Source organism: Apodemus sylvaticus, chromosome 12, assembly GCF_947179515.1.
Source record: "Apodemus sylvaticus chromosome 12, mApoSyl1.1, whole genome shotgun sequence".
In the NCBI taxonomy this organism is placed as follows: Eukaryota; Metazoa; Chordata; class Mammalia; order Rodentia; family Muridae; genus Apodemus; species Apodemus sylvaticus.
In genome coordinates, this window is record NC_067483.1 from 78,703,879 (window position 1) to 78,771,426 (window position 67,548).

The 67,548-nt window shown below is 48.9% G+C and overlaps 4 protein-coding genes and 1 long non-coding RNA gene across 30 annotated transcripts; all 5 read left to right on the forward strand.

Annotated features, from left to right (window-relative positions):
* Positions 1-1,272: 1,272 nt before the first annotated feature.
* Nectin4 (nectin cell adhesion molecule 4) lies at positions 1,273-19,835 on the forward strand. Of its 6 annotated transcripts, none has more exons than XM_052200693.1 (10): positions 1,273-1,391; positions 1,771-1,928; positions 11,181-11,540; positions 13,753-14,043; positions 15,047-15,167; positions 16,206-16,354; positions 16,609-16,765; positions 17,161-17,236; positions 17,696-17,770; positions 18,109-19,835. In XM_052200693.1, the coding sequence occupies exons 2-10, from the start codon at positions 1,853-1,855 to the stop codon at positions 18,331-18,333; spliced, it is 1,530 nt and encodes a 509-aa protein (XP_052056653.1). In that variant the 5' UTR covers positions 1,273-1,391; positions 1,771-1,852; the 3' UTR covers positions 18,334-19,835. The 6 variants fall into 6 exon arrangements, with proteins under 6 accessions (XP_052056653.1, XP_052056656.1, XP_052056654.1 ...); XM_052200696.1 differs by having other exon boundaries at positions 16,612-16,765; XM_052200694.1 differs by having other exon boundaries at positions 1,802-1,928.
* Positions 19,836-20,475: 640 nt separating this feature from the next.
* Positions 20,476-43,541, forward strand: Arhgap30 (Rho GTPase activating protein 30). Of its 4 annotated transcripts, XM_052200968.1 has the most exons (12): positions 20,476-20,907; positions 31,566-31,668; positions 35,156-35,300; positions 36,689-36,771; positions 36,924-37,031; positions 37,932-38,059; positions 38,516-38,690; positions 38,769-38,872; positions 38,952-39,029; positions 39,466-39,864; positions 40,521-40,798; positions 40,891-43,541. In XM_052200968.1, the coding sequence occupies exons 1-12, from the start codon at positions 20,790-20,792 to the stop codon at positions 42,487-42,489; spliced, it is 3,318 nt and encodes a 1,105-aa protein (XP_052056928.1). In that variant the 5' UTR covers positions 20,476-20,789; the 3' UTR covers positions 42,490-43,541. The 4 variants fall into 4 exon arrangements, with proteins under 4 accessions (XP_052056928.1, XP_052056925.1, XP_052056927.1 ...); XM_052200965.1 differs by lacking the exons at positions 20,476-20,907; positions 35,156-35,300 and having other exon boundaries at positions 31,570-31,668; XM_052200967.1 differs by lacking the exons at positions 20,476-20,907; positions 35,156-35,300 and having other exon boundaries at positions 31,570-31,668; positions 40,521-40,615.
* On the forward strand, positions 26,651-31,070 carry LOC127697679 (uncharacterized). Of its 15 annotated transcripts, XR_007980508.1 has the most exons (10): positions 26,651-26,899; positions 27,060-27,099; positions 27,190-27,289; positions 27,430-27,689; positions 27,790-28,079; positions 28,150-28,209; positions 28,260-28,319; positions 28,570-28,609; positions 28,660-28,739; positions 28,830-31,070. It is a non-coding gene; the product is annotated as an uncharacterized LOC127697679 (long non-coding RNA). The 15 variants fall into 15 exon arrangements; XR_007980503.1 differs by lacking the exons at positions 27,060-27,099; positions 28,150-28,209 and having other exon boundaries at positions 26,651-26,918; positions 27,169-27,289; positions 28,290-28,319; XR_007980498.1 differs by lacking the exons at positions 27,060-27,099; positions 28,150-28,209 and having other exon boundaries at positions 26,651-26,918; positions 27,169-27,289; positions 27,790-28,069; positions 28,290-28,319.
* A 666-nt stretch (positions 43,542-44,207) lies between the features above and the next one.
* Usf1 (upstream transcription factor 1) lies at positions 44,208-51,359 on the forward strand. 3 transcript variants are annotated; one of them, XM_052200969.1, is made up of 10 exons: positions 44,208-44,348; positions 47,164-47,256; positions 48,111-48,160; positions 48,290-48,405; positions 48,710-48,811; positions 49,466-49,661; positions 49,900-49,987; positions 50,129-50,187; positions 50,292-50,515; positions 50,694-51,359. In XM_052200969.1, the coding sequence occupies exons 2-10, from the start codon at positions 47,249-47,251 to the stop codon at positions 50,781-50,783; spliced, it is 933 nt and encodes a 310-aa protein (XP_052056929.1). In that variant the 5' UTR covers positions 44,208-44,348; positions 47,164-47,248; the 3' UTR covers positions 50,784-51,359. The 3 variants fall into 3 exon arrangements, with proteins under 3 accessions (XP_052056929.1, XP_052056930.1, XP_052056931.1); XM_052200970.1 differs by lacking the exon at positions 44,208-44,348 and adding an exon at positions 44,690-44,806; XM_052200971.1 differs by lacking the exons at positions 44,208-44,348; positions 47,164-47,256; positions 48,111-48,160 and having other exon boundaries at positions 48,288-48,374.
* Positions 51,360-51,460: 101 nt separating this feature from the next.
* Positions 51,461-53,077, forward strand: Tstd1 (thiosulfate sulfurtransferase like domain containing 1). Of its 2 annotated transcripts, XM_052200974.1 has the most exons (4): positions 51,461-51,731; positions 51,940-52,062; positions 52,546-52,708; positions 52,803-53,077. In XM_052200974.1, the coding sequence occupies exons 1-4, from the start codon at positions 51,668-51,670 to the stop codon at positions 52,852-52,854; spliced, it is 402 nt and encodes a 133-aa protein (XP_052056934.1). In that variant the 5' UTR covers positions 51,461-51,667; the 3' UTR covers positions 52,855-53,077. The 2 variants fall into 2 exon arrangements, with proteins under 2 accessions (XP_052056934.1, XP_052056932.1); XM_052200972.1 differs by having other exon boundaries at positions 52,546-53,077.
* Positions 53,078-67,548: the final 14,471 nt, after the last annotated feature.

Consider the following 67,548-nt stretch of genomic DNA (forward strand, 5'->3'; position numbering starts at 1 on the left):
GTCATAAGTTCAAATCCCAGAACCCACATGGTGGCTCACAACCATCTGTAAAGAGATCTGACACCCTTTTCTGGTGTCTGAAGACAGCTACAGTGTACTTACATATAATAAATAAATAAATCTAAAAAGAAAAAAAAGAAAAAAATTATTTGAGGTCCTGGAGAGATGGCTCAGTAAGGTTAAGAGCACTGACTGCTTTTCCAGAGGTCCTGAGTTCAAATCCCAGCAACCACATGGTGGCTCACAACCATCTGTAACTAGATCTGACACCTTCTTCTGGCGTGACTGAAGAAAGCTACAGTGTATTACATATAATAAATGAATAAATTTTTTAAAAATTTATTTTGTTCACAATGGGTAGTGGTGACATACGCCTTTGATCCTAGCACTTGGGAGGCAGAGGCAGGCAGATCTCTGAGTTCTGAGTTTGAGACCAGCCTGGTCTACAGAGCACGCTCTGGGAGAGCGAAGGAAATCCTGTCCAAAAAAAAAAAAAATTATTATTGTTCTTGTTGTTTGAGGTAGAGCCTCATATAGCTCAGGATAGCCCAAAACTCCATGTAGCCAAAGCTATCTGAGAGATCTTGATCGTTATTTCTTCCCCTCCTAAATGCTGGAACTACAGGTCTGCACCAGCATGCCTGGCTTTTACCTGTCTTTGAAATTCCAGTGTGCCACAGATCTTGCCTCTCTCTTACAGGAGGTAAAGAGTCTCCCCTTTTTTCTGGCTCCCCAGCTGTCGATTGGTCATTACTTTTATTCGGCCAAAGTGGAAATAAGTGATCAGATGCGTCTGAGTGTTACTGGAGCACAGGAATGAAGTGACACTTATACTATCCCTGCAAAGTCCACATGTTGTCCCCATGACCTTGGAGGGGCATGCCATGAAAAAGGAGAAAAAGCCCTCTTCCTTTTAAAACTCCGGGCCAGGTGTCAGGTTGTGGAGAGAAGGTTCTAAGAAGAAACCAAGAGCCCACAGAGCTAACCCCTTCATCAGTCCTTCCACCCCTCCCATGCCAGAGGAATGCAGTGGCGGTCCTTCTCAGGGGTCTCTGAAGGGGCTTCCTGCTTCCAGAAAACTGTCTTCTGCAAAGTCCACTCTCCGATTTTGGCCTTCTTAAAGGATGAGGGACCAGCAGACCAGGGATATCCTCAGTTCTCCCCTGCTTCTGAGGCACTAAAGCAGAGCCCTTCAGGAGTTTGAGGAACTTGTCAAGGACCCCAAGAAACAGCTGACCCGACTGGCTTATGAGACTGTTGGTTTCCTTTTCTGGGGCCTTGCCCCTGTTCATCTTGGCGCCTTTCATTTTAAGGCATTCAGCCTTCCTTCTTGCACTCCCCGCCCACCTCCCCAACTAGAGCCTTCCCCTCACAGTCGGATACTCTCACAGGTAAAGCCCCCACGGAGGATGAAATCCCACTGCCTGCACCCAGATCCTTTCCTTCTTCCCTCCCTCCCTGGCGCCCATTAGCTAGCCCAGGCCGTGGGGGCGGTGGCTGCCTGCGGAGTCTCCTCTCTGTGCCAGGCCCGGCCCCCGGAGACGCACCTGTTCTGACCTGCTTAGCAGGTTCCCAAGTTTCTGCCTTCGTTGTTGGCCACGGCGTGGGAAGCAGCTCTGGGGGAGCTCAGGGCTCCCGATCACGGCTTCTTGGGGGTAGCCACGGCTGGGTGGGTAGAACTGGGGCCTGGGTCCCCTAGTGGAGACCCAAGTGGGATAGGCAGGTACGGCCGTGCCTGGGGACTCCCTGACTTCCTGACTTCTGGGTCAGAACCTTACTCAGCTCCAGAACCGGCTCCCAGGGAGAACTCCGTGGAACTCCAGAATCACTGGGCAGGTCTGCCTTTCAGCCAATGCCCCTGTCCCTGGGAGCCGAGATGTGGGGTCCTGACGCCTGGCTACCGCTCTTGTTCCTGGCATCGATTACAGGTAGGACTTGCCTGAACCATCCGGACTCTTGCTTCTGAGCCCTACCTGGCAGAGACAGACACACAGACACCCAGACACACTCACACACAGACACGTAGACACACACATACACATACTTATACACACAAACTCACACATAAACACACCACATACACAAACATTCCCTTTCCTCGGACTCTGGGTGAAGGAGACCATCTCTTTGTACCACTTCACTGGACAGCAGCGCCCCAGAAAGAGCCAGTATAGCTCTTCCTTCTCAAGTCCCCTCTGCGCCCCAAAGCCAGGCCACTTAATGTCTGCAGTCCCTAACTATCTCTGCCAAAGCCTTGCTTGCCAAGGCTTCTGTGGAGATATACATACATGCATACTTACACACACACACATACACGCACACACACGCGTATACATATACACAATGTATATGTATGTATATCAGGAGCAGGTGGGCTGAAAGGTTGTAAGGTGGAAGTCAAGGGCCCTGCTCACCCCAGGGCTTCCTGGAGGCTGTGTGGCCTGCCCACTACTCACCCAGGGCAGGCAACCTGCCGTCTAGGGAGTGGGTGGACATTTCTGTGTCCTTCTCGAATGACAGTGGTTTGAGCACCAGGATTGGGGTGCTCCCTGAAGGACGACAGGAAAGCTGAGGGTCCTCGTACTCTTTCCCCGGCACACACACTAATAGGTGGAGAACGATGTGGGTTTCTTACATGACTCGGGGAGGTTAGAAGGTAAAAGGCCTTCTAAAGGAGCATCTCCACTTTTACTCCTTTATTGTCTCGCCGTTTCCTCTGGTGGATGCCTTGAATCATTCTGTCTGCCTGCCTCATAGACAGAATATATATAAATTGTATAATAAGTGTATAAAATGTGTTATATTCAAAGAGGGAGGGTATGTACAGAGGGGGAGTATAGCGGCTGGTGCCATTGGCTGTTTCTGGGGACTGGGTAGCGAGAACTCTCTCTCCTCAGAAAGACAGGGCTCTGCCTACAGAGGACGGCAGGATCCCCAGCCCAAGATGCTGCAGCACCAGGGGAAGCCAGTCGTCCAGCAGCGCTTGGCGATCCCCTCCCAACCCCCCACTCTCAGCTGAAGCCCAAGAAAGCCTGGCCTGGCTCTGTTCTCTCTTCTCACAGAAGGTTCACTCTCTAATCTCAGGACTCCAAGCTCCACCTGTGCCACCTGCCCTTCCCCCCAACCCCGCTCTTAATTCCCATCTTCCAGAGAGCCCTTTTCACTTGTTTCAGGTCCAGGGGAGGGTGGGGCCTCCCCCTGGGCCAGGGAGCCCAGCAGTCACTTCGCTGTAGAGTCTACCCACACTTGAAGAAAGGAGCCCTGTGTCTCCAGGACTTGGGTGGGATCAAAGAGATCAGCGCTCCAACTCCTTTGTTTTACAGATGGGAAAACCAAGAGAAGCAGATAGGTCGGTGAGATCTGCAAGATTACTCAGTGTAAACGTAGTCGTAGTCAGGAGCATACTGGAGCCAGCCAGGATACTGGCTGGATGCTGGCAATGGAGCAATAAGGGTCCTATCCCTGCCTTCCCTTTCCACGCTCCAAAACTGTCCTTTCTAATAGAAGCTCAGCGAAGAGGGAAGGACCTCCTGGCTAGAAAACTACCCTAGACTTCACCCAGACCTGAGAGAAGCTATTCGGGAGAGAAAGGCTGGCTCCAGCCAGTAACTAGGAAGCTAGTAACTAATCAGACATCACCATGCATCTGCTGAAATAACTTGACAGAGAAGAAGGCCACTTGGTAACTTGGAGAGCCCCATCATCTCCATCCCCTAGGTGTGGGCATGTCTTTAATGACCCTACGAACCTGGACTAATTTTATGTCTCTGAACATCTCTCAGATTTGGAAATCAGGAGCCTTGAGTTCTGATCCCATTTCTTCCATTAATTCGTTAGGTATTTCTAAACAGCTAAGAGACTCTTCTTCAAGAGAACAAGAAGGATCGGATGGTCTCTGCAGACCTTTTAACTCTGAAATGCTAGACTTCTGTGCTTGTCCAGCTCCTGGCTTGAAGTGGAGTGTTTGTGGTGTTTGAAGAACTGACCAGTCTCCCCATGGCTGAGAGGACCCTTCCCAAGGGCTCCGGCCTTCCTGGGTTTATTGCAAAGTGACGCTTGCCCCCCAACTCCAGGGCCATTAGAGCTCTGAGCCCTAGGGCCCTGCCCCACCCCTGTCAGGGAGAGGAGCCCAGGGTTGGGAGGCGCCTCCAACACCACAGCTCTTTGTCTCTCCTTAATGGGATGAGTTTCCGGGTGAGGTCCCATCCCTCCTCCCTCCTCCCTCCTCCATCTCTTGCCCTAGGGCTGAGGGGCCTGAATCTGCAACCTGCTTCCCAACAGGATCCTAGTCCCTAACGCTAGGTCCTGTCAGACCTGGGAGTGAGTTGTTCTATGAATTCTGAATTCTGTCTTCTGAGGGTTAGGATCAGAACTAACCTGTGGAGATTAATTTCCTAGAAAGGGAGGAGCCCCATCCCTGCTTTTCTACTCCTGATGACAGAGGTGGGCAGGCCCTTTCCTGTAGGACCTACCCAAGTCCAGAGAAGCCAGAAAGGGAGGTTTGCTTCCCCGCCCAGGTGTGGAGACCTAGGAGAATCCCAGGGAAGCCTTTGGCCCCAGTGACCCTGGTTCCATTCTAGTATTTTGTAGTAATGGAGCCGTGGTGAAAGACCCCAGCTACAGAGGTGTCAGTGAGGAGTTTAAGGTGCACACCTCCATCTTCTAGAGCCCGGGCTCAGGATGCAATACAGGGTGGGGGGGGTCCTCAGGGAAAGTGAATGGATGCTAATCACGGGGGGGGGGGCGGGGGGGGCAAGGGGGGAAGAAAGCCCTGTAAGAAGAGAGTGCCTGCACCATCCAGCCTCCAACACTTACACTGATGATAAAGATTAGGCAGAGAAGAGATGGGAATGAAAAGTGGGAAACTGAGTCAGGCGTGCAGAGGGTAGAGAAACTCTTGGGGTTTAGATCTGGGAACAGAATCTAAAGCAATTAATTTCTGGGTGAGGAGTCAGGCCCCTGTTTTCTGGAGGATACTGGGGGTACCATATTCTCCTTTCCCACTGGAACAGGAACAAGCATCGAGCCTGCCGCGTCAGGAGCCGTTCCCATGGCTTCCTGCCCCTCCCCCATGACTCTAAGACTTGGTGTGAGGCAGAGCTGGCCAAGGTGGAGGAGGGGGTGGTCTGAATTCGGAGGCTAGATCTCAGGAGTTTGAGAGAAGTTGAATTCTGGGTCTCCCACCCACAGTGGTGACTCAGCAGGGCTCAGACTCTGGCTCCGGGGGGTTTAGGGGACTTATCTGCGCTAGGGCTGCGTCTAAGGCAGAGCTGGCTGCCTCACTCATAGTTCTTCTTTCTTTTCCCTCCGTTACTTATGTGCTCCCCCCCACACACACACACATTTATCTGTGGGTGGGCACTTTGCCTGGCTTGGGAAGCTCTTGCTAAGCTTGGGGGCTTAGGAAAAGTAGGGGGTAAGGGAGGGAGGTGGGTAAAGGGGAAGGGAAAGTTTTCGGGTTTTCAAAGTTCCTCAATTCCAAGGCCAAGGTTATAGGCAGGGGAAGGGCCAAAGTGGCTTCTCTTTGTTTATGGTCTCTTAGGTGATTGGGGGTCTAGATGCTTCTTTCTCATGTCTTTTTTTTTAACCTCATACTAACACACCTATGCCAATCTTCTCTGGTGAACCTGGTGAAGGGAGGCAAGAGTTAACAAAAAAGAATGAGACCCTAGACAACTTGGACCCCTCCCCCTAGCCTCAGGCAGACAACCCCCTCACTCCTCCCTGCTTCCCACCAAACCTGCACCAGACAGCTCTTACCCCAGGCCTAGAGCCAAAGCTGGTTTTTCTGGTGGTGGCAAGCAGCAAATCCCTGACAGAGATTCCCAGAGAAGAAACTCTGCTTGGGGGGCCAGAAGTACTGCGGTGGGGGGGTGCTTGGGGTGTGGCCATAGGGGGTAAAAAGGGTGGGAGTCCCTTTGTAGAAACCCAAAGAGCAAGAGAGAGGGAGTCTTTGTTTTGTTGTCAGGGAGGCTCGGTGGCAATTTCCCATCACCTGGAGGGACAGTGACCTCATCTTTGGTTACCTCCACCTTGGGCCTGAGATGAATCTGCCCTGCAGTCTTGGGATGAGATGGGAAGCGATGCCAGGGGCAAGAAGAGAATGGGCAGAAGCCCAGAGCCACACACTGACCAAATGTGGCTGAGCCACACACGCGGAAGCCAAGATAAAAGACATCAAAATATTTACTATGTGCACAGGGTAGTGCAGGACAGGAATGTGTACCATGTGTTCAGAGGGTGAGCTGTACGAGTAATAGTGCGCGCACATATGTCACATGCCAACACAGAGCTCTTTCCTCTGGGTATAGAAAAGGTAGGATTTATAGTTCCCGGAAGAGAGATGTGAACACATACATATATGTATGAAACATCCCCAAGTTCTTGCAAAACTAAAAAACAAAAAAGAAAACAAAAAAAGGCCTCATGTGCATGTGAACTAGAAAAACTGGCTTAGCTCTCATCCAAAGATACTACAAACATTCAAACACAAAAGACTGTTATTCCTTTTGACACACAGATGAACCTCAAAGACCCCTGTGTGTGTATGTACACACACACACACACACACACACACACACACATATATATGTATGTATATATATCCTTTTATGAACCAGCTGATGCTGATGGGTAAAAGTCCCTCAAAAGAAAAGATCTTCTTCCCAAAGATGTTGTATGGCTGAATATCTGCAAGGGCCAGCCTCAGTTTCCCCTTTTGAGCTCAGAGGCCAAGCCTTACACAGAAAGGAAAGCCAGAGCCAAGAAACAGGGTAGGGTGTAGCCAGCTAGCCTAAGCCAGGAATGGAGGACCTGTCTGGGAGCGGGCGGGGTACACAAAGGGCAGGGCCCCAAAGAGGCCTGAGGGGGCCTGGCCAGGGGTGGGGGAGGCTGAGGGCAGGGATCCCGTCTGGCCAGTTGGGCCTGTTCTCTCCCTTGCGCAAGGTAGTGGTGGCTGTGGCTAGGCCTGCTGCTGTGTGGCAGCTTCTGAGTCACTAAGGCCCCTGACCAGCGTCCTGGTGCTCCTTGAGAGGACGGGTAGGGAGAGTCAGGAGGAGGAGGAGTACCCAAGAAGCCAGAGGCCACCAGCCTCAGCAAGCAACATGCAACAGAAGGGTCTGTGGGCTTGGCCTGGCCTGGCCTGGCTACTACATGCCCATAAGGTGACCTCACCAGGCAGGCGGTGTGTCTCCTTCAGTCTGGTGACATCATCATGCTGACGCCAGGCAGGCAAGCACTGGGTGGGGGAGAGGAGGAGGCAATTCTAGCTTGCTCTGGCTTGGAAGCCTGGGCTTCTGGTCCATTTAGCCCAGGACAAGGATACTTGGGCTCAAGTTGTCTTAGATTGTGTCTTTTGATTTGGAAGATGAACTAAAGGCCCTCAAGCATGCCTTAGCCTGAGATGCTTCAATTATTACCCAGTGGCTTTAGGACAGTGGGGGTCTTTTAGGAGCAATTTCAAAGGACCTTTCCTGTTGCACTGGGTTTCTTGGTCTTCAAAAACTGGGGCTTGTACTTTTAGGATGAGGATCTTGGGTTCACAGCTTAGGGACATTGAGGCTGAAGACTCAGGCATGTGATGGGAGGGTACCCAATTCTTGCTCTGCCCTAAAGAGGTGTGAGGGGCAGGATATGGGTGCTTTGTGGTAAGAGTGGGGGCCAGAGCCTGGGTAAGCATAGAAATAAACAGGCTGGAGAGATGGCTCAGCAGTTAAGAGCATTTGTTCTTGCAGAAGACCTACGTACAGTTTCCCCCATTCACATGTCAGTGTATCTGTAACTCTAGTTTCAGGACAGCTGATGCTCCCTTCTGACCTACAGGGGGACCAGGCACATGGTATACATGCATGCAGGCAAAACATCTGTACGCATAAAATAAATAATAAATAATAAATAAAAATTTTGGGTTTTTTTTTTTTTTTGGATTTTTGTTTTCTCTGAGACAGGGTTTCTCTGTGTAGCCCTGGCTGTCCTGGAACTCACTCAGTAGACCAGGCTAGCCTGGAACTCAGAAATCGCTTGCCTCTGCCTCCCAGAGTGCTGGGATTACAGGCCTGCGCCACCACAGCCCGGCTGATAAATAAAATTTTAAGGATGGAAATATTGGCTCTGTTATAGACACAGTCTTTGGAGGGATTTGAGTCTTCTAGTGGCACAGGGCTCAGAGTCCCTGTGCCCATTGCATCCACGTCATCGTGACTTAAATCCACAGGAGTGTTTTGCAGTAGAGTGAGCTGTACGGCCCCTATCCCACCCCACCCCCAGCCCTTACTTGACAACCTTCCTCCCTTTAATACCAGGAGGAGGTGCCTGGGAGGGGTGCAAGTGGTTAGCTGGACTCCCTCCCGGGCTGGGCTGGGTGGGACCAATGTCAGCTTAGGCAGGTCAGGGCCCAGGTATCTGGCCCTGCAGGTCTGTCCTGTCCAGTCTGGGGCCCTCCCAAATCCCAGCAGCATCCTCCTCCCCTCCATGGTCCTATCGGAGCCACAAGACACATTCACTTGTCTCACAGAAACCCTCTGCCCTCCTCCATGCTAAGTTCTTGATGTGTGTCTGTCCCCTGTTCCTCTGTTCTCTAGTCCAGAGATGCTCCCATTGGCAGTGAACCCAGGTAGCCCCTTGCCTCCATCCCAAAGTTGCCATGACAACACTGTCCCTGCATAGTCCAACTAAGCGACTGTGCCTTCCTCCAGATGCTACTTTCTTTCTGCTTCTTATCTCTCTCCTGTGTTTGCTCATTCATTTGTATATCCCTTTTGTTTTTGAGGAGGTGGGGATTGAGGCCTTGTCTCCCTGTGGCCAGGGTGGCCTTGAAACAGACCTTCTTGTGTGAGTCTCCCCAAGTATTAGGATTACAGGTATGGACTACCATGTCTGACTCCATCCATCCATCCATCCATCCATCCATCCATCCATGTATTCAGTCAATAAACATTCATCAAGGTCCACTTATGTGACAGGAGGGAGGCCACATACCACTGACTGAGGATGAACTTAAAAACAAAACAAAACATGTTTTTAACATGTGATAGATGACCCTGTTTTGGTTCATATGGAGTGCAGTGTCTTGTGGGAAAGGAGAACAAGAAACGAGAGAGAGAAAGAGAGAGAGCCTAATGTATAGGTTAAGGAGCCGGGCCTGGGGTTGAGGCAGGGCGCTGGGGAAGCTGCTGAGGTGGGGGGAGGGAGGGAGAGGTGATGCCTAAGCGGAGTCTTCAGGCATGAGTAGGAGTTCTCCAGACAGTGATGACTATGAGCGACCAGACACAGGGAGGAGAGCATTCCAGGCAGGGGTACATTGTGAGTAAAGGTGACAGGGCAGGGCGTGTGGGATTAGAGGCAGATGAACAGTTGGAAGTATAAAGGGACGGTGCTCTTGCCGGTCTCAGAGCATGGGCCCAGCCCCTGGCCCTGGGTTTTGTTTGTTTTTTTCATAACCATAGGCATCCCAGGCCCAACCTCCTTTATCAGACACTCATCTTCCAACCTTCCCTGTTCCTCGCCTCTCTTCCTAGTCGGTGACCAAATGTCCCCCTTCATCCGCGCAGGACCGCCTGGCCAGGGGATGCAGCTACAGTTTCACTGTGTGTGCCGTGGCCGCCTTCCATGACCTGTTTTCTAGCCAGACTGCACTTTAGTCAGCTGCTTCATGGCACTTGCTGGCCAGGGAGGCTCTGGTGACTCTCCATTTCCTCTTGACCAAATCTGAATTCCTTTTCCTGGCAAGGGCGGTCTTGGATTGTTTGGGCCCACCCCACCCCAGCTATATTTTCCACAGCTGCTCAACATACACACACACACACACACACACACACACACACTGCCTTAGGTTGGGTCCTCTTCTCTTTGCTTCCTGATTCAGCAGCCAACCTCTCCACCTCCTCTGTTTGCTTACCTTGATGCTGTCCCCGCGGTGCCTTTCTAGGTCCCCTGGGCCTTCTGATCCCACCCAGAGCATGAATGAAGCCCTCCCTCACCACGCCCACATCCCTTAAAACAACCCAGGACAAACCACCAAACACTAAGTCAGATGCCACCATTGCAAGTCATGTGTGGTGGGTGGTACACCCTATAATCCAAGGTCTCTGGAGGCTGAGGCAGGAGAATAGCACATTTGAAGCCAGTCCAGGGGGTTGCGTAGTTAGGCTTGGTCTTAAAAAGAAAGAAGAGGAGGGGGAAAGAAATAATCAATGGTTGATTTCATGTATATTCATATCTATAAATAGATAGATTGTCTGTCTGTCTGTCTGTCCGTCATTTGTATTTTTCCTCCTAAAGAGACCTTGGATTCCATGAGGGCAGGAAATGGATCTTTATTTGCCAATAAGGTTATATAACAAACACATCTCATTTCAAAATCTTCAAATGCTCCATCAGTCACCAACACACCAGTCCTTCCTTCCTGATCCTGGTCCTCTGATTCTGGCTCAACATAATGACACAATTGCTGTCCCTGCCCTGAACTCATCTCTCCAGGCCCCCGACCTAGGGGCTCTTTCTGTCTTTAGTGACTTGCTGGTTCCTGTCCCCAGACTTCAGTTCAGGCCATTCCTCCCACACAGAATACCTCCTTCTCTCTGGGAATCCAGGTCTCTCATCTTCAAGCCGTGTGAAAAATGTTCCCAAGGATGGACCTTACCCTCCCAGCATGCCTCATTCCAGGCACCAATGTTCTGAACCTTTTCCGTGACTCCTTGTCATGCTTTCTAGAAGCATTCACTTTTAGCCTCTTGGTAGATTGAGCCTCCTGTGAAATTTGTCCTTGGTTCCCTGGTTCTATGCATGGAGATTCCATTTCCGTCAAGTCTGTGAGCTCCTTCAGGGCAGGCGCTAGGTCCCTGGTCCTGTTAAAGTTTCTCACTTTGCTCAAACAGCATCCTAGGCTGCAAAAGAGTGAGTCTTCCGTAAATCATCTGTATAACCTTAGGCAAGCAACTTCCCCTCTCTGGATCTCAGTTTCCTCCTCTTTTAAATGGCGATATTAACGCCTACCTCTTGGGAATGCTGTGTGGATCTAATGAGGTAATGGACTGAATGCGCTTGGTAAGCACAAACCGCTTCAGGAATTTCGGCTGCCTTTGCTCTCATTATCCTTCTCTATGGGTTCCGTTGGTTCTATTGTCCCCCCCCCCCCCCACACACACACACCAGCCTGACAGCTTCTGTCTGCCCCCCTGCAGGCCGATACTCCGCGGGTGTGCTGGAGACCTCGGACCTAGTGACAGTGGTGCTGGGCCAGGACGCCAAGCTGCCCTGCTTCTACCGAGGGGATCCGGATGAGCAGGTGGGGCAGGTGGCATGGGCTCGAGTGGGCCCGAACGAGGGGACCCGGGAGCTGGCCCTACTGCACTCCAAATACGGGCTTCATGTGAACCCTGCTTATGAGAACCGCGTGGAGCAACCACCGCCCCCACGAGACCCTCTAGACGGCTCGGTCCTCCTGCGCAATGCTGTGCAAGCAGACGAGGGCGAGTACGAATGCAGAGTCAGCACCTTCCCAGCCGGCAGCTTTCAGGCACGGATGCGGCTTCGTGTTCTGGGTGAGTGGGGCCGGCTGGGCATGATCCGTATCGCTGTGTGGGCGGAAGAGGGAGACAGAACGGGACTGCAGAGATGGTTGAGACAGAGGCAGTACAGGCAGTCATAAAAGATAAGGTCCTAAAGGGGTGAGGGAGGACTACCTAGCTCCTCCCACCCAATCCAGAAATTCTCTCCAAAAGCTGCCAAAGCTGGGGAATAATCCCTGTATTAGGAAGTTCTGATGGCCCGCGGTTCCCTCTGTGTACTCTTGTTCATCTGGAGCAGCATGGCACGGGCTTATTTTGTCTTCTGCCAGCTTTTCAAAGAGCTGAGGACCTCTGCCACTCTGCACTTATATCTCCTCTTTTCCAAGCGGCACTTACTGGTTCCTGCTACAGTTCTACAAAAGACACCAACTCAAAAGTCCTCACTGTCCTAGGCTCTGGTTTTAAATGTGTGTAGGTAATTTTTTTTTTTCTTTTCTTTTTCAAGACAGGGTTTCTCGGTGTATGTAGCCCTGGCTGTTCTGGAATCCCTCTGTAAGCCAGGCTGGCCTCAAACATAGGTCATTTTAAAAAACCTATGAAATTGAGAGTCCCAGAGGTGGACTTGAGGTCTAGCTATGATGTAATATGTAAGTTGGGGAGGGGTAATACAGTCCTCGATTGGGCCTTCAGTGAGTGTGCTCGAAGACCACAGTCACTTTTCAAACTACTGCCTTGCACCATGGGCACGGGTGCTGGTCAACTTGGACGTGTGATCAAGTCGCCTCTTCAATTCTGTGCTTGGGCTACTTTGAAGCTAGAAATAAAAAGCCTTCAGGGTTTTGCTTTGAGTAGAAGTTAGCAACATAAGTTTTGGAGAGAAAAATAAAACAAAACAAAGCTTGATTTAAAAGAAGAGAAGAAGGAGGAGGAAGAGAAAAAGAGGAAGAGGAAGAAGAAGAGGAGGAAGAAGAAGAGGAGGAAGAAGAAGAGGGAGAGGAGGAGAGGAGGAGGAAGAGGAAAAGAAGAAGAAGGAGGAGGAGGAGAAGGAGAAGAAGAAGGAGAAGAAGAAGAAGAAGAAGAAGAAGGAGAAGAAGAAGGAGAAGAAGAAGGAGAAGAAGAAGGAGAAGAAGAAGCAGCTGAGCATAGTAGTACATATCTATACTTATACTGTCCCAGAAGCTGAGTCAGGAGGACTGAGAATTTGAGGCACACACATACTCCAAAACAAAATCTGTGACTCTGGGCTTTGCCACGTAAGAAGTGATAACCTGCAACAAACCACTGAGCCTCCCTGAGCTTCGGTTTCCTCACCTGAAGAACAGGCATAATAATACCCACCTCACTAGTTTGTTAGCAAAATTAAATGAGATAATGCATGCAAAGTTTTAACATAATAGTTGGCACATAGTTAGTAGTGGTTATTATTGTTATTATCACATAGATAGTTATCTAATTAGTTTTAAAATTAGTTTTTATTTTTAAAAAAAATGACCTATGTTTGAGGCCAGCCTGGTTTACAGAGGGATTTCAAAATAGCTAGGGCTGCATACACAGAGAAACCCTGTCTTGAAAAAGAAAAGAAAAAAAAATTACCTACACACACTGTATTTGGGTGTTTTGTTTTGTTTTGTTTTGTTTTGGATTTGGTTTTTTCGAGACAGGGTTTCTCTGTGTAGCCCTGGCTGTCCTGGAGCTCACTCTGTAGACCATGCTGGCCTCGACCTCAGAAATCTGCCTGCCTCTGCCTCCCAGAGTGCTGGGATTATAGGCGTGCGCCACCACCGCCCGGCTCACACACTGTAAAAACAAAACAACAACAACAAAAAAAACAAAACCGAAAAACTAATAGTGAAGAAAGATGTAAAGTCACTTGAGATGATACCACTGATGTGGCGCATTTATTGCTGAGATGAGAAAATGGGGACTAGGAACTGGAGCAATGTCTCAGAGGTTAAGAGCACTGACTGCTCTTCCAAAGGTCCTGAGTTCAATTCCCAGCAACCACATGGTGGCTCACAACCATCTGTAATGGGATCTGATGCCCTCTTCTGGTGTCTCTGAAGAGTGATACTGTACTCATATACATAAAAATAAATACATACAGAAAATAAATAAATAAATAAATCTTTTTTAAAAAGGAGAGAAAGGCAGGGGACTGAAGTTTGCAGCTGGGTAAGACTGCCGGGATGGGATCTGACTGCCACTGTACAGATCTTTCACGCTCCCCTTCTCCATCTCTCCACAGTGCCTCCCCTGCCTTCACTGAATCCTGGTCCACCACTAGAAGAGGGCCAGGGCCTGACGTTGGCAGCCTCTTGCACTGCTGAGGGCAGCCCAGCTCCCAGCGTGACATGGGACACAGAGGTCAAAGGCACACAGTCCAGCCGCTCTTTCACACACTCCCGTTCAGCCGCTGTTACTTCAGAGTTTCATCTGGTGCCCAGCAGAAGCATGAATGGGCAGCCCCTGACCTGTGTGGTGTCTCACCCTGGCCTGCTCCAGGACCAAAGAATCACCCACACCCTCCAAGTGGCCTGTGAGTACTGAGATGTATGGGTAAGATATCCCTATGTTCTGAAAATGATGCTAAAACACTCTGGCCCTGGATCATGGAGGGGGAGATCAGCCTGAGTCCAGAGCCTAAATCTAATCCAGAGGTAGAAGACCTGGGTGGGAGTCAAGATAGATGTCCTGGGAAAATCTCTGTGGTCTTTGTGAAGTTTTTTTTGTTTTGTTTTGTTTTGTTTTGTTTTTGAAAGAGGGATTCTTCATATAACCCTGGCCTTCTTAAAACTCACTCTGTAGACCAGGCTGGCCTAAAACTCAGAGATCCACCTGCCTCTGCCTCCTGAGTGCTGAGATTGAAGGTGTGCACTACCACCACCCAGCATCTCTGTGAGCTTTATAGGAGAGACTGCCATGTTTTTATAGTGTGGATGGGAGAATAAAATATAAATATGGAATTGAAAGTGTTTGCAAAACATACAGTTTAGGGTTTAGAGGCAGACTTGGGACAAGCTCCCATTCTGTTATTTACCAGCAGTCATTTAATCTGGTTAGACTTCATTTCCTTCACCAGCAAATAAGTGTCATTATACCAACTGTATGGGACTCTGATGAGAATTAGCATCCATGAACGCAAAGCAGCTCTCAGATCTTAAATCCTACAAGGTTTCAGTAAATGATAGTGCGTTCCCAGCAATAGACTTCACACCCAAACTGCACTATCATTTGGCACAAAGTAGGAAGTCTGCAAATGCTTGCTGAGAGGACGAACAGACTGGTGGGTTATTAGGCAGCCGCTGAACACCTGCTTTGGGAGCAGCTCTGTGCTAGATGCCAAAGGAGGTCCAGAGAAGTGCCATTCCATCACTCCGCACCGGTCAACCAAAATAGACTCTGAGCTTGGGGTGGGATCAGTGTGGCCAGGAGGTGTGGATGAGGACAGAGGGAGGCTCTTCCAGCAGGGGAAGAGGGATTTAAGGGAATCATGGATTAAGGAATCTTCCTGTTCTTCCTCTTCCCATCTCCCATTCCAGTCCTTGCCGAGGCCTCTGTGAGGGGCCTCGAGGACCAAAACTTGTGGCATGTTGGCCGAGAAGGAGCCACACTCAAATGCCTGAGTGAAGGACAACCCCCTCCTAAATACAACTGGACACGGTAAGGGCCTGTGCCTGGAGAGGGGCCTAGCATTCCGGCCTTTCCAGAGCCAGGATGAGTAAGACCACATATTCCAAACCCTAGATAAGTCAGGGCAACTATTCAGACCAATATAAAAATATGCATAATCAACAAATGTTACTGGCTGGTTCCAAGACATGTGTTATGACCCATAGGGAATATGAAGGTATGTTCTTGGCTTTTTGCCCTAACTTTATTTCTTTTCTTAAAGATTTATTTATTTACTTATTTTATGTATATGAGTACACTGTAGCTGTACAGATGGCTGAGAACCATCATGTGGTTGCTGGGAATTGAACTCAGGACCTCTGCTCGCCCCAGCCCTTGCCCTCACTTTAAATGATGAAATATAACTATATTAAATATTAATCTTTTATGTATTTGTGAGGGCTAAAAGTGCCTGCGGCATAAAGAAAGCTGACTATCACTGCTGTTACACCCACAGTCCTTATAACTATAACTTTGCCAGCACCTCAGAAACGCCGACCCACTTTCTTCAAGAGTCCTTGTCTTTTCTTCAGAAAGGGATAGGATAACCATGTGTATGAGCCTATAATAGGCATGTTCTTACATGTGGACACATGGATGATACCTATGACCTTGTGCCTGGGGCTAGGTTTGTTTACTTCACCATGCAATGTCAGAGGTGTTGGAGCACACAGTCACAGGCTCCCAGTAGCTCTCAGTCCAGCCAGGAGTGGAGTGACCTGTTGTGTGGACTTTACAGCATGTATACCTGTCACCTGGTGCTGGGTGACGGGGGAGCCTGTGGGAGCATGTGAGATGGCATGCGTGCGGATCTTCCCCAAGTGTGTGTGGGGGTGCCCAGGTCAGGCTGGGCGGCAGGGAGAAAGGGCCTCTGCCTAGACCTGTCTAGGGTAGGGAGGGGCACCGTGGGAACAGCCTGAGGCTCCGGGTGACGTCATGGGGGAGGGGATGAAGAGCTGCCTGAGCACGTTGGGTGGTGGCAGCCTTAGCCTGCCCCAGCCAGCACCCATCAGCTTCCCTGTCCTTCAGGCTGGATGGACCTCTGCCCAGTGGGGTGCGAGTGAAAGGGGACACTCTGGGCTTTCCCCCACTGACTGCTGAGCACAGTGGCGTCTACGTCTGTCACGTCAGCAATGACCTTTCCTCGAGGGATTCTCAGGTCACCGTGGAAGTTCTTGGTAAGCGAAATGGTTGGAGAACAAAGACAAGGATTCTGGGTCCAGAGCTGGGCGTGGGCAACGGGAAGCAAGGCAGAGAAAGAAATGGGAAAGGTCGCCTTTGGGGATGATGGATGTTACATTTTGGAAAGGGTTAAGCTGAGTGGGTAACTGTGGGTGTGTCCTGTGAAGATGATGATAAGTGGGCAGCAGTGGGGTCTGGGTGCATCAGGGAAGGATTTGGGCATGCATCTCAGACACTGACCTCTCTCCAGCAGACCCCGAGGATCCAGGAAAGCAGGTGGACCTGGTGTCTGCCTCAGTGGTCGTAGTGGGCGTGATCGCGGCTCTCCTGTTCTGCCTCCTGGTGGTGGTGGTGGTTCTCATGTCCCGATATCATCGACGCAAAGCCCAGCAGATGACCCAGAAATAGTGAGTCCCAGCTGCTCTGAGTGGGTGGCACTGAGCTGGGGACAAAGAGGGATGAAGCAGGAGGGGAGCCAGAGCAGAGCAGGAAGGAGACCGTGTGGCCTAGTGACCGACCGCTGGTCAGCTTGAACATCAGAGGCGGGCAGTGAGAAAGGCCTGGGGTCTGGAGCACTTGTGCGGGAGAGAAGCACAGATTCACACTCCCCGGGTATCACCTGCTACGCACACTTTAGCACTGCTGTCCTCTGCAGCGACAGACGCTCACCTTCGAGGAGGGCAGGGCGGCGTAGTTTGGCGATCATACCCTTCAGAGGTCTCCCACAGGCTCAGCCAGGCTAGACTCAACTTTAGGAGGCTGTCACTGCTGTCCGGTCCTGACAAGGTGTTGTCTTTCCCAGTGAGGAGGAGCTGACATTGACCAGGGAGAACTCCATCCGGAGGCTGCATTCTCACCACTCGGACCCTAGGAGCCAGGTGTGTGCTAAGGTTGGGTGCATGTCGGCGGGGGGGTGGGGGGGATGGGGGGTGATGGGGTGGGGGATGGGCACACAGGTTTGCTTGAGTCTGGGCTCCTCTGTAGATACACCAGGTCTGACTGCTTACTCATAGCTGGAGCTAAGCTGAAGCTGGGATATTAGCTGGGGGTGGGGGTGGAGGTAGGTCGATGCTCTGGGGCAGCTAGCACTCCCGCTTGCAAGGCCCTCTTAGGACTGGGTTGGGGGCTGCTCTAGGAATCCACCTCCCTTGCTGGTGCCAGGATGGGTTTGGGGATTGAGGGATGAAGGATGCTAGCGTCAGACACGGAGCTATGGGCGGGGAGGGGGGAAGAAGGGCGATCAGGGAGGAGATTGCTAGAGAATGAGAGAGGTGACCAGGCTGAGGGGAGAAGACTGAGCTCTTTTCTAACCCCTCCCCATGTCTGGGCCCCTGCAGCCGGAAGAGAGTGTAGGGCTGAGAGCGGAGGGCCACCCTGATAGTCTCAAGGACAACAGTAGCTGCTCTGTGATGGTGAGGCCCCCCCGGCCCCACCGGTGTCCCAATACTCTCCTCGGACCCCTCTCCTGGCCCCAGATGTGGTGTGACAGCAGCCCCCACCCCATCGCATCCCTGGCTCACATGCGAACCCCGGCCCCCCCCATCTCTTCTATTCCTTTGCTCTCTGTGTCCCCATCCCTATACATAACACTTGTTCTTGCCCTCCCCGGCCCCCAAGTTTCCAAGCCCCCATGCCTCTGGAACAACCATTACCCTTGCTTTACCTGACCTCTGACCCCATCACAACCCAACCCTACCTTGCCGCCTGTTTGGTCTTGATTCCTGACTTATCTCCTGCCCTTGGTCTCCAGAGTGAAGAACCAGAAGGCCGCAGCTATTCCACATTGACCACAGTGAGAGAGATTGAAACCCAGACCGAACTGCTATCTCCGGGCTCTGGGCGGACAGAGGAGGAGGAGGATCAGGATGAAGGCATCAAACAGGCCATGAACCATTTTGTTCAGGAAAATGGGACCCTGAGGGCCAAACCTACAGGCAATGGTATCTACATCAACGGGCGAGGGCACCTGGTCTGACCCAGGCCTGCCTCCCTCCCGAGGCCTGGCTTCTTCTGCTTTCCTGGGGGAACTTCAGCTCTTCTTAGGGGGAACCCCCCCTTAAATGCCTGCATTTCCTTAGGAAGATACTTCCCACCCTACTGACTGCTCCACTTTTACCTCCAATCCTTCTGTTCATCAGGAGAGCTCCGTTGGTTGAGTGCCTCCCACCATTGCGAGTAGGTCATTCTGTGTGTGTGTGTGTGTGTGTGTGTGTGTGTGTGTGTGTGTGTGTGAGCATTCACGGATTGGATGTGCATGAAGGGGTGACCACGGTCCATGCTGTGTGTCATGCTGTCATGTTAAGAGTCCAAGTGAATGATATGTGTGCCACAGGATTTGTGGCTGTGCGCTGAGCATTGCCAGGGTGTGGTTAGTGAGTAGCATGCCTTATGTGTGACCTCTGCCTGCAGAGGCAGGGATTTTTCCTCAGACCCCAGAGCAGTATTAGCGATGCAGAGGTTAGAAGTGAGAGGCGGAGACTGTGGCCAGATCCAGGTGTGCGGGCACAGCTGGAGCTAGAATCTGACCTCCAAAGTGGGGGGGGGCTGTGTTCCCACCCCTTGGGAGAAAGTGTGAAGCAGACATCCAGGGGTCTGCCAGAGGCCCAGAACTGTTACAGAAGCCCTCTGCCCTCTGGTGGCCTGTGGGCCTGCTGCATGTTCGTACCTTCTGTAAATTAAACTCCAAGGGAGCTTCCTGAGTTCTGCTCAGACTCCCTTACTAAGAGAAAAAGAAATTAAAAAACAAAAACAAAAACAAATAAGCAAACAAAAAACTTTATTGATTTATGTGCGTGTGTTTTACTGGGCTTGTTTAAGCAAGACCAGCCCACATGAGCATTGACCCAACTGTTTAGCAGACACCACAGCAGGGAGTAATTAATGCCTGTGGTTCTGGATAGTTCTCTTCCTAGGATGCCTTCACCCAAAGAGGTTCTGGGGAGGGAGCTGACAGCTGGAGGAGTCTGGAACCTGGGGTGTGAGGTACAAACATTGGCTAGGAGGCGAGGGATGGGGTGCTTGGTTCCTAGCTGTGTCTGCAGTAGTTTGTGCCTTCGCGGAGTTGGGACTTGTCAAGGGCTCCTGGTTCAGTTGTGTGAGGGCAGAGGGTAGTGGGAAGGTGGAGGCTCAGGTGAGGAGAAAGGGGTGTTGTGGGTGAGGGTGAGAACAGGTCCTTCCCCAGGGGTTTCTGAGTCATTAATCTGAGCTCTCTGGCACTTTGTACCTGTGGGGCCTGGGGTTAGATGTTTGTTTTTCTTTAGCCTGCCCAAACTTATGCAGCCAGAATGCTGAGATTTATATCCAACCCTTGTGTGGCCTGAAATCTGCTGGTAAAGGAGAAGCTCTCATTTCATTCCCAAGCAACCCAGGACTTACGGACCCCAAGGATCTGGGGTCTTAGTATGTATATTTCGTGTAAATAGATGTATATTTGTACATAAAACGATATTCTGTTTTTAAATAAACAGATAAAACCTTTTTTGTCTGATTCCTGTCTTGCCCCTTGAACTGGGTAAGTCACTGAGTCTCTCTATCATTCCCTCCTTTGCTCCCAGGCAGGGAAAGGACCCAGATACAGCTAAGAAAGGAGCATGTGGCTTTCAAAAGACATTTTAACCATTTCTGAGAGCCCTCAGGTGGGCCGTATGGACATAACCGCCTTTTGGGGAAGCCAGTGCCTTAGTTGGTGAAGTGTTTCTAATTTGACTGTACTGGAAACTTCCAGCAGCTGTGTGGGGTGGACAGCCGTGTACCCTTTCACAGACAAAGAAACTGAAACTCAAAAGTCACCTGGTCTGTGTCCTCATTTTCAAATGTACTTTGGCCTAGGCTCAGTGAAATAAAAGTGGTCTGACTAAGATGACAGGGTCATCAGAGACATCCCCCACCCTGGGTATGTTCTGCACGGTCCTTTCCTGCCGTGCTCACAGGCAAAGCCGCAGGTCTCCGTCCCACCCCAAGAATTTTGGTCTCTAGAAACGCCAGCCACCTGCTCACACCCCAGGCACCCTTACTCCACCCCGGGGTTCTGACATCACCTTCTTCTGTGACCAATGGACGAAGTCCCAGCAGTGATGAGGATGTGAATGTCTGCTGCCTCCCCCACCCGAGGCCTGTGGTTGCAAAGATGCTCTAACAGGAAGCGGGTTGAGGAGCTGCACAGCTTCCTGCTCCCCTCCAGCTGCACAGGACGAGAAGGGCTAGTGCTCAGCTTGGCCACGAGACACCGCTTCATGCCAGGGTTCTGGTAGCTTCCTCTTCCATATCTACTTCCGTGTAGCCCCAGGGGCCCCCAGAGGCAAGCGCTGCTGTCCCTGGTCCAGGCCACCCTCCACCTCCAGTTTGGAGCCCTGCCCCCCTGGGGCTGGGCCAAACCCAACTACTGCCTGGGATTCCATGGGGGACTGGTAGGTCAAAGGTCTTGGGGGACAGATGTCCCGGGGGGCTCTGGCCATGAAGTCTCGGCAGAAAGGAAAGAAGAAGGGCGGCTCCAAGGAACGGGTGTTTGGGTGCGACTTACGGGAGCATCTACTGCACTCGGGCCAGGAAGGTAAGGAGGTCAACTAGAATGGGGCATCTGGGTGGCTGGATTGCCACGCACGCACGCACGCACCAAGCTTGTCTTCTCCACTGGGCAGAATCAGCTTTTAGGGAAGGGACGGCGAGCCAGGATCAGCATCCGTGAGATGTAGGCAAAGGCGAGACAGGAAATGTGCCTCAGAGAAGAAGGTAGAGAGGCGCCCTTCTGTGATAGTTAGGGAACAGGTAGCTGAGAAGTTGTTGATGGGAACTCCACGGGAACGCGTCAGGGGTGGGACGGGGGATGAAATTAGGAAAGTCTGGAGAGGGTGGATGAATCAGATGAGAGGATGGAGAAGGGGGGCAGGGTGGGGGTTGTCTGTCGGAAGAGTGGCTGAAGGGACAGTTGATGGAAACACCGGTGGGCCCAGGGGGTGGGTCTGAGGCTATAACTTGGGGAGCCAAGAGGGAGGCATCCTAACTGGAGAATGGAACCAAGGGACAAGGACCTAGCCCTTCTGCACCTTCGCTGGGTCACAGGAGGGGGGGGGGAGCAGGGAGGAGTGACACTCTTCTTTAAATTGCTTGCAAAGAAGAAACCGGTTGGTGGTGGATTGCTCAGGGAAAAGTTCCGGGGAATGTAGTGACCCAGACAGCTTCAGCCCTGGTTTGAAATTGGGAGTGGAAACTGCAGTAAAGGGGGGTGTGGACCCTGTCTGGAGCTCTCCGCTTCTTCTCCAGCTCCACTCTGCCATGGGCCTGGAAGCCAGCAGGCCCAGGTACAGCTGCGGGCTCACCACCATACTGGGCATGCAGTAAGGGGTTCAGAACCAGGCCTTAGTTTGATCTGAAACCGATCAGTGCTGTCCAGACCACACTGACCAGCTTGTTTTCAGCACGCTGAGCAACTTACAAAAAGGGGCACGATTCTGCCCCCCTCCACCCCACCCCACCCCACCCCAATCTGTCATTTCCTCTTTGTTCCCTTCTCTGGTTGCCTGCAGTGAAGACAGGGTGGTGGTTCCCAGCTCATTTCCTGCTCTTAGCCCCGCCCTTGGGTCCCCAGACACCTCCTTCCCCTTTTCTCCTCCATCAGAGGGCCCCAACCCTACCAGCCTCCATTAAGGGAAAGCCCAGGCCCTAAGAAATGGCCAAACAGATGAGGTGGACATTTCTGTGCCGCCGCCTTTTCACAGAGCTGGCTCCTCTATAATCATTTCACTCTAGACAATTAATCTTTCTTTCTCAAAGTTATTGCTCTACATCTTTAGGTATTTTGTGTATATATTGGGGGAGGGGCACATACGTTTCAGTGCAGGTGTGAGGTCAGAGGACGTCTTGAGAGGAATCAGTTTTCTCTTCCTAGCATGTGGCTCCCAGGGATCAAACGTGGGTCATCAGGTTTGCTAGCAAGCACCTTTACCCACTGAACCATCTCATAGGTGACATTTATTTTTTGTCATGTGTGAGCGTGTGGCTATATGTGTGAAGCTTGGAGGATACCTTTTGGAAGTTAGCTCTCTCTTTCCATCATGTGGGTCCCAGGGATTGAACTGAGGTCTTTAGGCTTGATGGCAGGCATCTTTTACCCTCTGAAATAGATGATTATTTACTTTTATTGTAAATATAAAAAAATTATAAATAATATATATATTATATTTGACTGTTTTGCCTGCAGAAATGTCTGTGATACACATGTGTGATGTGTCCATGGAGGATAGGAGAGGGTATCAGATTCTCTTTGGAACTGGAGTTACAGACACTTGTTAGCTGTCGTGTGGGTGTTGGGAACTGAACCCAGGTCCTCTGGAACAATAGTCAGTTCTCTTAACCATTGAGCCATCTAGCCAGCACCAGATAAATGACTTTGACAGAGAACCGAATGACTTAATTGGAGATGGTATTCTTGTAGCTCTGGGTTCTCAGTTCAGCCTCCTTATGCTGGTTCTCCCCTTTCCTGTGACTCCCAGCACCAACTCTGTCTTGACATGTAAGACCCCCATAGACAGCCAGACTCTACCTCTGTGATTCTCGGGTCTACCATTCCCAACAGGTGTAGAGAATTCTCTCTAGAGATCCGGGGAGAATGAGAGGTGGCTGGGCCCCTGATTGCAAGTGAACCCCAGAGCATGAGAGGGGCACCTTCTGTCCCTCACCAAAACCTCACCCAACTCCAGGGCTCCAGAGACGAATGTCGGCCGCCAGAGCATCATAGAAGTCCTCCCCTTACCAACCTCCCTGGGACAGAGAGGTGGAGAGTGTGTGGATGGATGGAGCTGGTTGATAACAGCTTCTCTCAGTAGCCAAAGGCCCAGCAAATGAATGAAGGCTCAGACCAGGGAGATCTCATCTGTGTCTGGTGAATTGATATTCCCAGATATATCATCTTGGTTTTCTCTATCCTTGTGCAACCTCAGACTTCTTTCCCAACTCTTTTCCCCTAAAAGGATCTTTTTTTAAAATTAATTAATTAATTAATTTATTTTTATTTACATTGCAAATGATTTCCCCTTTTCTGGGTCCCCACTCCCCACAAGTCCCATAAACCCTCTTCCGTCCCCCTATTCTTCCATCTACCCCTTCCCACTTCCCTGTTCTGGAATTCCCCTATACTCTTGCACTGAGTCTTTCCAGAACCAGGGCCCACTCCTCCATTCTTTTTGGACATCAGGATCTTTTTTTTTCTTTTGGTTTCTCAAGACACAGTTTCTCTGTGTTGTGTAGCACTGGCTGTCAGGCTGGCCTTGAACTTGTAAATCCACCTGCCTCTGCCTCCCAAGTGCTGGAATTAAAGGCTTGTGCCATCACTGCCCAGCTCCCCTAAAAATGAATCTTTCTTCCCTTAAACCCTTGCTTGGATATCTTGCTTAGGTTTCTGATTCGCTGTGGGTCCTTCTTCCTTGACTCCACCCATATCCTGCTAGTCATTTTGACTCCATCACCCCAGTCTTGTCTCTAGCCTGTATCTCTGACCTAATTCCTCCGATCGATATCTGCAGTCCCGCCACCTCTCTGACCCTGCTATCTCTTAGCACATTTATGGCTCAGGCTCCTTGAGATCGTCCATCTCTGTGCAGACCTACTCCAGGGATTCAAAAATCAACTGAAAAGGAGAAGAAAACCTAGTTCAGACGGAACTAGAAGTTTAGATGAGCTTGGATTATCGATGTTTAAATATTCATTTTGAGATGCAGTCTTGCTGTGTGGCTCTGAGTGCTGGGATTACTAGTGTGCACTAACCAGGCTGGGACAGCAGACTATTTTTGAATCAGCAGAGGAATGTGGTGGCTAAAAGAGTCGATGTAGCATTAGGCACTCAATGGCAGAACAGTAACTTTGACACGGGTTGGCCTCATCTCTGCATTCAGTGCAGAGAGGTAGGAACAGGGGGATCATGGGAAAATGAAAATGGGGTGTTAAGGCATGACCAGCAATCCACAAGCCTGAGACTGCAGTGAGGTGAGGAAGGGTGACAAGGGCCCCAGATTCCAGGAACCACTAAGTCTAGGGACATTGTGCAAATGTCTTAGGTCCCTCGTTCTGAGGATGGTGCCCATTAACATACAAACTGCCCTGAACACAAAGCCTTCCTTCGGTGTCCTTTACCTTCACGGTTCTTTTCTTGGCTTACCCGAGTTCTGGTTATGAGCAAAAAGAGAAAGGATCTGAAAACCAGGTCACAGGAAGAAAACTGAAAGCTGGTGCTTGGTCTACCCTGGTTTTCTGTCCTGCTTTGCTCCGTGAAAACCTTGGGATGGCTTCTGAGACTCTACACAAAGAGCAGCATAAAGGACTGAAGAGGCTACTGTGAAGGGAAAAGAAGAGGGCAGAAGCAGCCAGAAATGTGCTCCAGATCGTTCGTTCTGTGTGGCTGCTGGCGTGGGCCTTAGGCTGCCCGGGAGTTAAAGTCATATGAGACTCACAAGGCTTTTGGGGAGCAAAGCATAGGTAGCTCAGAAGAAACCCAGCTATCCCGGACAGTGACATTGGAGGAATGTCTCTGGTGAGTCCCAGTGAACAGGACCCAATGCCCTTTATCCAGTCTCATCGGTGATTCTGATGTAAAATCTGAATTCATTCACTACATAATCTAACAAAGATTTCGCCTCAGTGAGAGATAGGATTCTCTGATGGAATAATACCTTTTACCAGGAGGTATAGATACAACGCACTTATAATAAAGTATGGTAAGTACACTGGCCTAGAGAGGTGGCTCAACGGTTAAGACCACTGACGGCTCTTCCAGAGGTCCTGAGTTCAATTCCCAGCAACCACATGGTGGCCCACAACCATCTGTAATGGAATTTGATGCCCTCTTCTGGTGTGTCTGAAGACAGCTACAGTGTACTCACATACATAAAATAAATAAATAATTCTTAAAAACAAGTAAACAAGCAAACAGTTAATAGCATTTGCTGTTCTTGCAGAGGACCTGGGATTAGCTCCCAGCACTCCCATAGTGTAGCTCCCAACCACCTGTAACTCCAGTTCCATCTTAAACTGACACCCTCTCCTGGTGGTGTCATTAAAAATACCATGATATTGAGATGAGCAAAGGACTATGGGAACTGTACTATAGATGTTTGCAAAGGGTTCAGAATCCACAGTGGTGTTTTTACTTTTGTATCAGTCACATGTGTGTGTGGAGATTTGAGATTGGTGTTTTGGATCTTTCTCCATCACTCTCCACCATATTATTTTGGGGAGGGGTGTCTCAGTCAAACCCACAGTTTGCTGATGTTGCATCACCAGGCTGATTACTCTGGAGCACCCCACCCCCCACCCCACCCCCCACTCCCCACTCACACCTTCTGAGGCAGGACCTGCAACCTGTTTACATGGATTCTGGGGATGTGAATCCCAGTCCTCTTGATTTCTAGACAAGCTCTCTTAACTCCCTGGCTGTCTCATTATGTTGTAGGCTGTCCCTGAATTCCCCGGCTCATGTGATTCTCCTGCCTCAGCCTCCCAAGGAGCTCAGACTATCGACATGGGCCACTTTGCCCAGCTAGGAGATGATGCTTGAGATGTGTTTTTAGGAATAGTTTACCAGGCAATTGGAGGGGAAAATATTTCCAGACAGGAGAATAAAGCAAGTGCCTTAATTCTGTGCTACAGCAAACCCCCCAAAATGGAGAAATTATGAAGAGGTTGGTTTGGCTCATGGCTACAGTGGCTGAGGGACTCAGGGAGCATGTGTTGGCATCCTGGCCAGGGAACCCACACAATATGGTGAGATGGGGAGAAAACTGTCTACAAACAGAAGGGAACAGGAGTGTGGAGTGGGATTGCTTATGACAACCCACTCTCTGATCCAGTCACACAAAGTCCACCCCACCCCAAAGAAGCAGCACTGGGAGGCTTGGTGGAACATAGTTAGAATCCCAGAACTTGAAAAGTAGAGGAGCATCTTGAAAGGCCAGCCTAATCATCACCAACTAGTTAACTGTCTGCCCATCTCAAGGTCACCACACTTGGAACCAGGCTTCTAGCACAGGAATCTTTAAGAGAAAACAGCATGTCCAAATGGCATCAGTAAGGGATGGTACCTTCATTGTTTATGAACTAGCAAAGGGCTCAGTTGTGGAATTTGTCAGAACCTGGTCTGTGAAGGTCTGTGAGGGTCTGTAAGGGTCTGTGAAGGTCTTTGAAGGTCTGTGAGGGTCTTTGAAGGTCTGTGAGGGTCTGTGAGGGTCTGTGAAGGTCTGTGAAGGTCTGTGAAGTTCTGTGAGGGTCTGTGAAGGTCTGTGAGGGTCTGTAAAGGTCTGTGATGGTCTGTGAAGGTCTGTGAGGGTCTGTGAGGGTCTGTGATGGTCTGTGAGGGTCTGTGAAGGTCTGTGAGGGTCTGTGAGGGTCTGTGAAGGTCTGTGAGGGTCTGTGAAGGTCTGTGAGGGTCTGTGAGGGTCTGTGAGGGTCTGTGAGGGTCTGTGAAGGTCTGTGAGGGTCTGTGAAGGTCTTTGAAGGTCTGTGAGGGTCTTTGAAGGTCTGTGAGGGTCTGTGAGGGTCTGTGAAGGTCTGTGAAGGTCTGTGAAGGTCTGTGAAGTTCTGTGAGGGTCTGTGAAGGTCTGTGAGGGTCTGTAAAGGTCTGTGATGGTCTGTGAAGGTCTGTGAGGGTCTGTGAGGGTCTGTGATGGTCTGTGAGGGTCTGTGAAGGTCTGTGAGGGTCTGTGAGGGTCTGTGAAGGTCTGTGAGGGTCTGTGAGGGTCTGTGAGGGTCTGTGAAGGTCTTTGAAGGTCTGTGAGGGTCTTTGAAGGTCTGTGAGGGTCTGTGAGGGTCTGTGAAGGTCTGTGAGGGTCTGTGAAGGTCTTTGAAGGTCTGTGAGGGTCTGTGAGGGTCTGTGAGGGTCTGTGAGGGTCTGTGAGGGTCTGTGAAGGTCTGTGAGGGTCTGTGAAGGTCTGTGAAGTTCTGTGAGGGTCTGTAAAGGTCTGTGAGGGTCTGTAAAGGTCTGTGATGGTCTGTGAAGGTCTGTGAGGGTTTGTGAGGGTCTGTGATGGTCTGTGAGGGTCTGTGAAGGTCTGTGAGGGTCTGTGAAGGTCTGTGAGGGTCTGTGAAGGTCTGTGAGGGTCTGTGAGGGTCTGTGAAGGTCTGTGAAGGTCTTTGAAGGTCTGTGAGGGTCTGTGAGGGTCTGTGAGGGTCTGTGAGGGTCTGTGAAGGTCTGTGAGGGTCTGTGAGGGTCTGTGAAGGTCTGTGAGGGTCTGTGAGGGTCTGTGAAGGTCTGTGAAGGTCTTTGAAGGTCTGTGAGGGTCTGTGAGGGTCTGTGAGGGTCTGTGAGGGTCTGTGAGGGTCTGTGAAGGTCTGTGAAGGTCTGTGAGGGTCTGTGAGGGTCTGTGATGGTCTGTGAGGGTCTGTGATGGTCTGTGAGGGTCTGTGAAGGTCTGTGAGGGTCTGTGAAGGTCTGTGAAGGTCTTTGAAGGTCTGTGAGGGTCTGTGAGGGTCTGTGAGGGTCTGTGAAGGTCTGTGAGGGTCTGTGAAGGTCTTTGAAGGTCTGTGAGGGTCTGTGAGGGTCTGTGAAGTTCTGTGAGGGTCTGTGAAGGTCTGTGAGGGTCTGTGAGGGTCTGTGAAGGTCTGTGAGGGTCTGTGAGGGTCTGTGAAGGTCTGTGAGGGTCTGTGAAGGTCTGTGAGGGTCTGTGAGGGTCTGTGAGGGTCTGTGAGGGTCTGTGAAGGTCTGTGAGGGTCTGTGAAGGTCTGTGAAGGTCTGTGAAGGTTTTTGAAGGTCTGTGAGGGTCTGTGAGGGTCTGTGAAGTTCTGTGAGGGTCTGTAAGGGTCTGTGAAGGTCTGTGAGGGTCTGTGAGGGTCTGTGAGGGTCTGTGAGGGTCTGTGAAGGTCTGTGAGGGTCTGTGAGGGTCTGTGAGGGTCTGTGATGGTCTGTGAGGGTCTGTGAAGGTCTGTGAGGGTCTGTGAGGGTCTGTGAAGGTCTGTGAGGGTCTGTGAAGGTCTGTGAAGGTCTATGAGGGTCTGTGAAGGTCTGTGAGGGTCTGTGAGGGTCTGTGAAGGTCTGTGAGGGTCTGTGAGGGTCTGTGAAAGTCTGTAAAGGTCTGTAAGGGTCTGTGAAGGTCTGTGAGGGTCTGTGAAGGTCTGTGAGGGTCTGTGAGGGTCTGTGAAGGTCTGTGAGGGCCTGTGAAGTTCTGTGAGGGTCTGTGAAGGTCTGTGATGGTCTGTGAGGGTCTGTGAGGGTCTGTGAGGGTCTGTGAAGGTCTGTGAGGGTCTGTGAAGGTCTGTGAAGGTCTGTGAAGGTCTTTGAAGGTCTGTCAGGGTCTGTGAAGGTCTGTGAAGGTCTTTGAAGGTCTGTGAAGGTCTGTGAGGGTCTGTGAGGGTCTGTGAAGGTCTTTGAAGGTCTGTGAGGGTCTGTGAGGGTCTGTGAAGGTCTGTGAGGGTCTGTAAGGGTCTGTGAGGGTCTGTGAGGGTCTGTGAGGGTCTGTGAGGGTCTGTGAGGGTCTGTGAGGGTCTGTGAAGGTCTGTGAAGGTCTGTGAGGGTCTGTGAAGGTCTGTGAGGGTCTGTGAAGGTCTGTGAGGGTCTGTGAGGGTCTGTGAAGGTCTGTGAGGGTCTGTGAAGGTCTGTGAGGGTCTGTGAAGATCTTATATCCCAAGCTGAGGAGCTCATATTTTATTCCTTATTCTGTGTTCTCCTATTTTATGATAAGCAATGGGGCCTGGTGGTGGCAGTGGCACACTCCTTCAATTCTCGGACTCGGGAGGCAGGTGCAGGTGGATCTCTGAGTTCAAGATCTACAGAGTGATTTCCATGACAGCCAGGGCTACACAGAGAAATCCTATGCGGAAGCAAACAAACAAACAAAAAAACTCAAAAACTAACCAACCAACCAAGCAAACACAAAACAAATAAAAACAAAAACCAAACGAAAAGATAAGCTATGGGTACTTGGGTGGAGTTGGCTGGGTGCTTCTATAGCCAAGGATTTCAAAGGCGGAAAGAAGCTTGTTGGACAGTTTTGTGTTAGGTTGCTTTCATAGCTATCCTTAGCTTTCTAGGTGGGACTCAGAACGTGTTCTTGAGACCCTATCCCAGTTGATGCTACGTCAAGATAACGTATTAATTAATACCACGTATTATTCTTAAGGAGATTAATCTGGTAACACAGCGGTCACCCAGGGTCACAAGAAGTAATATAATTTCTTTTGAGCCTTTAAAATATATCTACTCATTTTATGCGTATATGTTGTCCCGGTTCGTATGTGGCCGCGGGCGGCAACAATATGTGTGGGCGCACCTGTGCCACCAGGGCATGTGGAGCTCAAAGGACAACTTGTGGAAGTCAGCTTTCTCTTCTGCTTGACCATGTGATCAGACACGGTACTTTCCAATGTCAAACAGAATAACTGCAAGCTTTCTTACCAGAGAAAGTACCTCAAACTAACCGCCTTCAGCCGGCCTCCATTTCAGTTGGATAAACATCGTTCATTTTTTCATGGACAGTACAGCATTACATAAAAGCAATTTAGGGACCAGACTTTTACTTTGACTTCCCTGCGGCACAAGATTGCTGCCCCCTTTAAAACTTCTGGGGTAACAGCTGGTGTGGATGAGAAGTTTCAGTTCCAAAGTCGCAGACCTGCGCGTCCCGTGACTCCTGTAAGGAAAACTGGATTTGAGGCTGGAAAGACGGCCCAGCGTTAAGAACACATGCTACTATTGCAGAGGACCAGGTTTTGGTTCCCAACACTCCTGTGAGGCAATGTTGTGTGCGCGAGTACATACACAGAACTAAAAATTTAAAAAGGTGAAAGTTGAATATAAGATACCTGTTATGCTTTTTTGTTTTTTAAAAGTTTTATTTATTTGGACAGTTTTTGAGAGTTGGTCCTTGTCTTCTGTCTTGTGAGGAGGGTCTCTCTTGTTTCTGCGACTACACAGTGTACCCCAGGCTAGCTGGACCACCAACTTCTAGGCGACTCCTCTGTCTCTGCCTCCCATCATGCCCTAGGAGGGCTGGGATTATGGGAGGGACCTGAAAAGACGCATCTCCCTGGCCTTGCTGTTCATTGTTGTCTCCCTGGTGTATTTGGGGAGTTTCTATGAAGGATAAAAGTCAAATAAGACTGGCTTGATGATGATGATGTTGATGATGATGATGATTGCTTTTATTTAGACAAAGTCTTTCTGTGTATCCCTGGCTGTCCTGGAACTCGCTTTGTAGACCAGGCTGGCCTCAAACTGAGAGATTCAGCTGTCTCTCTCTCTCAAGTCCTGGGATTAAAGGCATGGATCAACACACCTAGCTTAATCATTAATCTTTAAGCTGACTAATTTTTATGGTTTTGTCATCTGAATTTATATATAAGCTGTTAAATATATTAACTGTTAAAATAGAATACAAGGTTATTAGAGAAAATGGTTTATTGCTCTACAACTCTAGCCCATCATTTTATTTAAATCATAAATAACAAACAGGATATACTATTGAGTATATCATCTCAAAAGGAGGAACTCAGGTGGCTTGGCTTGGCAGAGTGCTAGCCTAGCACGCGCAGAGCCTAGGTTTGATTCCCAGAATCACATTAGCCAAACATGGGGCTTATGTTTATAAGCTCAGCCTTCAGGAAATGGAAGCAGTAAAATCAGGAATTCAAAGTCTCAAGATCAAGGACATCATGGGGTAAGTCAAAGTTTCAAAAACAAACAGAATGCTATGGTACACACCTATAATCCACTTCTCAGCAAGTGGAGGCAGGAGGATCAGAAATTCAAGGTCATCCCCATCAGCAGCATCGCGTTGAAGGCCAACCCCAGATCTGTGAGGCCCTGTCTCAAAAGAAAACAAATGAGTCAGGCAGTAGTGGCTATTCCTGGGAGGCAGAGGCAGGCAGATCTCTGTAAATTTGAGGCAAGCCTGGTTTACAGAGGGAGTTCCAGGATAGCCTGGGCTGTACAGAGAAACCCTGTCTCAGAATAAAAAAAAAAAAATAAGTTTTGAAAAGAGAACTGAGAGGGTTAATATTGAAGAGCAGTGAGTTCCTCCTCAGTACAGGGCTTTATGCCGATACTCCAGGACCAACGGATAGAACTATTGTACAAAGATAGGTTCACCTTTAAGAACCTTTCTAACTGTGAGGGTTGGGTGTTTTAAGCTCTGCTAGTGAGCCCTCTTTCATGATGCACCCATTTCTCAGACCTCTTGCCTGAGAAGCTAGAAACGTTTTCTTTCTTTTCTCTGCCTTCTGTGTCCCCAGTGCCCCAGGTGCTCCGAAGCTGTGCAGAGTTTGTGCAGGAGTACGGAGTGGTGGACGGGATCTACCGCCTCTCGGGTGTCTCCTCTAACATCCAGAAGCTCCGGTGAGTCAGATAGAGCAGGTGGACTCTGTGGGTGGGTAGGAGGCCAGGGAGCCATGGTAAGGGTGCTGGTGGGAGCTGGAGCTGGAGGAGGGGTGAGGGGAAACGGGAGAAGGAAGCACAGATGCTAGGTACTGTTCTGTAGAGGGGGTCTAAAATCTGCTCAGGTAAAGTGGGGACCCCAAGCTCACTCCCAACACACTCTCTCTCCATTCCCACATGTACACAGTCCGTTTTTAACACACACACACACACACACACACACACACACACACACACACACACACACACACACACACACGGACGGACGCAGGTGCACAGGATTTGCATACTATAGAGTTTGCCATTTAAACATCTCCAAGTCAGTCATTTCACTACATTCACAACACTGCAATCACCACTACGGCACATCCAGAACACGTCACCATCCTTCAAAGAAATTCTGCATTTCCCCTGCACCTATCCCCAAATTGACTTTCTGTCTGTATGGATCTGTCTGTCCTGGACATCTCTCAGAAACCAGTGAAATGATTCATGTCTTTCTAAATCTGTTCTTCCCTCTGCGTTCTTTCACAGTTCACGCATGCTGTGGCATGTACTAGTATTTTACTGCTTTCTATAGATGAACACAATTCCCTGGCATAGCTACATAACATTATTATTATTTTTTTTTTACTCATTTCATCAGTTGATGGCTATCCAGGCTTCTACCTTTTGGTTATTTCCCGTGACTCTTCACAAATATGTGCAAATGTTTGTGGATGTAGTTTCAGTTATTATGAGCAGAATTTCTGGGCCATATGGCAACTTTGTTTTGAACTTTTAAAGTAACTAGCAAACTGTTTCCCTTAACAGCTGTATCTTTTACATCCCCGCCAGTAATGGCTGAAGTTTCCAACTTCCCCACATTGCTGCCAGCTTTTGTTACTGTGTCTTTGTAGTTGTTGCCATCATGGTGGGTGTGTATGGTCCTGTCACTGTGACTTATGTATCCATCTCCCCAGCAGCAGATGAGGCTGAACAGCTTTCCTGTACTTCTCCCGAGATGTGCCTGTTCAAATCTTATGCTGGCACTTAAAATTTTGTTTGCGTTGTGACAAGATTGCTTATATGTTCTGAATACTGGATTTCAATCTGGTGTGTGCTGAGCAGTATTGCCTCCTCCCATCTGTGGGCTGTGGGTTGTCCTCCCCTCCCCCTCCCTGTCCTCTTCTTCCTCTTCCTCCTTCTCTTCTTCTTTGTGGTAGTGGGGGTTTTGAACCCAGGGCTCATTTTATTGATAGTGTCCTTTGACATGTAAATGTGTCTTTTCTTTCTTCCTTCAGGTGTGTTTTATGTACACATGTGTTGGTGTAGTTGTGTGCATGTCTGTGGATGTCAGAGGTCAATGTTGCTTCTCTTCCACAATCATTCTTCACTTCATTTTTTAAATTCATATATTTTTAATACTTATTTATTTATTTATTTTGCCTATGAGTGATCTGTCTTCACACATTCCAGAAGAGGGTATCTTTTTTTTTGTTGTTTGTTTGTTTGGTTTTTTGTTTTGCTTTTTTTGAGACAGGGTTTCTCTGGTGTAGCCCTGGCTGTCCTGGAACTCACTCTGTAGACCAGGCTGGCCTCGAACTCAGAAATTCGCCTGCCTCTGCCTCCCATAGTGCTGGGATTACAAGCGTGCTCCACCACCGCCCAGCTAGAAAAGGTTATCTATAGATGGTTGTGAGCCACCATGTGGTTGCTGGGAATTGAACTGAGGACCTCTGGAAGAGTAGCCAGTACTATTACCTGCTGAGCCATCTCTCCAGCCCCCTAACTTCATGTATTTTTTATTTTATGTGTATGGGTGTTCTGCCTGCTTGTATGTCTATGCATCATGTGTGTGCCTGGTGCCCACAGAGGTCAGATGAGGCCCAGAACTGCAGTTACAAATGGCTGTGAGGCACCATATGGATGCTAGGGGTAGAACCTGGGTCTTCTGGAGGAGCAGCCAATGCTCTTAACCGCTGAGCATCTCTCCAGTCCCTCTACATTATTGTTATTATTGTTGTTGTTTGAAGACAGGGTGCCATGCTTAACTTGAAGCCTGCAGATTTGACTAGACTGGCCAGCAAGCTCTGGGATCCCCCAGTCTGTTTCCCCAGTGCTGAGCTTACAGGCTTCTTCTGTTGCTGTGCCTGACTTTATATAGGTACTGGGAATCTGAACTCAGATTCATGTGCTTGTGTGGTAAGCACTTTATGAATGAGATAGCTCCCTAACCTCTTGTCTTGATCACTCTTTTTTCTTTTTCTTCATTCTTACTCTGCAACTCAAACTGGCCTAGAACTCATTATATAGCATAAGCTAATCTCAAATTAGAGGAAATTGTCCTTTCTCAGAAGAATCTGTGGTATTGTTTTGTCTGTTCTTCTTTCCTTTGGTTGTTGGTATGTTGGGCATCATATTGAGCAACTGTTGCAAATCTAATCAAGACCATGAAGACTTAACATGTTTGTTTTAAGCATTATACCCAAGTTAGGCATAGGGGTACACAGCATGAAAGCCAGCATTCAGGGGGCAGAGGCGGATGGATCTCTGTGAGTCAGAGCTTAGCTGTGTTTATAGATATTGAGTTCCAAGCTGTCAAGCAGAAGTGGCATCCCAGCAATGGTGGGGCAGAGGCAGGCAGATTTCTGAGTTCGAGGCCAGCCTGGTCTACAGAGTGAGTTCCAGGACAGCCAGGGCTACACAGAGAAACGGTCTCAAAACAAACAAACAAAAAACAAAAAATAGGGGCTGGAGAGATAGCTCAGCGGTTAAGAGCAGTGACTGCTCTTCCGAAGATCCTGAGTTCAAATCCCAGCAACCACATGGTGGCTCACAACCATCTGTAATGATGCCCTCTTCTGGTGCATCTGAAGACCAGTATCCTTAGATATAACAATAAATAAATCTTTAAAAAAAAATTAAAGGAAGGAAGAAAGGAAGGAAGGAAGGGAAAAGGGAAAGATACATTTATATCCACTCCCCATGTCTACTGATTCCTACAAACCCCTTTGTCATGCACAGATCCCATTCCCTTCTTTTTGTTTTGTTTTGTTTTGTTTATTTTGTTGTTATTGTTGTTGTTTTCCGAGACAGGGTTTCTCTGTGTAGTCCTGACTATCCTGGAACTCACTCTGTAGACCAGGCTGGCCTCGAACTCAGAAATCCGCCTGCCTCTGCCTCCCAGAGGGCTGGGATTACAGGCGTGCGCCACCACTGCCCGGCCCCACATATGCAATTTCTAATACTTGTTTGTATATATACATATATGTATGTATGTATGTATGTATGTGCCAGTTAATATATGTTGATATAAAATATATATACATATGTATATATGTACATTTCAACATTCTCCTTCCAAGTCTTCTCACACAAGTCTAACCTCTACAGCTCCTGCTTCTCCCTCCCTCCCCTCTGTCTGACCTTTACTACTCCTGAGCACCCTGTACCCCCCCCCCCCCAGGCAGGAGTTTGAGGCTGAGCGGAAGCCAGACCTGCGGCGAGACGTTTACCTCCAGGACATCCACTGCGTCTCCTCCCTGTGCAAGGCCTATTTCAGGGAACTGCCAGATCCCCTCCTCACTTACCGGCTCTATGACAAATTCGCTGTGAGTTGAGAGGCAGAAGGGTGGAAGACAGGGTTCAAGGGCAAACACTTCAATTTTGACATCCCAGGTGTGTCCCAGGTATGTCCCATGCCAGCCACAGTCCTCGTGGCATGGCTGTCTTGGAAATGCCTTATGGGTTGAAGCTGATGATACAAAAGCCCATTGGAATTCTGGACATGCGTCAATGGTGTGATGCACCAACACTAGTGATGACTGGGAAGATCCCTCGTCCTCAGATCTCCTAGGCCCTGTAACCTCCGCCAACCCCGTCCCTCTTTCTTTGTCTTCATTTTCTCCCTGTTGGTGTGTTTCCCCGACAGGCTGTAGACCACACACACACACAGCACAGTGGTAAGGCTTGGGGAATAAAGGGCAGGTTGTCAGAGCCAAGTGGCCTTGGAAAGCACCTAGACCAGAGTTTCCCTACACTCAGGAGAATAAGAGAGCTGCTGACATAGCAAAAATATTTCCAGGAATGTCCCTCCATCAGCCGTAAAGCTGTTAAATAGCGTTGGAGGAGAAGACATACGGCAAAAATGGTATCCTGATTCAAGTAACATTTTTTAAAATAAAGTTCTAGCTGCTTGGGGATTTGAGGCAGAAGGATTGCTGTAGCATAGAGTTTGAGACATAGCAGGATCTTTTTTTTTTTTTTTTTTTTTTTTTTTTGGTTTTTCCAGACAGGGTTTCTCTGTGTAGCCCTGGCTGTCCTGGAACTCACTCGAACTCAGAAATTAGCCTGCCTCTGCCTCACAAGTGCTGGAACTAAAGGCGTGCGCCACCACTGCCCGGCTAGCAGAATCTTTTATACTCGCTGAAAGGGCTTACATTTTATTGAGCACAACAAGGCAGAGACTCTGAATAGCAACTACATCCTGCTCAGTGGATCCAGCCTAGCCTGGAGGGGTTTCCTCCCTAGACACCTTTAAACAGCTCTGAAGTCTAGTTCCAGAGCTGTACCAAAGCAGACACTGAGGCAGGGGAATGATTGAGAGTAGCTCAAGGTCATGAGACACACTATTAAGTGTATATATAAGATCCAGCAGTCATTCATTCGGTGTCCTGAAGGTCCTAGGCTTTCTTCCTGTGGTCCTGGGGATCAAACCAATGGCCTTGGGCATGCAAGGCCAGCACTCTACCGCAGGGCTAAATCCTTGGCCTCGTTTTCTGGTTTCTGCATCTCCCTCTAGAGTGCAGGGGTCTTAGGCATGTGCTACCATACTAGCCGAAGGTGTTTTTACTTTACTACTTATAATGCCTTGAAGATTTAGGTGGGGCTATTGTGGGATATAACACAGATCTTTCCTGAGAGTTTAATTTGGAGCTCTGAGAAGCACAGGGGTCGAATCGGAGTCAATGTCTCCTCCTTATACCTTTGTTCCCAATAGGAGGCAGTGGCTGTGCAGCTAGAGCCAGAGCGCTTGGTCAAGATCCTAGAAGTGCTTCAAGAACTCCCTGTCCAAAACTACAGGTGTGCGAGGCTCCGCCCCCTGGACTCCAGAGACGCCCCTCCCCCTCCCCCTCGCAGCTTACTGCTTGTGTGTCCTTCCCTGCTTTCAAGCCTCAGCCCAAACCGCGCTGCTCAGAGTTTATTTTGGATGATACCTCTCCTCCTTCCTGCAGGACGCTGGAGTTCCTTATGCGCCACTTGGTCCACATGGCCTCATTCAGTGCCCAGACCAACATGCATGCCCGCAATTTGGCGATTGTGTGGGCCCCCAACCTGCTGAGGTGGGTGCCTGTATGAGCAGTGGGAAGCTTCTGGGTGGCTTACTTTGTTGTAGCAAGATGTACCCAGATGGGTGTGGTTAGGTGGGTGCACTGGAGAAGGGTTTGGGGGTCTCATAAACCCAGTGAGGCAGGAAAGTTCAGCAGTAGCCAAGTAGTATAAAGTCCACCAACTTGGGCTTTCTCTGAAGTTCTTAAGAGCAAGGCCTTACACTGTGCTGTGGAGTTCAGGGACAAGAATGTTGGTCTTTGCTTACCATTTGTTGAGCAAACATCCTTGCAATCTATTCAAGAACTGGCCTGTATATCAGTATGGCACGAAGCATTATTAATTATAACAATTCTCATAGCCTGCCTGTTGTGCTACAGTGCAAAGAGTTTGGCAGAAAAGTACACACTATTTGAGGGTGTCTAAGATGACTTTCCTGGGGGACGTGACATTTGAGCTGGAATCATACGTGTATGTGGCTTAAGAGGTAGAACTGGGGGGGTAGGGAGGTGCTGGAGAGATAGCTCAGTGGTTAAGAGCACTGACTACTCTTCCAGAAGTCCTGAGTTCAATTTCCAGCAACCATATGGTGACTCACAACCATCTATCTACAATGAGATCTGATGCCCTCTTTTGGTGTCTGAAGACAGCGATTGTGTACTCAAATAAGATAATTAAATCTTTAAAAAATAAAAAAAAAAGAGGTAGAACTGGAGGTAAGGACAAGAAGGGGAGAGTGTAGGGTATTGCAGAGGCAGGGCATTTTGTAACATGACTTTAACACTAACATTCAGGAGGGGCAGAGATATGTAGATCTTTGAGAGTTCAAGGCCAGCTTGGTGTATACAGAGCCCCTGGCCTCAGTAATATAAAGAGAGCCTGCCATGGGAGGGACCAACTCCACCTCTTTTCAGGTCTAAGGACATCGAGGCCTCGGGCTTCAACGGGACCGCAGCATTCATGGAGGTTCGTGTGCAGTCCATTGTTGTGGAGTTCATCCTCACCCATGTGGACCAGCTCTTTAGGGGTGATTCCCTCTCTGGTTCGTATCCTTTCTGCCCATTACATAGCACCACTCTCTGCCAGGGGTTTCATGTTATGGAGAGCTTAATTGTTCCACCGTCTTTTAACCAAGATCTAGTGTAGAGAGCCTCTAAGTCATTTAATTCAGTTTTCTTATATTGTGGGTAGGAAGACTGTGTCTCCTCATAGAGAGAAGTAGGTGGTGGTCATATACAGAGACCACTGGAGAGATATTAATACAGCTGGCACTTTCTACTGTCATTGTAGCATACAGATCGGCCTCTGCATCACCTCTTGGGCTCCCCTGGTCCCCTTTGTTATGAGAATGCCCTTCTGAAATTATACAGAGGGTCTATCTCCAAAAGCCTCCGAACATATGTTTAGCTTGGTAGTTGGTAAGGTAGGGATGGACTGAGGACTTGAGTTTCCTTTCTTGGCTCTGGTTTTGGCTGGCCAATTCCCTTTGTTTTCCTAGCTGGTGTAGATTTGGAGGGTGGATGGAAATCACTCCCAGGAGCCCGGGCATCGGGCAGCTCCGAGGACCTCATGCCCACGTCTCTTCCCTACCACTTGCCCAGCGTCTTGCAGGCTGGGGATGGACCGCCACAGATCCGACCCTACCACACTATCATTGAGATTGCAGAACACAAGTAAGGTCTCCTTCCTGGGACTCCTTCCCGTGACTGAACACCAGGCTGCACTCCTCATTCTATCTCCATTATCTGCAGGAGAAAGGGGTCATTGAAGGTCAGGAAGTGGCGCTCTATCTTCAATTTGGGTCGCTCTGGACACGAGACAAAACGTAAACTTCCACTGAGGGCTGAGGACAGGGGTAAGTCTGGGCTGGTGGGGGGCTAGGACTCTGCTGAACATGTGCAAGGATCTGGTGCTATGTATATCCATGTTTTCAGAAGACAAATCCAGTAAGGGGACACTGCGGCCTGCTAAAAGCATGGACTCACTGAGTGCTGCCGCTGGGGCCAGTGATGGTGAGTACAGACGTTAGTGGCTATGTGTGTATGTGTATGTGCAGTGACAACAGCAGCAAAGGCCTGTGGCTTTATAAGTGTAGCCAACTATGCCCAGTAATTAAAACAAAGACAAAAACCCGAATGAGTTCCTATTAATATACCAGTCTTGGAGATGGATGCCAGGTGATGAGCCTATTGTCTAATCTCTGAGTGTATTCATGAGTATTTGTATGTGAAGGAGACTCTGGGTATGTATAGGAGGGTATAACCACAGGCACTCGTGTGTGGCAGTGATAGCTGGTGACTGTATCTACAGAGAGGAAGGCGACCCATCAGGTAACTTATCCTGCCTCTAGAATCTAAGAAAACAGAGTGGATGAGGTCTCTCATGAGCTGTCAAGACGCCTTGAAGCCGACAGGCTAATGACTACCCGACCCTCTCTCTCTTCTGCAGAGCCGGAGGGGCTGGTGGGGTCCAGCAGTTCTCAGCCAAGTTCACTGCCGCCTGAGAGCATGGAGAGTAATAATTCTGCGGATGCAACAGAAGGTGAACAGGAATCCGAAGCAGAGGTGCCGGGCAGCGCCAATTCTGAGCCGGGAACGCCACGGGCCGGGCGGTCGGCTCTTCGGGCCTTAGGTAGCAGTCGAGCAGAGCGCTGCGCTGGAGTCCACATCTCAGACCCTTACAACGTCAACCTCCCTCTGCACATAACCTCTATCCTCAGTGTACCTCCAAACATCATCTCTAACGTCTCCTTGGTCAGGCTCACCCGAGGCCTCGAGTGCCCTGCCCTACAACCCCGGCCAAGCCCTGCCTCAGGGCCTGGCCCAGGCCCAGGCCCTGGCCCCCCAGGTGAGAACTTGGAGACTGCCTAGGGCTGGTAAGGGGTCTAGAAATTTAGGTTGACGATCTGGGCTGAGGATGTAGGCTTGGAAGGTCAGAGGCCTCTGCCCACAGGCTTTTCTGTTGTCTGATTTGCCTAGATTTGGAGTTTGGGAATCCATACTATTACCATGTTATATAAACTCCACGGAGACAGGAATCTCTGCCATGCTTCAAATCCACTGATTTACCCCAAGATTAAGGCTGTGTGTTGCTGGGCAGTGGTGGCGCACACCTTTAATCCCAGCACTTGGGAGGCAGAGGCAGGTGGATTTCTGAGTCCGAGGCCAGCCTAGTCTACAGAGTGAGTTCCAGGACAACCAGGGCTACACAGAGAAACCCTGTCTCAAAAAAACCAAAAAAAAAAAAAAAATGCTGTGTACCAGACATGTCAAAGGGTTTAGTAAATATGAGCTGGTGTTAAGAGTCACTGGAGAGCTGGGCAGGGGTAGCATAGGCCTCCAGTCTCAGCACTCGGAGGGCAGAGGTAGCCTGGGCTACAGAGTGAATTCCAGGACAGCCTGGGAGTGTTGGGCCCCTAGCATGTCAATGTGAGGAATACCGTACGGGAAAGGGTTGGGCTGACTTTGACTTTTTGATTCCTGGAACTCTCTTTCTCTCAACAGATGAGAAATCGGAGGCAAGATCAGTCCCAGGTCCCCTGGATGACTTGAGCCCCGCAGACATGACTCCTGCCCTGGAGGACTCCTTGTCCCAGGAGGTGCAGGATTCCTTCTCCTTCCTAGAGGATTTGAGCAGCTCAGAGCCTGAGTGGGTGGGGGTGGAGGATAGGGAGGTGGCCAAGGCAGAAGCCGCAGGAACAGCAGGAGCAGCAGCTTTCTCCCTTGGGGAGGACGACCCTGGGATGGGCTACCTGGAGGAGCTCCTAAGAGTTGGGCCTCAGGTAAGGAGGAGATTCACTGGGTATGTGAGTAGTGTGGAGCCCAGAGAGTGGACAGGGCTACCTGGTCCTTAGCCACACTGTTATGCCTCCAGGTGGAAGAGTTCTCTGTGGAGCCGCCCCTGGATGATCTGTCTCTGGATGATGTGCAGTACGTCCTGGCGCCTAACTGCTGTTCCCCTGATTCTGCTGTTCCCACCCCTGACGTAGAAGAGGACTATGGGGAAGAAGTCTTCTTGAGTGCCTATGATGATCTGAGTCCCCTTCTGGGGCCTGAACCCACCCCCTGGAAAGGTGTAGGGAGTCTGGAGGAAGACACAGCAAGGTGTGGGAAACAACCTCCAACACAGGATGAAGAACAGGCCTGCTTGGAAACCAGGCAGGACAAGGAGGCTGAGCCCCGAAGCACATCAGATAACAGGGAAGAAGTAGAGGCAACTCCAGAGACTGAGGCTGGAAAGGCTGACCAGGAAGGAGGGGAGGCTGAAAGAAGCCAAAAGGTGATGGATAGTTCTAAAGAAGGGAGTAGGGAAGAGCTAGAGGCCCAGGAAGAAAATTCTCAGCATCGAGAGGTTGAAAGTATAGAGGAGACCAAGGATATGGACAAAACAAGAGAACAGGTTAAAGATGAGGATGAGAAGGAGAGAGTGATCAGGAGAAAAGAAGGAGCTGACACCCCAGTAGAATCTGAGATGGATGCGGAGCATCTATTCCAGGAATACCTGGTTCTCGAGGAGAGCTGGGAAGTTGTCCACAAACACGAAGGTGAGAAAGTCAGAGAGGGAGAAATCAAAGGACTGAGGAGGAAGAGTGACCCTAAGTCCAGAGAGGTCCAAGGACACAGTGAAGACAGTACAATTCCAGAAGAAGGTGGTGATGGGAAGGAAGGGGGTGTCAGCGAGGCACAAAAAAGTATAGATGTAGAAACTGAAGGCATGAGAGGCATTGGTGACCACTTAGAAGAGGAGGCCTTCTCTGAAGGGCCAGGTGTCGAGTTACTGAGGGTTGACAGTACAGAAGAAATCAATGAACAGACCTCTGAGATGGAACATGCCCCCCTTCAGCCATCTGAAGCAGAGGGGAAGGAGACTGAGGGACAGCTTAATCCTGAGACATGTGACCTATATTCTTGTCCCTGTGGGTCAGCTGGTGGTGTGGGTATGCGTCTGGCTTCCACCCTCATTCAGGTCCGACAGGTCCGCTCTGTTCCTGTAGTGCCCCCCAAACCACAGTTTGCCAAGATGCCCAGTGCAAGGTGTAGCAAGATCCACATAGCACCTGCAAGCCCGTGTCCAAGGCCTGGTAGGCTTGACGGGACTCCTGGAGAAAAAATTTGGAGTTCTCGAGCGTCCTGGAGGAATGGGGGTAGTCTTTCTTTTGATGCTGCTGTGGCCCTGGCCCGGGAACGCCAGAGGACCGAGGCTCAGGGAGTTCGGCGGACCCAGACCTGTATTGGAGGTGGGGATTATAGCCTCGGCTCCAGAACATCTCCTTGTAGTATGACCCATGCCTATTCTTCCAGGCCCCTTAGCTGTCTGGAACTGCCACCTGAAGGCACAGAAGGACCTGAGCCCAGGAGTCGCCTTAGCCTGCCCCCTAGAGAGCTTCACCCTGCGGTCCCTCTTGTGGCCCCTCAGCGCCAGACATATGCATTTGAAACACAGACTAATCCTGGGAAAGATGAAGGGGTGTGATTAGGACTGGACAAAAGGGACCAACAAATCATCACCAACCTCTGGAGTACTTGCCTAGCTGTCTTTGCTGCCTTAGCAGCTGACATGTCTAATTCCATAGGGTTGGGTCTTCCAGCTACTTGTTTTGACCACGGGAGGCACTGCCTTGGTGGGTTTACTCGAGTCTGTGACACAAAGCACTTATGTCTTAGCAGAGTCATAAGAAATATGGAGTGATCTTGTTTCCATGGAGTTGTGATTATTAACCAAAACATAGGTTAGGTAGAAGATTTTTTTTTCCCTTAAATTTAAATACAGAGGGGGAATTCCAGCCAAATTCCAGCCCTCTTCTGAGGCTGTGAACTTCTCTTCACAGAAGCCTAGGATAGATGTGGGAGATATAGGATAGCTCACCCTCTGTATTGTTCCCAGATCTTTAGCTATCTCCTGACCCTCTTAGTTTCAGAGTAGGAGAAACATATCCAAGAAGCTCATAAAAGTCCCCAGTGTTAGCTGAAGGAAATAGATGCATCCTCTGCCTTCAATTATTTTTGCAGAAGAGGTCCTGTACAGATCTCTCTGATCTTTCTTTTTCCCACTCCTCCCATTCTAGGAAATGGAAATGTCATTACTCTGGTCCTAGCTCTGTCTCTACACAGGCTGGGGCTACAGGTCCCATCTACAGGTGGCTGTTTGATAATAAAAGCTGATTTTTTTTTTTTACATTTAAATAGTGTGTGTACTTACTCTTATTAAAATTTTGGGTAAAAGGTATCACATTTCGACATTGCCAAAATGTATATATATCGTTTTTTTCTTATTTATTCTTTCTCAGTTGTCATGGAAACCTGTAGCTAGAAAGTAGAACTGGGTTCATGGTGGTCAAGAAATAAGGAAGAGAAACCTATATTTACATAATGTTCATCTAATACCAGGAATTGGGCTGGATTTGTGTGCATAAAAACTTTGCTCTTGAATTTATTTAATCCACTTAATTTGGTGAAGTTGGTATTGGTATTTCCATTTTACAGAGAAACTGAGCTGTACTTAAGTAAAAACTGCTTGTCAAAGAACTCAGAGTTAAGAAGTGGCAGTTTCTAGGTGTGGTGGCACCTCTTTAATCCTAGCACTTGGACAGTTCAGGACTACTTAGAAATACCCTATCCAAAAAAAAAAAAAATGTCAGTTCAGAGTCTGAATGGATTCAGAATCTGAATTCTAGCTATTATACTTCACTATTCCAGAATCATTCTGGGTATGAACCCAGAATGAGAAAAATGGCAATCAAAAGTGTTGTCGCACATATTTATGAGCCTGAGGAAAACTGGAAGCTATGAGGTCTTTGAAGCATTGCTGACGCTAATACAATGGAATATACCCAGATCCACGTACACCCAGAAATGTCCCAAAGTCCACTTGGAAACCCTTCAAGATGATGCCCTGATCCAAGATGGCGTTCCAGGTTGCCCTTGTGAAAGATGGCGCCTAAGAATGCCGTTTCTCTACTTCCTTTTACTGGAAGTAAAAAGGCTCCGCCTACCACAAAGATGGAAGTACAATTTAGTCGTCTTTTCTTTCCCCCTGGTCCTTACTTAAAACAAGTAGCACTCTAGCGAGGTCCCCAAGGATACCGTTTCTTTTCGGAGCCTGTAACAACTCACATACCCACATCGGCTCTAGCCGACCTCAAGTTTGAAGCGAACGGAAGTGCGGCAGCTCTGGGGCCGCCAGTAGGCTGGGCGGGTCGAGGACACACTTCCGCCCCTCACCAATATGGCCGCAGGCTGGCACTGCGCATGAGCAGCTGTCTATGGAGAGACCTAGATCCAAAGACGGAGAACGCTGCCGGGGGAAATTGGCGACTGAAGCGGCCTGGGCCGGTGAGTGCGTTGGAGCCGGCCGGAGTCCGGAGACCTGGTGGATCGGCAAGGCGGGGCGCCTCTGGTTTGGCTGGAGTTTCTTAGGCAAGGCCACGCCTGGGCACGGAGCCTTTGTTTTGGGGGAGGGGGCCGTGCCTGGCTCTTTATCTCCTGCTTTGTGGCCCGAGCTCGCTCCCCGCCCAGGAGTGCACACGTCCCACCCGCCTGCGGTGTCCAGCTGCGAGCCGCGGGCCTGGGAAGGTCCCCGGCGTCCTTTCGCGTCTCTCCTCCGCGGAGCAGCTGGGACGCGGGCGAGCGGGGCTGGGCCGGCGGGGTCACCGCGCGGGCTGCGGGGCTCGCGCCTGGCGGGTGCTCAGGTCCCCAAGTGCCTACTACTAGTTGGAGGGCCTGCAGGGAGACGCCTGGTTCTCAGGCAAGGTCCCTGCACCTGAATTCTTTGGGAACTTGATCTGGTTTGTGTATGTGTTTGTTTGAATTTCTGTCTTTGCGTCTGTGCTTGGTGAGGGCGTTTGCTGGGCTCTTCTTTTGCGCATGCAAACCACAACATCCTATGCTGATTTCCGTGACACATATTATTAATGCTCAGGATGCTTCCGGATGTACAACCAAGATTTGAATAAGTAGCCTAGCGCCGTTTCTGGGTAGCCTCAGAAGTTGTGCTGACAGCTGTGGGCTTTACAGTTGCCTCCTGTGCCTTGCCCTCTCTTTCATTGCCTCCTCCTGCAGGCGGTGCCCCAGGCTTCGGAGGAGCTCTTCCTCCTCGCGTCTGAGGATGGAGACCCTAGGTGGTCCGTAAACCCGGACGCTGCCTCCCTGGGCAACATTACTTTGTACGGACAGTTTCACTTTCAGTTCCCTTTTGTTGTTGTTGTTGTTGATACCGTTTTCTTTTGCACACGGTCTTTCCTGGGCGTATTATCCGTTAAACTAAGATTTTCTTTGCTTAGAAAGGTTTGGAGGATCTTAGGGTAGAGAGATCATTTAAAAAAAATCTTGTCCTTTCTTGTTGAGATTATTTTATTGCTTTGTATTATGCAGCTGTTTCTTTCTGGTGGCATCTGTCTGTACAGTTCTTTGTTTTCCCCCTTCTCTGGCGGGTTGTCAAAAGTCCTAAGGCAGGAACATTGTAGATGGATTCCTCCCCCATTGTTTTTTCTCCTTCAGAACCCTGAGCCTGGAGGTTTTCTTCGCCCCCCCCCCCTCCTGAGGCTTAGTTGATTTGGAGTTGTCATGGCAACATTTTAGCAACTGTGTTGCTCTACAGGAAGCCTTGCTGAATAAAATAAAGAAGCCTGGAGTAGGATGCACTTGGGCACTGGTGTTTGTAACAGATGCTGTAAATCTGGACTCTCCCAAAACAAGGGCCCTGACAGCAGAATGGTGCCCGAGAGCCAAATCGGGGTTTTATGTTTAGTGATGGCTTCCCAGTGGCAAAAAAACTTTCAGTTCTTCCCTTCTTAGATTTGAGGACTGGAATTTGTTTTTGTTGTTGTTATTATTTGATTTTTTGAAACAGGATCTCTTTATACATAGCCTTTGCTGTGCTGGAACTAACTAGACCAGGCTAGCACTGAACTAATAGAGATCCATCTGCCTCTGCCCCCTGAGTGCTAGGACTTCGTGCACCAAAACCCCTGGTGAGAACTAGAATATCTGTCTTCTTCTTTTTGGGGGGTGGGGGGAGAGGGTTTCTTTGTGTAGCCCTGGCTGTCCTGGAAGTTACTCTGTAGATTAGGCTGGCCTTGAACTCAGATCCGCCTGCCTCTGCCTTCGGAGTGTTGGGATTAAAGGCTGGTGCCACCACCTCCCAGCTTCTATTTTTTTATTTTGTTTTTTGTACAGTTTGTGTTTGAGAAGTTGGAAGAAGAGGCTGGAGTGTGGTGGGTTTTAGTTACTAGTTTTGATAGTGGTGGTCTGAACTTTGCCCTAGTTATTCCTATGAAGCTGCTGCCGTAGAGTGGCCAGCCCGGTCTACAGAGTGAGTTCCAGGATGTCCAGGGCTACAAGAAAAACCATGGAGAGAGAGAGAGAGAGAGAGAGATTGAGATTGAGATTGGGGAGGGTTGAGATGGGGGTTCTCGGTGTTGCCCTGGCCGTCCTAGAATCCTGTAGCCCAGGCTGGCCTTGAACTCCAGAGACCCACTTGCCTCTGTCTCCCAAGTGCTGGAATTAGGCATTGCTGCCACGCCCTACTTGCTGAACCATCTTAACGGACTCTCTTTTGGTCAGAGGGAGGGGTGGTGGTGGTCAGTTGTCTTTCCACATTGTTGGGGACAGGGACTCCTCGTGGCTACAGTTGGCACCCTACTTCTGGAGACTCATCGCCAGCTTACTGTCAGGTGCCCTGTGATCACACACGTGCACACTACTTCATCCCGTTCTGTGTAGGTTTTAGGACTCGGGTGTTAGACTTGCTTCTTGAGCCATCTCCCTATTTTATTTTAGAGACAAGTTCTTGTAGCCCAGCCTAGTGTGAGACTAGCTTTGCCTTGGACTCCTAATTCTGTTGCCTCTACCTCGTAAGTATTGGCATGACAGTACAGGCGAGCACACCAGGTTCTTTCGCCTTAAACGTCCACCATTCCTGTCTCTTTCTCCTGAGTGTTGGACTTACAGGACTAAGCCACCATGTCCCTCGAAGAGTTGCTTTTTCGGTCACTGTAGACTAGCACTTGCCATCAGATTGGGGGAGTTGACTTTTCTTTGCAGGTGATTGGTTTATTTTCCTGGTTGTGTCTTTTTGGAGCCCAGGTTCTAGAACCTGGAAAGCTGGTCAGTTGCCTAGCCTCACTGCAAACTCTGTGGTTTCCACCAGGATTTAGCATTCAGGCCTTTGAGTCAGGAGATACGAAGTCCTCCGAAAGAAGACCAGAGACTCGGATGAGCCCCCTCACAGAGAGATGAAGGGGTAAGTTGGGGGGGTGTTTGCCGAGAGAGGGATGCCCAGGGGTGGGGTGGGGGGTGGGAGGTATGGGGAAGATATGCAGACTAACTAAGGGCATTGGATTGGGGTCAGGTTCCCAATTCCAGCACTTACCAGCTGTGTGATTTAGTTTCCCTGTCTATAACACTGTAGCACTATTTACTTCATTGTGTTATTAGTATCAAGATAGTAAGCTGGGCAGTGGTGGTGATGGTGCCTGCCTTTAATCTCAGCACTCAGTGGTGGCACACGCCTTTAATCCCGGCACTTGGGTAGAGGCAGAGGCAGGCGGATTTCTGAGTTCAAGGACAGCCAGGGCTACACAGAGAAACCCTGTCTCAAAAAACCAAAATAAAATAAAATAATCTCAGCACTCTGGAGGTAGAGGCAGTTTTATCTCTTGAGTTCAAGGTTAGCCTGGTCTACAGAACAAGTTCCAGGACAGCCAGAGCTACACAGAGAAAAACCAAACCAAAGCCAACCAACCAACAAAAAGGTGCTTGTAGCCTGGTGTCTGTGTTTGTGGTAAATACTTAGTTAATTAGTTAATTGCTTTTTTTGATTTTTTTTTTTTGAGACAAAATGATAGTCCTGGCTATGAGTCCCAGCTGCCCTGGAACTCACTATGTAGACCAGGCTGGCCTCAAACTCACAGAAATCCACCTACCTGTCAAGATGAAAGGAATGTACCACCTTGAGTCAGCAGTAATAAATACTGCCACAGTCTAACTTAGCCTAACATCTGTCTGGATGCCAGTGAGTTTGGGAACCATGTTACTAGGTCAGTGAACGTCTCACATCTTCCATTTGTTTCTTGTTTTTGTTTTTGCCACAAATAGGCAGCAGAAAACAGCTGAAACCGAAGAGGGGACAGTGCAGATTCAGGAAGGTGAATGTTTGGGCTGCCCACCCCCCCATGTGGTCCATCTCCTACGTACTTGTGTCTTTTAAATGCTATGCAAGTAGTACAGGGAGAAAGGCAGTGAACTTCTAGATCTTTCTTTGCCTCTTAATTTAGGTGCAGTGGCTACTGGAGAGGATCCGACTAGTGTAGCTATCGCCAGCATCCAGTCAGCCGCCACTTTCCCCGACCCCAACGTCAAGTACGTCTTCCGAACTGAGAATGGGGGCCAGGTAAGGGAGGGGGCCAGGTGGCAGCAGATGTTGCCTGGGGTTGGGGTTAAGGGAGGGGCATGGATGTGTTTTGGGGAGCTGTCTTTTGGAGAAGGAGATGAAGTTGTGTATTATTGGGGTGATAATCGGAAGCTTAAGGATGGGTGTGGGGCTGGGTACGCTAAAACCTCCGAGGGGGGGAACAAGAGACAGTTGCTGAGTCTGTCTGTGAAAGACTCCTGGGACTTCACATAAACTCCAAGAGGCCGTTCTGAGGGGCTGTGGTTCGGGACGCTTACCCTTCTCCCCTCTTCCCCGCTTCTAGGTGATGTACAGGGTGATCCAGGTGTCTGAGGGGCAGCTGGATGGCCAGACAGAGGGCTCTGGCGCCATCAGTGGCTACCCCGCCACTCAGTCTATGACTCAGGTACTGGGGGAGAGACTGTGAGAGGACTAGAGAGTTTTTAACAATAACTAGGGAGCCAACAGGAAGCAGGGGTGGAATTCGGGACAGTGGGGTGCATCTCAGGCCATGTTAGCCCAAAGCACCGGGTCCAGGCGTGCTCAACCTTTTGTCATTGGGACATAACCCTGTCATCTACAAAGATCATGCGTAACATGGAGCTGGAAAGGTGGCTCAGCACCCAAGAGCACTGCTTGCTCTTATAGAGGACCTGAGTTCAGTTCCTAATAACAACACAGTGGCTCACAACCATCAGGTTTCAGGGGATCAAATGGCCTTTGACCTCCATAGGTGACACACACACACGCACACACACATACACACACACAGAACATATATATACATTCAAGAAAATTACTCATACACATAAAAACAAATCTTAAATACACATGCTTGAATTTAAAAAAAAAATCTTAAATACACATGCTTGAATTTAAAAAAAAAAAAACACCTCATATTCTAACTTTAGTTATGCGTTGGGTTGCGTTCGTAGCTGCCATGTTGGCCAGGTGGCTTTCTGTGTTTCTCCTTCCTTCTGCTGAGGGCTAGAACCTTGAGGGTGAGAGCGTGGGACCGAGTCCCTGACTCTCTGGCCTCCGCTCTCGTGCCCCTCCTCAGGCAGTGATCCAGGGAGCCTTCACCAGTGACGATGCCGTTGACACGGAGGGGGCAGCTGCTGAGACACATTATACGTACTTCCCCGGCACCGCAGTGGGAGACGGGGCAGGGGGCACCACGTCTGGGAGTACCACAGCTGTTGTTACCACTCAGGGCTCAGAGGCACTGCTGGGGCAGGCAACCCCGCCCAGCACAGGTGAGCTGTTGCACAAGGTTGGTGGCCTGAGGGGCGGGCTAGGCTGTGGGAAGTGGCTGGGGGCACTGGGCTTTAGCCCGTGACTTTTAGTAATAAGATCAGTAATAAGATCAGAACAGTAGTGAGCCTGGGCGGTTGAAGGAACTGGTGGGAGCGTGTTCTCCAAAGGGTCCCAAGGTCCAGGCGAGCGAGGTTCCTAGGCCCGGGCCCTGATAAAACCTACCTTATATCTTCACAGGTCAATTCTTTGTGATGATGTCACCACAAGAAGTATTGCAGGGAGGGAGCCAGCGATCAATTGCCCCCAGGACCCACCCTTATTCCCCGTGAGTGACCTTATCTGTTGTTAGGAGTGGTTTCAGTGCCTGCCAAGGCTTACGTAATTCCTCACCCTAAACACCAGTCCTGGTTTTGTTTGCTTCTTTTTGCCTTTTCTGTGGTCCGCCCCCCCTGGACTCTGTTATCAGGAAGTCAGAGGCTCCCAGGACAACTCGAGATGAGAAACGGAGGGCTCAGCATAACGAAGGTGGGTGGCATCCAGACCTCTTCGGGACAGCCGAAAGTAGATTTGGGAACTGCAGCGGGAGGAGGCTGGCGAGGAGTCACTGTGTCCTTCTCCTTGCCCCACAGTGGAGCGCCGCCGCCGGGACAAGATCAACAACTGGATTGTACAGCTGTCCAAGATCATCCCAGACTGCTCCATGGAGAGCACCAAGTCTGGCCAGAGTAAAGGAGGCATCCTGTCCAAAGCCTGCGACTACATCCAGGAGCTGCGGCAGAGCAACCACCGCTTGTCGGAAGAGCTACAGGGCCTAGATCAACTGCAGCTGGACAACGATGTGCTGCGACAACAGGTCAGACTGACTCCGGGACCGGCCCCCTTGGCAGCCCTCTAGCCACTGACCCAGTTTGGGTTCCCTGGAAAACACTTCCCATTGTCCTCAGCCGTGCCTGTGGAGCTCAATTCATGGCTTAGCAGTGTCAATATTTTTTTTTCCTAATCATTTCCGTTACTGCCTCCTTTCTGTGCAGGTGGAAGATCTTAAAAACAAGAACCTGCTACTGCGAGCTCAGTTACGGCACCATGGATTAGAGGTCGTCATCAAGAATGACAGCAACTGACTCTGGGGACTCAGGGGCTTTGGGCCGAGAACTGCAGACAGCCCAGGAGCAACAGGCTGATGATAACCCCTGCCCCTCTCCTTCACTGCCTGCTTCTGGCATGGGACTCGGGGGAGTTTGGCAAGTGTGTTTTTGGACTGAGGCCCCGTGGCGGCCGTCTGCAGTGGGCGATGTGAAGCAGTGTGGAAGGCACCGACGCATTGCCCGCTCCCACCGCGTGGTCCCCGGGCCTGGTACTCCTTTGGCACATTGCATGTGCTGTCCCCTTGGTGGACACTGGACACTGGATCTGGGCTTGCCCTGCGCTTACTTGGAGTGCCTGGAGAGGGTCTGTGGGCCTAGTCCTTCACTGGCTCTTCCTTTCCCCAGAGCAGAAGAGGCAAACTTGAGTACTCTGGGGAGCAGAAGGGCCAGTGAGCAGCTGAGGCCTCTGCAGAAGCCTCTGGAGCCAGGGAGAACTAGAGGCAGGGCCGGGTTCACTGAGCCTTCCCTGTTCCGGGGATGGTTCTTTTTATGTCTTTACTGTTTTTTGTTTTTTGTTTTTTTTTTTTAAAGATAAAACTGTTTAGAGCCACAGTTGTCTGTCTTCCTCCTTTTGTGGGGCCGTGGGGGAAGGGAGAGTGCATATTACTCTTTGACCAGTAAGGGCTGGGTCAACCTTTGAGTGGGGTGCTACTGTTCCTGTACTCATTACCCAGAGTCCTGGTACCTGTGCCAAACCTGGGTGAAATTTCCGGCCTAACCTGGGCAGTCTATAAAGGTTTCCACTGTGAGCAAGTTAGCAGTATCACCAACTGGTGCTATGGGACTCTTGTTTGTACTCCAGGGGCCGTGCCTTTGCTTCCGGTTCCGGTCTCTGGTTGGGCTCTGGGAGGGAGAGGGAGATGCTTCGGGTTGCAGTTCTGCGTCACAGTCACAACAGTGCGGCTGCTGGAGCCATGGCTGGAGGTACCGGAGAACGCCCCCCCCCCCCATGTGAGGGTGAAGTGGATGCTGGTCCTCTGGGTAGGGCTGTTTGTGCAGAGAGGAACATGGGGTGTGGCTGTGGTTCTCAAACAGCTCCACTGGGTTGGGAAACTGCCAGGGAGTGGGGTGCAGAGGCCATAAGTGTCCCGCGGTCCCCCTGCCCTCAAGTCTCTCATGTCTTCTTCCCCAGTGCCTGCAGTCTCCTTCTCTGAACTCCGGTTACTCCTGGCTTCAGGCAGGGCCAGGCTCTTCGATGTTCGATCTCGGGAGGAGGCAGCAGCTGGTACCATTCCTGGGGCGCTCAATATCCCTGGTATAAGATTTCCCTTGTTGGCAGAGGAACAGTCCGTGATGGTCTTAACTAAAGCAGTCTCCTTTAGTACGCAGTAGGGGACAATGCTGGTAGACATAGGGCCTTATTGCTCAAGCCAGCCCTCAGGTTCCCTAGAGAAAGGATAAATGGAGACCGAGCCTGGCAGCCGAACTAGCTTATCCAGTTTGAGGGGACAGCGGGTGGCCAGAGGGGGCAGATTCCCATCTGAACGCTGACTGACTTCTCTGAAGCTGGAGGCTTTCATCCCCTTGATCATCCACTGCCTGCTTAAGACTCAGGAAGTGGCAGCATTTGCTGGCTTAACTCTGCACGCTGTTCCTTGTCTTTGAGGATGGGATGGGGCGTGGTTGGCCACCATGTTCAGACAGCCTCTGCAGATTGGCCACTGCCAGGATTCAGCTCTTCCAGTCCCACCTTGTGAGCCTCCCTATGCCACTGCCTTTCCGTTTTGTCCTCTCTCAGTGTCTGAGTTGGAAATGGCCTTGAACATGGACCCAGCTGCTTTTCAGGCTGTGTACTGTGCGGAGAAGCCAAAGCCAGAAGACAAGAACCTTATTTTCTTCTGTCAGATGGGCAAGCGGGGTCTCCAGGCCACACAGCTGGCACAAGGTCTCGGATACAGAGGGTACGACAAGCAAAAAAAGGCTTGGCTTGGCTGGGTGCTGACAGGGGACGTCTGCTGGACTGGTCCTTCCTTCAACATTGCTTTTTCTCCACAGGGCTCGAAACTATGCTGGGGCCTATAAGGAATGGCTGGAGAAAGAAGGCTAGATAGAAGGCTTACTGGTTTGTGGCTATTCTCGGGCCACCATGCTGGGCCAGGCAAATCCTTGTAGTGCTTTACACGTTTAAAACTCAAATAAAAAGTGCATTTAATGAAGTATTAGATGCATTTAGTTTGTCACGTGGACAAAGAAAATGGTTCTAGTACTAATCTAGTGCTGTGTATCTCAGGATCTTTGTCCATTCACCTGGTCCCTACCACCCCAATTAAAGCAGTCCACCGAACAACTGAGCCTGACTTCAAACAGCAGTTTCCAGCCCAGAATGCACATTAAATAATTACCTAATAGCCTTTAAAAAAAAAAAAAGGTTGAAATTAGATTGTGGGGCAGTGGGCCGGGCCACCAGACAGAAAATCTGGTGAGGTTGAATGGATTCAGGAACCAGGTTCCTGCACTGGAACAGGTGACCAGACACCCATGACCACAACACCCCACTGAGAGGACTGGGACAATCAGCCCAGTAGGAACAACACCTGACTTCCACATGCAGATGAGGCGTCCCTAACATCTCACACCAAGCCAATAGAAAGCATCTGCCTCTAGATCCCAGCCCACCCCAAATGTGTATAGGGTCCTAACCACCAGCAATACAGTGCACGAGTTACTTCACCAAAGGTAGTCTGAGAGGCCTGTCTTACTGAGCTGTAACACTTCTGGGAAGAGTTTTCTCTCCCGAAGCTTTTGTAGCTGGATCTTGACTTGGCCCAAGGAGCCTGGGGGGGGGGGGGGTGCTAGACTGACTGCAGCCCCTTCCTGCTCCGTGACCCCCAGCCGCCCACTGTGTCCGTCTTGCCGCCCTCCCCTTGGCGAGCGCTAACTCTTTGGCTTCTCTGAGCCAGAGCCCATCAGATCCCCTTGAGCAGAGGCAGTGGTACCAGCATTACTTTAGGTCCTAATCTAGCCTGGGTGACACTGTGACTTCTGGGCTAGCCTAGGTGCCGGGTAAGTTCTATGCACCCATGCAACAGCAAAACCCCTGTATCAAAAGGCAAAAAACAAAACAAACACTGCTTGGTGGCCCAGGCTTTTCACTACAGTACTGGGAGGCAGAGGCAGTTGAATCTGTGAGTTTGAGGCAGCTTGGTCTATGTGGTGAGTTCTAGGCCAGCAGGACTACATAGTTAGAAAGAAAAAAAACAAATCAGAAAATGAAGAAAAAAACCCACATATGGGCTGGTGAGATGGGCAAACAACTAAAGACAACGTGCTGGCAAGCGTAAGGACCCGAGTTCAATCCTTGGGACCTACAAGGTGGGAAGACAGACTAACTCAACGGGTGAATTGGAAACTTCGTTCTTTGGAAAGTTATGTCAAATGGTGTTTTACTGGGGCACACAGGTGAAAGGATGTCTTGCTAAAGCAGACATGTGGAAAACTTTTCCTGAAGCTGACACAGGTGAAAGGATGTTTGGCTATAAGCAAACACATGAAAGAGTGCTTGATGGAGGAGCATAAATACGACCCACGGACAGTGGGAGACAGCACCGAGCCTTGGTTTGCTCTGCTTCCCTATTTTTCGCTAAAGACACACATGTATTGGTTCGCCCATAGCATTGTTGAGCTCAACTTGTGATCTTTCTGACATTAAGAGAAAATTACTCCGGTGCAGCTTTTGGATTCTGCAGCCTTGTCCCAGGCCGGCTGGGGAGCCTGGCGGTACAGCTGTCCGGAGTCTGTCTGCTGAAAGGACTGGACTGTAGCTGCTGGTTCATGCCTGGGGTTTGCCTTCCTAGAGGGCTGGTCTGCGGCTGCTGCATCGTATTTGGTGTTTGCTCTGGGGACCAAACAGCTGCCCAAGAAGATTGAGCTCACCCCCAAAGAACTATTGCTGAGCAGGTCCACTTCCCCCACATCCTAATAACTTTTCTCTTCCACTACCTCTGCTGGGTGTTGAGCTAGAGGAGAGGTTGCAACCTTATTAAAAGTAGGTTGCAGCTGGGCGGTGGTGATGCATGCCTGTAATCCCAGCACTTGGGAGGCAGAGGCAGGTGAATTTCTGAGTTCGAGGCCAGCCTGGTCTACAGAGTGAGTTCCAGGACAGCCAGGGCTACACAGAGAAACCCTGTCTTGGAAAAGAAAAAAAATGCCTACATACAGGTTGTCTCCGACCTCACATATGTGGCATATGGCCATATACAACACACACAAAATAAATAGTACCCATTTTTGTTTGTTTTTGTTGTTGTTTTTTTGAGACAGGGTTTCTCTGTATAGCCCTGGTTGTCCTGGAACTCACTCTGTAGACCAGGCTGGCCTCGAACTCAGAAATCCGCCTGCCTCTGCCTCCCAGAGTGCTGAGATTACAGGTGTGCGCCACCACCGCCCGGCTCAATAGTACCCATTTTTATAAACCACATAAAGTATTCCTTGGGGCTGCAGAGATCGTTCAGCAATTAAGAGTACTGAGCATTGTCTGTTCCTCCAGAAGACCTGGGTTTGATTTCCAGCGCCGAAGGGAGCCTACGACCATCTGCCACTCCAGTTCCAGTTCTGTGGGACCCTTTGGTCTCCTCAGTCACACTTTCACTGGTGCACTCACAAGACACCGGCACACATAGAATGAGATTAAAAGTTTAAAATTGTATTCCTTTAGCTAGAAGAGCAGGTTGGCTCAGGTAGGAATCCAACTTTCTGATTTTTCAAGGGCTTGAAACAATGTTATCAGACAGGTCCTCCGGCTTCAGGCGGCAGTCCTCCTGCAGCTCTTCTGCCTCACCGGCTACATCCGGTAACTTCTCCCACCCACCTGAGTTCTCAGCCTTAGTCACTGACGCTGCCCACTTTCTCCTAGACTTCTGGAGTTTTCGCCAGACCCTGGTGCCTTGAGGTTTTGTTTGCTCCAGCTCTCCAGGTGTTCCCTTACCGAGGAGCCTCTCTCCCTCTCTCGCTCCCAGTGCCTGAGTCTGCAGATAAGAGTCTGCAGATAACCTCAGGGCCTGGTAAATGGCAGGTGTCAGTTTTTCTCCCCAAACCTTATCTCGGACTCCGAAATAGATTGGGAAATCTCTCCCACTGTGAGTCCACACACTCCTCCCATCATCTTTATGATGGATCACTGTACTCCTTTATGGTTTTATAATCACAAGAGAGCAAAAGACAGCTTAGTTCATTGAAGGATTTTTTTTTTTTTTGACAAACCAAACAGGGTCTTATACACTTTAAACTTTTTAACTTAATTTAGTTTTTGGAGACAGGGTCTCATGTAGTTGAGTTGAACCCCTGACACTTCTGTTTCCACTTTCTGAGCACCGAAACTACAAGTGTGTGTGTGCCATTTTATGTGGTGCCAGAGGTTGAACCCGGCCCTAAGACTGTTTTATAAAGCATTACAGGTAAGCTGGTTCAGCCAATAAAGGTCCTTGTTGCTAAGACAACCTGAATTCAATTTCCAAATCCCATAGGGTGGAAGAAGAGAATCAACTCTTCCAAGTGTCCTCTGACCTACGCAGACATAAATAAATATAATTTCCAAAAGCATTTACTAGGGGCTGAAGAGATAACCCTATGGTCATGAACATTTCTTGCAGCAGACCTGGCTCAGCTCCCAGCACCTACATGGCCTGTGCATCGGTTAGTAACTCCAGATCTGACGCCCTCTCCCTACCTCCCCAGACATCAGGCACAAACATGGCACTGAGATATAAACACTTATACACATAAAGGAATAATAAAAATTATTAAGTGCCTGGAGAGATGGCTCAGCGGGGGGGGGGGGGGGGGGGGGAACCAAAAAATCCAAAAAAAAAAAAAAAAAAAAGCACTGACTGCTCTTCCGAAGGTCCTGAGTTCCAATCCCAGCAACCTCAGGTGCGTCTAAAGACAGCTACAGTGTACTTTAATATAATAATAAATCTTTTTAAAAAAATTATTAGCTGGGCAGTGGTGGTGCATGACTTTAATTCCAGCACTTGGGAGGCAGAGGCAGGCAGATTTCTGAGTTCAAGGTCAGCTTGGTCTACAGAATGAGTTCCAGGACAACCAGGACTATACAGAGAAATCTTGTCTTGAAAAACAAAAACAAAACAAAACAAAATTATTAAAATGAATTCCCCTTTTAAAATAAAATTTTAGGGGGAGAAGTGGGGTCTTGCTATGTAATCCTGGCTAGCCTCCAGCTCACAGTAATCCTGTGTTCTGTTCCAAATGCTGGGATTCCAAGCGTGATGTCCTGTTTTTGTTTGTTTTTATGTGGCTGAGGCTCGAACCCAGGACTTCAAGCATGCTAGGTAAGCACTTTATTTTTTTAAATTTAATTATTATTATTATTATTATTTTGATTTGTTTTTTTTCCGAGACAGGGTTTTCTGTATAGCCCTGACTGTCCTGGAACTCACTTTGTAGACCAGGCTGGCCTTGAACTCAGAAATCCACCTGCCTCTGCCTCCCAGAGTGCTGGGATTAAAGGCGTGCGCCATCACCTTTCGCCCGGGCGATAAGCACTCTATTAACAATTATATTTTCAGCGGGAACCAGTGAGTCTCCTGCCTCAGACTGCTCAAAGTGCTGGAAATACAGACAGTTGACGGTCCACTTTGTGTTCATTCCTTCTGCCTTGAGTATGTTCCATTGTAGCCACTTCCCTAAAGGAAGACTAACAGGGAAACGTCAAAGCCTTTGATTTCCTGGTTTGTTCCTTTACACTCTATACTCTCTTTTTAGCCTCCAACTTGTAATCCTCCTGCATCAGTCAGGCTTTTATCACTCAGCTTTTATTTTTTTTCTTTCCTCTCCAAAGTCTCCCTGCATAGTTCATGCTGGTCTTAAATGCGTGCACCTTCTCCATTTGCCTGAGATTACAGGATGTGCAGGCATGCTTGGTTTCTAGGCAACACTGTTCTATCTTCAATCAGCATGACTTAATTTCTAGCTGCCCTCCTGGCCTGCCAACATCACTCCTTGGTTTCTTGTGGCTCTAAGGCTGAGGGTTAAAGAGAATTTTAGAAGTATAGCGACAAGAACCTCTACATGGCTGATCATTGAGAGAAAATTCCTTCTTCTTCCTTAAGTACGTGATTCATAACCCTGATAGCTGTTCCAATCCATTACCCCACCCTATAAGATATTCTTTTCCTCTCCTCATAGCTATTGTACCAGAACACCAGGGCTAACCAGCTGTACAGAGCTCCCTTGGAATTTTCTGCTTTCTCTTTCATGTGAAAGTGGAAGTCCCTACACACTTTCATCTGCTTTATAGTCAGGTTGTATTTACCTAGTGTTTGAATCATTGTATCCACCACACTATGTTTTGTTGTTGTTGTTGTTGCTGCTGCTGCTGCTGCTGCTCAAATCTCTCTCCTAAATGGGTGTCTTAAAGGCAGTAACCTTTCTTTACCTCCAACTAAGCTCTCAGTAGGCGTTGAGCCCTGCTAATCTTCTGACCTTCAGAATCTTCTAATTTCAGCCCTTCTGAAGTACGGCAGCCTAACCTTGAGGTAACACTTGTTATCAGTCAGCAAGTTGATAATTTACAGTAGGTTTCTATTGCCTAATGGCTGGGGCAGGTCTCATCCTGACTCTGAGAAATCTGCGGTTGAGACTTGGCTTCATCCAGCCTTACCCAAACCATCCTGCCAGGGCCTGCTCCCGCCAGTCTGCCGTCCTTAGTGACCCAAACATGCTGGATTTCTCTCTGACCTTGGTCTTCACTCATCTTCTCTCCTGCTTGGAAAGCATCCAGCCCTTCAAACCCTCTGCATTTCATAAGAATTAGGGGAATGCATTTGGCAGGAGTTCTGGTGCTCTCAAGAGTTTTGTTTTTGTTTTTTAACACGGGAAATATGAAAAATTAGCAAATGAATATGTATAACCGGATTCCACAAAGGATACAGATGCAAAGCGGTGTGGCTCCAGCATACACCTGTAGCCCTTGTCATACTGTATGGCGGTCACTTGCTTTTTTCCCACTCTTTTTAGGCTTAGCTCTTTAAAGGGAGGGGTTGTTATTTCATTGTTATAAACTAACCATGAAACATAAACATGACATCTGCTTACTAATTTCAAAGGGGGAAAGTCGGAACTAATATTAAGGAGCGGGTAGCACTTTATTACGGGAAGGGAATGTTGGGAATCTAGGTCTGGCTTACAGTAACTGAGTAGTTACCATGAGGCACTTTTAAGTAGTTCATCTCTTTCATGCTTTGTTAAATAGGACTTATAAGATTTACATTTAGGGCTGGAGAGATGGCTCAGCGGTTAAGAGCACTGACTGCTCTTCCAAAGGTCCTGAGTTCAAATCCCAGCAACCACAAGGTGGCTCACAACCATCCCTAATGAGATCTGACGCCCTCTTCTGGTGTGTCTGAAGACAGCAACAATGTACTTATATAGAACAATAAGTAAGTAAGTAAGTAAGTAAGTAAATAAATACCACTGGCTCAAAGTCTTAAAAAAATAAAAAGAGGTTGACATCCATGCTAGGGATGGTGGCTCCTGTCTATAATCCTAGCACTTGAGAGACTGAGAGGCAGGAAGATTGCCACGGGTTCAAGGCCAGCTTCAATTTAGCAGATTTTTCTCTGTGGATTTCTGTGACAGTTTAATACCCATGAAGCAGCCGGGCGTTGGTGGCGTACGCCTGTAATCCCAGCACTCTGGGAGGCAGAGGCCAGGCGGATTTCTGAGTTCGAGGCCAGCCTGGTCTATAGAGTGAGTTCCAGGACAGCCAGAGCTATACAGAGAAACCCTGTCTCGAAAAAAACCAAATCCAAAAAAAAAAAAAAAAAGAAAACAAACAAACAAAACAACCCATGAAGCACCTGCCACACAGAACATATGGAGTTCCATACATGTATACAAGTGTAAATTATAAATGTAAGGTAAATACAGAGATGGAGGTATCATTAGAAGAAGCAGCCAGCATACCAGGGGCTGAGAAAAGAGGACCAGGCATTTGAGGCTAGCCTAGGCTACATAGTAAAATGCTGTTTACCGCACCCCACTCTGGCAAGTGGATCCTTAGTTCGAGGACAACCTGGTCTACAGAGTGAGTTCCAGGACAATCAAGGCTACCCTGTCTGGAAAAACAACAACCACAAGAAACAAAACAAAACAACAACAAAAAAAAAACAAAGCCGGGAGGGGGTGGTCATGGCACACTCGTGGGCAGAGGCAGGCAGATCTCTGATTTCAAGGTCAGCCTGATTTACAGATCAAGTTTCAGGACAGCCAGAGAGCTACACAGAGAAACCTTATTGTGCAAAGAAAAACAAAACAAAAGACATCAAACACATGCAGATGATAAAATGTTACAAATGAGTGAATTCATTTGACCAGTACCCTGAGGTACACCAAAAGTACACTATATGGTTTAAGAAAACTTGTTGAGCCTTGCCTTGTGGCTAATTTTTGTTAATGGTCAATGGCCACTTAAAAGATAGTACGCTGTCAGGTATAGCAGCACATACCTATAATTGTAGCAGTGTGAAGGTCGAAGCATGAAGACAATGGGTTCAAGTTTAGCGTCAACACAGATAAAAATAATTCCTATTTTCCTATTTCAAGAGGGGTGGTGGTGGTGATAGTTAATGTAGTGAGAATTCTGGTTTATTTAAAATAAAAACAGAAATATTATAAGAATAAGCTTTTAATTCCAGGTATGGGCACACGGGCTTCTTTGTAGCAGCAGCTGACTATGATTTGCCTCGTGCTCTAGCAGAGGCATGTTTCTGCCAGCTGCAGATCTTTTCTGTGATTGTGTGACATTGGAATTCTGGCAACTTTTTAGAGCGTGTATAAGGTGGCTGGTGGTTGTTCTGGGAGGTTGGCTGCGGTTTGTTAGGTACTCAAAGAAGAAATAAGACATTAGATTCAGGGATCTCCCCCCCCCCCTTCCTTCTTTCTCTGTCTAGTGATAAGTGGTAGGTAGAACTGGGAGTGACAGAGAAAGGGTGAGAAACAGAAGAACCACAAAGTAGCAAAGACCAGCTAAGAGCAAAGAAGAAACAAGACATTAGATTCAAGGACCACTCCCTCCCTCCCCCTCCCCTTTACCCTTTTTTCTCTCCTATCTAGTGATGGGGGTAAAACCAAGGGGATATAGGGTGGAACAAACCCACAAAGTAGCAAAGACCAGCTACAAGTGGTATCTCAAGGTGGACCTTGAAAGTTAAGGATACAAATGGGAAATTTGATTTCAAATGCTGTAGAGAAAATGGCAGGAGACAAAGAAATAGATACCAGTAAAAAACAAAACAAACAAACAAACAAAAAACAAAAAACAAACAAAATTTCCCCTGCTACTGCTGTGGCACTTTTTATTTATAAAGGGCCACCACTTTATTCCCAGAGGGGATTTTTCTCCTCCTCTTTGTATATTGTTTCAGAAAACGGTTGGAAGAAAGGCTGTGCAGTAGGAAAATTAGGAGTAGAAATGAGGAAACAAAAAGTGGAAAACAAAAGGGGGTCCCTCTGCTTTCTCTTTTCTGAGAGGACGGCAGAGATGGCGATGAAACTGGAGAAGTTGTGAGTAGAGGTGGTAGCACTTGGGAAGTGAGAACAGAAAGGGTCAGTCCTGGTGACTGAGCAAGAGAGGTGTTTCCAGCAGGAAGAAAGAGGGAAAGACACTGTGCTTGGAGGGCAGCTGGGTCAGAGAAAAGCTGGGAGGGCAATCTGACGAGGCAGCCATTTTAAAAGAAAGGGCTAATCACGAACTGTGAAGCCAGAATTAGAGAGGAGGGCTAACCTGGGGTACCTAGATCACCTGCTTTCCTGGTGGTCATACAACGTAGGCCTGCTAATGGTGTGGAGGACCAAGGTTATGAGGAGACAGGATGACATCCTATAGGAATGATAAATCTAAGGTGTTTTAAACACTTTTTCTTTTAAAGGATTTATTTATTAATAAATAAAATATTAATGTACATTGTAGCTGTCTTCAGACACTCCAGAAGAGGGAGTCAGATCTTGCTACAGATGGCTGTGAACCACCATGTGGTTGCTGGGATTTGAACTCAGGACCTTCACAAGAACAGTGAGTGCTCTTAACTACTGAGCCTTCTCTCTAGCCATAAATCTAAAGCGTTTTAAAGAGGATATGGCTGCTGGGCAGTGGTGGTGCACGCCTGTAATCCCAGCACTCTGGGAGGCAGAGGCAGGCGGATTTCTGAGTTCAAGGCCAGCCTAGTCTACAGAGTGAGTTCCAGGACAGCCAGGGCTACACAGAGAAACCCTGTCTCAGAAAACAAACAAACAAACAAACAAACAAGGTTTCTTAGTCAGGGTTTCTATTCCTACATAAACATCATGACCAAGAAGCAAGTTTGGGGAGGAAAGGGTTTATTGATCTTGCACTTCCACGTTGCAGTTCATCACTAAAGGAAGTCAGGACTGGAATTCAAACAGGTCAGGAAGCAGGAGCTGATGCAGAAGCCATGAAGGGATGTTTTTTACTGGCTTGCTTCCCCTGGCTTGCTCAGCCTGCTCTCTTATAGAACCCAAGAATACCAGCCCAGGGATGGCACCACCCACAAGGGGCCCTCCCCCCTTGATCACTAATTGAGAAAATGCCCCACAGCTGGATCTCATGGAGGCACTTCCCCAACTGAAGCTCCTTTCTCTGTGATAACTCCAGCGTGTGTCAAGTTGACACACAAAACCAGCCAATACACAAGGGTATGATTTTCTGATTTCTTTCTTTTTTATTAATAATTCCATTCATTTGCATCTGAATGATATCCCACTTCCTGGTTACCCCTCCACAAGCTCTGTCCTACAACCTCCCTCTCCTTCCTCTCCTTTGCCTCTGAGTGTGCTCTCTCACCCACCCTCCCTCCCTCCATCCTCTCCAGCCCCACCACTCCAGCATTCCCTTAGGCTGGGGCATCAAATCTCCATGGGATCAAGGGCCTCTCCTCCCACTGACGTCAGGCAAGGCCATCCTCTGCTACCCAAGTATCTGCATCCCTGGGTCCCTCCCTGTACACTTCCTTGGTTGGTGGTCTAGTCCCCGAGCCCCGTGGAGCACTGGGTGGTCCAGCCAGCTGATGTTCTTCCTATGGGGTTGCAATCACCCTCAGCCCCTCCAGTTCTTCCACCAGCTCCCCCACCAGAGTCCCTGAGCTCAGTCTGATTGTTGGCTTCAAGCGTCCACCCACACCTGTATTGGTCAGTTGCTGGCTGAACTTGCCTCTTGGAAATAGCAACAGTGTTGGGGTTTGGTGTCAGCAGACAGGATGGATCCCCAGGTAGAACAGTCCCCAGATGGCCCTTCCTTCAGTCTCTGTTCCATTTTTTGTCCCTGTTCTTCTTTTGGACAGGAACATTTCTGGGTTAAAAGCTTTGAGATGATGTGTGGCCCCACCCCTCAACCGGGGGCTGTGCCTATCTATTGGAGGTGGTCTCTACAGGTTCTATCTCCCCTTCTCTGCTAAAACCATCCCCATTGGGTCCGGGGACCCTCCAGTGGCTATCCTCATTTCCTCACCCACCTTGCTACATATTTTTATTTGATTTCCTGGACTGATACTGTCCCCGTATTTCCTCCTCCTCTCTCCCTCCCAGGTCTCTACCTCTAGAGATCATCCTGTTCCCCCCTCAATGCAGGACTGAAGCAGAGGATATGATTTCATATGAGACGCACTCACCTTATGTCAAACAAATTCTAAATAAGTAGGCTATTCAAAATAGAATTATTCCTCAAAACTGGAAGGAATTCCATTACTGGTTGTAATGGTTAACATGAGCCAGGCAGTGGTGGCAGATGTCTTTAATCCCAGTACTTGAGTTCAAGGCCAGCCTAGTCTACAGAGTGAGCTCCAGGACTGTCAGGGCTATACAGAGAAACCCTGTCTCAAAAAACAAACAAACAAACAAAAAACAAAAAGAAAAATCAAAAAACAAAAACAAAAAATGGGGCTGGAGAGATGGCTCAGTGGTTAAGCACACTGACTGCTGCCGGGCAGTGGTGGCGCACGCCTGTAATCCCAGCACTTGGGAGGCAGAGGCAGGTGGATTTCTGAGTTCGAGGCCAGCCTGGTCTACAGAGTGAGTTCCAGGACAGCCAGGGCTACACAGAGAAACCCTGTTTTGAAAAAAACAAAACAAAAGAACACTGACTGCTTTTCCAAAGGTTCTGAATTCAAATCCCAGCAACCACGTGAAGGCTCACAGACATCTGTACAGCTACAGTATACTCATATTCATAAAATAAATAAATCTTTAAAAAATAAATTGAACAAGGAGAATAAATATAGTAAAAGATCAGTTGCCTGGTAAAGGGTGGTCCTCTGATATACAAGAACAGATTCAACTTGATGATATTACTCTAGAACAAAGTTGATTAGTGGCTCTGAGATCTTGAGACAAAGTTGAAGAGCCTGAGAGGAAATCCATTTACAAAGATTGTACAAGGCCCTGGAAAAGCTTTGGCTTGCTCATTTATTTATTTGTTTATTTATTTATTTATTTATACAAAGATTAGTGTCAACTGTGGACAAAGCCATACCAGAACCTGACACAAGGAGATGCTGATAGAAACATTGGTGTATGAAAATGTGAATACTGATTGTAAAAAACTTATTAGACTATTAAAGGTATAGGCAGCATTCCACGCTAATATAATAGGTCAAGCTATTGCTAGTGGTCTCCGATATCAAAGTGACAGGTTCTTCAACTCCAAGAGATATGGTCATTTGCAAAGAACCTGTGACCAAGCTGCTAAAGGTCTCAGATCTTACAATGCCTAGTGCTTTAACTGTGGGAGATATGGTCATTTGCAACAAAATTATGAGCAAGGCATTTCTTTCTTTCTTTTTTTCTTTCTTCTTTCTTTTCTTTTCTTTTTTCTTTTTGGTTTTTTTCGAGACAAGGTTTCTCTGTGTAGCCCCGGCTGTCCTGGAACTCACTCTGTAGACCAGGCTGGCCTAGAACTTGGAATTCCGCCTGCCTCTGCCTCCCAGAGTGCTAGGTTTCCAGACTACTGCAGGCAGCATAGATCTAGACTTGGCCACAGGTATAAATATCTTACTCTAGCTCCAAAAATCACAGGTATAACTACTGTGTTTATGATTCTTTGTAGTTGGGGACAATAGGGACAATCTGGGGAAGGAGTGGATTAACTTCCAAAGAGTCCTTGTGCATCCAGGAACTGTAGATGAAGCTTACAAAGGAGAAATTAAGATTATGGCCTATGTAAAAAGAGAATTGAGATTGGACACGGGTGATAGGCGGCTCAGCGGCTACCGTTCCCTCCATCAAAGGCAAAGCTGCTCCAGCAGAGGGTTTGGAGCCCTGGAAACCGTGTTCTGGCAAACAGTTATTAATGACCAGAGGGTAAAATGTAAAATTTGCCAAGTAAAATGGTACTGAATAGAGGTTTTGGTAGATACGGGAGCTGATGTAACTATCATTTCACAAAAATCTTGGAATTCAGAACAGCCATTTCAAGAGGTTTATACCCAGCTTCTAAGGACTGGAAAGTCATCTCAGATAAAACAGTGTGCGATGGGTTAAATGTGTGGGACTGGAGGGTCAAAAAGGAAAGTTAAAGCCTTATGTGGCTGATATACACATAAATTTTGGGGGAAGACATCTTTTACAACAGTGGGGTACTCAGATTAATATTCTTGCAATCCCAGAAACATCCCATGATCCCATGATGAAATAAAGGGTGGAAGAAGAAGAACCCAAAAGTACGAAAGACCAGCTACAGGCAAAAAAGAAACAAGGAGACATTAGAGTCAAGGATCTCTCTCTCTCTCCCCCCTTGTTTTTTTCCCAGGGAGTGAAAGGGGGGGGGGGAATAAAGATAAAGGGTGAGAAAAAGAAGAATTCGAAAAGTAGCAAAGACTGGCTACAGTTTAATCTTGATTGTCACCTGAGAACAATCTAGAAGCCATGACTCTGGGTCCATGTGTGAGACTGATTGATGTCCTGGTTGTGGACCCCGGGCTGAGGTCCAGGACTGAGCAGGGAGAGAAGGCAAGCTGGTGGGTTTTTTTTGTTTGTTTTTTTATTTTATTTTATTTTTTATTTATTTTTTTTATTTTTTGGTTTTTGTGGAGACAGGGTTTCTCTGTATAGCCCTGGCTGTCCTGGAACTCACTCTGTAGACCAGGCTGGCCTCGAACTAAGAAATCCGCCTGCCTCTACCTCCTAGAGTGCTGGGACTACAGGCGTGCACCACCACCGCCCTGCAGAAGGCAAGCTGGTATTAGCATTCATCTCTCTCTGGTTTCCAACTTCAGAGGCAGTGGGAGTCATTGCCTCAGACTCTGCAGCTGCACCCGGAGCTGTTCTCTCTACCATGCCTTCTCCACAGGCTGACTCAGCTGCATGCCAGAACAAACCTTTCCTACCTTAAACTGCTCTTGTTGGGTATTTTGTCCCACAATGGGAAAAGTGATGCAGCACTAGGCACAGAAGATGAACAGACAAGTTCCATACACGAGATAAACCATACACGAGATACACTTCTATGGACCAAAGGTTGAAAATGTGGAAACTACTGAGAACAGAAACTACTGAGAACAGTTCATCATCTTTTTTTTTTTTTAAAAAGATTTATTTGTTATATGTAAGTACACTGTAGCTGTCCTCAGACACACCAGAAGAGGACGTCAGATCCCATTACAGATGGTTGTGAGCCACCATGTGGTTGCTGGGATTTGAACTCAGGACTTTCCGGAAGAGCAGTCAGTGCTCTTAACTGCTGAGCCATCTCACCAGCCCAGCATCATCTTAAAGTGGTAAAGACATCCCTAACTATGATTCAAAACTGGAAGCCATAGAAGAAACTGAGGATGCCAGGCATGGTGGTGTATACCTTTAATCCCAGGACTTAGTAAGCAGAGACAGGAGAATAAGTTTGAGGTCAAACTGGTCTACATAGTTAGACCCTCTCAAAACCAAAACCAAAACTCTACTCTAATGAAGTAAAATCTAAACAATCAAGCCAAACCTTCTACATAATGTGTGGATACACTGGTACACATGTGCATAGACACAGCGCACAAATCAGAAGGCACAGAACACTGGGGACATTTTCAATTGATGGCACACATAAGAGGGTTAATGTATTTAATATACAAAGAACACTTAGCAAGTGAGTAAGAAAAAGACAATTACCCTGCTATAATTTGTAGAAGGTTTGGGTGGCCCCTAAAGGGTCACAAGCTGGACTTTGTCATGAGGGCCACAGAACTGAAAGGTTCTATAAGCCTTTAAGAATTAGCACAGGGTGTTAGTGGCATACACCTTTGACCCTAGCACTCAGGAAGCAAAGGCAGGCGGATTTCTGAGTTCAAGGCCAGCCTGGTCTACAGGGTGAGTTCCAGAACAGCCAGGGCTACACAGAGAAACCCAGTCTCAAAAACCAAACCAAACCAAAAGAATTGAGCAGGGTGTGGCGGCCATCACCTTTAATCTTAGTACTCCAGAACTGGAGGCAGGTGGATCTCTGAGTTCAAGGCCAGAGTAGTCTACGGTGCTAGGCCAGTCATGGTTAAATAGTGAGATTGTGTGTGTGTGTGTGTGTGTGTGTATTTGTATTTTTTTTTGTTTTCAAGATAGGGATTCACCACCATGTTCTGCTTGCCTTTAAAAAGGATAGAGGGAGAAGGGGAGCTTCACCTAGAAAGTTGGTTCTGTAGGTAAAGCACTTGCCGCACAAGCCCCACAACCTGAACCTTCAGAACCCAGGTGAAGATGGAAGGAGAGAATGAAGTCTAAAGAGTTGTCCTCTGGT

Excerpts from the sequence above, each read along its gene's own strand:
- Nectin4 (XM_052200693.1), top strand. The coding sequence starts at position 1,853 with ATGCCCCTGTCCCTGGGAGCCGAGATGTGGGGTCCTGACGCCTGGCTA. Across the intron at positions 17,237-17,695 it reads ACTCGGACCCTAGGAGCCAG|CCGGAAGAGAGTGTAGGGCT; the intron begins GTGTGTGCTAAG and ends GGGCCCCTGCAG. Across the intron at positions 17,771-18,108 it reads ACAGTAGCTGCTCTGTGATG|AGTGAAGAACCAGAAGGCCG; the intron begins GTGAGGCCCCCC and ends CTTGGTCTCCAG.
- Tstd1 (XM_052200972.1), top strand. The coding sequence starts at position 51,668 with ATGCTTCGGGTTGCAGTTCTGCGTCACAGTCACAACAGTGCGGCTGCT. Across the intron at positions 51,732-51,939 it reads TGCTGGAGCCATGGCTGGAG|TGCCTGCAGTCTCCTTCTCT; the intron begins GTACCGGAGAAC and ends CTTCTTCCCCAG. Across the intron at positions 52,063-52,545 it reads TGGGGCGCTCAATATCCCTG|TGTCTGAGTTGGAAATGGCC; the intron begins GTATAAGATTTC and ends GTCCTCTCTCAG.
- Arhgap30 (XM_052200968.1), top strand. The coding sequence starts at position 20,790 with ATGTCCCGGGGGGCTCTGGCCATGAAGTCTCGGCAGAAAGGAAAGAAG. Across the intron at positions 20,908-31,565 it reads ACTGCACTCGGGCCAGGAAG|TGCCCCAGGTGCTCCGAAGC; the intron begins GTAAGGAGGTCA and ends CTGTGTCCCCAG. Across the intron at positions 38,691-38,768 it reads ATTGAGATTGCAGAACACAA|GAGAAAGGGGTCATTGAAGG; the intron begins GTAAGGTCTCCT and ends CATTATCTGCAG.
- Usf1 (XM_052200969.1), top strand. Across the intron at positions 49,662-49,899 it reads GGCAACCCCGCCCAGCACAG|GTCAATTCTTTGTGATGATG; the intron begins GTGAGCTGTTGC and ends ATATCTTCACAG. Across the intron at positions 50,516-50,693 it reads ACGATGTGCTGCGACAACAG|GTGGAAGATCTTAAAAACAA; the intron begins GTCAGACTGACT and ends CTTTCTGTGCAG.